The following is a 72,089-nucleotide window of genomic DNA, read 5'->3' as shown; positions in this document are numbered from 1 at the left end:
ATTTGTTCTTTCCTGAATGTTACACTATGTAATTTACATGCATCATTCATATAATTCCTTTAATCTTATCGCCCTTGAGGAGGGTGATATTGTTCTAGGGATGAAGAAATACAAGTTTCATGACATTAAACAACATTATCAAGGTTACTAACTAATGAGGCAAGGTTGGGTTGGATGTTAAGTGCCTTTATTCCATCCTTTCTCCCATAAGTGAATTAATCTTATAGCTTATCATGCATCAATTTCAGTACTTATCAATTATATTAATAATTTTTGCCCCTCATATTATGGTTAAGTAGCCATGATTTCAATGGAAAAAGTACATTTCATATGAAATATATTTAACACACTCAGTAATTATCTTGAAGTCAGGGAAGGCAGTGAAATGTTAAGAACAGAAATAGACATGAGTTATTCCTGTCAAATCCTAATTAACCCCCAAATCTGACTCTAGGCAAAGCATTCCATTATCTGGGCATCCGTTTCTGCTTCAAAGAATCTTAATCTATATTCTAGGATTCTTACAACATTTTTCATAATGTTTACCAAATAATTGTTGAAGCATTAGTCAGGTGGCCCTGTGTTAGGCAGAGTTGACCAGAAAAACAAATCTAAGGACATGTACGTAAGAGAGTCCTTTATATCAAAGAGCAATTGTATATTGAAAAAACATCCCATCCCAGTGGAGCTCAAGTCCATAACTCCAATAGTAGCCAATATGTCCAAACTAGTCCATAAATTCCTTTTTACATTCATGCAGCACATGCAATGATGCAGAAGGCAGGAAGATCACAGGCCTGTGGGTAGAAGGTCTTGTGGATCCAGTGGCAAGGGAAGCAACTCAATGCTGGCATGGGTCTCCACATAACTCCTCCAGATCTCTGAATGTCTCCTCAATTGGAAGGTGAAGCAAAGAGAGGGTGTCTCTTGCAGGGCTCTGTAAGTCTCTGCTTGGCTTGTCAACAGGAACACGAAGGCAGAGAGAGTGTGACCCACCTCCAGGGAGAAAGAGAGGAAGTTCCTAGGAGTCCCAGAAACTTCATGAGAAGGCCACACCCATAGGAGGCATAATCAGGTTACAACCTGATTGACAGGCTAGACTCCACCCCTATTTATCAAGCTGACATGAAATTATATAACTACCACACACCCAACCCCCTTATTTTCATCTATCTTTTCTATAACCCTTCTTACTCTGTAATATTATATATGATTTTAAATTTATAAGTCTAATAATTTGGTCAACAGATTTTCAAAATAGAAAATAATTCATTTTTTTCATAGGTATATGAATATATATACAGTGTAGGGTTTGCTAATTAGTAGAAATTCAGGTTCTGGACATTATGAGGAGTTTTCAGAAAATATGTAGGGTGATGGAGGAGATACATTATCTCTTCATTAAAGTTTCCTACAAGCCTTTGAAGCCTCCTTGTACATGGTATATGGTACAAGTCACAAATAGACAGAACTTTAAATTCTAGTAATAATGACTTAAATAATCCAAACTCTACTGAAGGAAATAAATCACTCTACTTAAGGAAACTAAAGAATCTTTTAAATACCTATCTGAAAATATTTCTTTAAATCTGTTTATTATTATCAGAAAGACAAAAAATACTAGCCCTGCATTCCAGGAAGAATGAAGGCTCCCAAGGTCCCATATCTTAGATGCGTTTGCTCACTGTGGAGAGTGCTGCAGCAGAGCAGAGATTTTAAGAGGAACTTTCCACAGACCTGGCTAATAGACGAGAGCTTAGAGTCCATGGCCACCTGGAAAATGGGAGCGTGCTAATGGAGCTCTCACCTTTGCCCTGAGTTTCCCAAAAGCTTCCATCTTAAAGGGTGGGCTAACAGGAAGTAGGTAGGCCCTTACAGGAAATGGAACTTTGCTCCAATCACATCAACCACAGCAACTATATAAATCAGACCATAATTGCTAGTGCTCAAGGCACTTAGCAAATGTACACATAATTCCTCTCTGAATAAAGGTAGGTAGGTAGCTCTATATATAATGTTGCACATATAATTCTACTAAATACTAAAAACTAACCAAATACCCTAGGAAGCAAGCCTGCATGAATGGAAAAAAAGATAAAGAGGCAGAAACCTTAAAAAATGAATCATCAAGGACTGCAACTGTTGGAGCTAGCTGGCATAAGGTAAACAAGAAAGGTAGTAAATAGGAAAAATTGATATGACATGAAGCAAGTGCATTCAAAGCCCTAGAAAAGAAAAAAGGAAACAAGCAGAAGCAATATCATATGATATTACATTCTAAAATTTACAAAAATATTACTCCAAAAATTTTACCTATATAAATGTTAAGAAGAATAAAGTAGAATAAAACTTCATATAACCACAGTAAAAGTATGCCTGCTAAAAATAAAAGATTAATAGAAAATCTAACTGGCATCTTGAGTATAAGAGGGAAGGAGAAAGGAAAGATACTGCCTTCAAAGAAATAAGAGCTGACTTTCAAAAGGAACAATGGATTCCCAAATGCAATGAAACCACATTCAAAGTGAATGAGTCTCAAAGAATCTAGAAATCTATGAAGTTCCTAGTGGGGATAAATGGTCGGCACTCAACTTTAAAAAAAAAATCATTTTACTAGGGGCTCATACAAATTTTATCACAATCCATACATCCATCCATTGTGTCAAGCACATTTGTGCATTTGTTGCCATCATCATTCTGAAAAACATTTTCTTTCTACTTGAGCCCATGGTATTAGCTCCTCATTTTTCCCCTCCATCCCTTACCCTTCCTCACTCACAAATCCTTGATAATTTATAAATTACTATAATTTTGTTGTGTTTTTTACTGTCCAATGTCTCCCTTCATGCACTTTTCTGCTGTCTATCCCCCAGGGATCAGTTCCCCCATTCTCCCCCACCTTCCACTTCTCCTGGTATCACTACCCTCATTATTGGTCCTGAAGGGTTCATCTGTCCTGGATTCCCTGTGTTTCCAGTTCCTATCTGTACCAGTGTCCATCCTCTAGTCTAGCCGGATTTGAAAGGTAGAATTGGGATCATGATAGTGGGGAGAGGAACCATTAAAGAGCTAGAGGGAAGTTGAATGTTTCATCAGTTGCACTCAACTTCCAACCACTGAGAAGCAATGGGAGTCTTTTCCATACCAGTGTTGGGACAATGAGTTCCCCATGGAGGAAAGGAATGAACTTTGCCATGTACATCACTTGTGCTCCAAGATGAAAATGCCCGTTCAAGACGGGGAGCAGCCTGCACTCAAAAGGCAAATCCAACAAATTGCTCCGACATGTCCGTGACTTTGGGATAACAAAACTTTTCTTAAACAGAACATGAAAGAATCAGCCACAAAGATAAAGATCAATAATTTGAACTATATCAAGAGCAAGATTGAAGAGTAGAAACACAAGCTACAGAATGGGAGAAAATATTTTCAAACATTCGTGGAAAAATTCTATCATATTTTAATTCTATTTTTCCATAAACTTTAGGAAGACCTCTTGTTCAAAGCCCCTCATGTATCCTATGAAAGATATGCGTATAGAATATGTACAGAATCCTAGAATTCTTTGCTCCTATTTTAAGTAGGCTCCATGATTTTTTAAAATAAAGAACCTACCCAAACAGTGATAGCATTTGACTCAAGCAAAAATTGCAATTAAATGTTTCAATTAATTGAAGAATGGCGGGCTAAGTTGAAAATAAAGTAGAAATCAGCAATATCCTGGAAGGATTTGTCTTGCTTAAAATCATGTAATAACCTTTAAATATCAATAAGTGGCCACCAAGATTTACAAAATACTATGCCATTATTGAAGAGAAAATAATATTTTAGAATATTAACTTGATATATATAAATAAAAGAAGAGGAAAATATAATAAGTATATTTCTGAGATGGTAAACCACAAGAACTGCTTTAAATAATCCACATTTTATTAAATGACTATAAAAAAGTAAATTGTTATTTCAAAAATATAGATCGCACCACACTTGCCAATTCAGTACATATACAATTATTTGGAACAATTAAATACACTGTATTGTAAGAATAATTTTCTTATACAGATTTATATTCAACTTTTTATGAGGGCCATTTTTAAAAGGATCCCGTTCTAGAGGCAGAAATATATGCCTTCCGTTCATTCTTACTTATATACCTGCTTTAATTTTTGTTATTTTACGCTCTTGTTCTTTCTTTCCGAGCTATGTAGAGTGTTAAACTTTTAAGAAGTTACTTTTGGGGGGGAAATGAGGAAAGAGTAGGATTAGTTACATGCCCTTACAAATATGTAAGGAAGCTGTACCTTATCTTCTGAGAGACTTGATTTAATATAAAGTAAAAACTGTGATACCAGTTAATTTAATTTGATGAGTAACCAATGTGCCACACTAGTTTTCTTTCAAATTAGATGTTTGCTGCAAAAGTGATTAGCTGATCACTAACTGGATTTGGTTAAAAGTCAAGGTTTATTTTATTCATTAATATTTATTGATGCATATAACGTGCCCAATATGGTGCTAAGTGATGAGAATAGAAAATAACTCTTACACAGGTCCTCCTTTCAAGGAAATCAAAGGCTACTGGCAGAGTTTGACATGTAAGTAGATACTTATTATGCATTACAGAGAGACAGTAAAACAGATCGATAGAAGCATGTAAGTAGCAATCAAATGCCTGGGTTCAAAGAAACTTCTAGTTTATCCCGCTCATAAACAATTAAACACCTTGTTTCACTCTGTCTTCTAAACAAAGCAAAACAAACACCCTTCTCTGCATAGTTTATTCTTCTCCAGGATTCTACCCACAAATATCAGCTGCCAAAGCTGCCTTCTGTTTTGTTTTAATTAAATTTTGTTTTGTTTTTAAGAATATACACAGTAAAACATATAGTAATTCAACCTTTTCGACATAAGCAATTCAGTACCTTTGACTACATCCTTCCAGGGTACAGCCATTCTCACCTTCCTCTTCCGAAGTGACCTTCAATCAGCATAAGCTCACTGCTTCTGAAGGCTTCTATTGAATCTGTTGAGTTGGTATTAGTTCTCTAAGGAGGCGTGGGGGTGTAGTGGTTAGGAGTTAGGCTGCAAGCCTCAAGATCATTGGTTTGAAATCACCAGCCAATTTGTGGGACAAAGATGAAAGTGGGTGAGTGCAGAGTGGAGACTCAAAGCCCAAAGGTAGCCAACTGGACACCCCTTGCTGAGGGGCTGTGGGGAGGAGATGAACCAGGCAGGGTGCAGGGTAGCAAAGAGGAAACATATAACTTTCCTCTAGTTCTTAAATACTTCCTCCCCCCCTACTATCATGATCCCAATACTACCTTGCAACTCTGGCTAGACCAGAGGATGTACATTGGTACAGATAGCAACTGGAAATACAGGGAATCCAGGACAGATGACTCCTCCAGAACCAGTGATGAGAGCAGCAATGCCTGTAGGGTGGAGAGAATGTGGGGTAGAAAGGGGGAATTGATTACAGGAATCTACACATAGCCTCATCCCTGGGGGAGGGACAGCAGAGAAGAGGGCAGGGGGAGGTGTCAGACAGTGTAATATATGACAAAACAATAATAATATATGAATGATGAAGGGTTCACAAGATGGAGGGGAGTGGGGAGGGAGGAGGAAATGAGCAGCAGATATTAAGGGCTCAAGTAGAAGGCAAATGTTTTGAGAATGATGATGGCAACAAATGTACATATGTTCTTGACACAATGGATTGATATATGGATTGTGATAATTGTACGAACCCCCAATAAAATAATTTTTAAAATATTTTTTTAAAGAGTTATCTTGGAAATCCAGAAGGGCAGTTCTAACCTGCCTGGTAGTCTCACTATAAATTGGCATTGACTCAGTGGAAGTGACTTTGAGTTTAATGATTTTCTGTGGCCACTTTCTTATGTGGCCTTTCTCTCAAAGATCACTGGGTCAAGATAACTGTTTTCTCTTTTTTGTAATGGTCAATTCAAATATTTATGATTTTTATTATTTTTAAGTCCATTGCTTATTGTTTTATTATGACAAGAACAGAATTTGGTCATATTTATAATTTAAACATTTATCTATTTGCTAAGAACATATGATGGATGTTATGGCAACATATATTGCAATATGAAAACGATCTTTGGTGAAGTAATTAAGTGGCTGTGTGTCTCCAGAGAATTCAGCTGGGCTATGTGTCTCAGAATAGTTTATCAAGTCTCTTCATTAAGAGGTCTCAACTTTCTTAAATTGGGTAGTTCATACAAATGTATTTTCAGTTTTATTTATTTTGCTTTGGGGAACTGTATTTCAAAATTTTGCTCCCACTTGTTCTGCCTTTAGGGGTTCATTTTGCAATTTATTGTTGGTTTCTTGGTTAGAATCTAAGAATGCTTTATTTTACTGCCCACAAATTTTATCCTTTGGGACCTCTCACTTTCTCATTATTTGCTACAGTACTCTCCTACTTCGTTTTCTGCTAACAGCTAAAGTTAACCTAGTTGTCAAATGGCTAAAGTTCAGCTATTTACCTTCTAATATTCTCCTAACAATTGCATGGTGTCTGGTGACAGTTACACAGCACCCGTATTCCTTAATTCATTAAACAGATGGGTTGCTTTGATGGAAATGTTTCCCTTAGCATTTTAGAGAGTTTTTTCTGTGTCTGATAAGCATGACTCAAAAACTCACTGCCATTAAGTTGATTCTGGTTCATCGTGACCCTGTAGGACAGAGCAGGGCTGCCCCTAGGGGTTTCTTTACAGTCTTACACACTTTGAACATGTTGTCAGGCGAGACTAGTCTCTGAAGAAAGATGTGCTTGGTAAAGCGGAGGGGAAAGAGGAACACCCTCAACAAGGTGGATGGACACTGTGGCTGCAACAATGGACTCAAGCATAAGAATGCTCGTGAGGATGGCACAGGACCAGGCAGCTTCATTCTGTCTGGCATAGGGTCATTATAAATCAGAACCAACTTGATGGCACCTGACAATAACAATCTTTACAGAATTAGAATGGCTCCCTTTCTCCCTCAGAGTAGTTGGCAATTTCAAATTTTTGACCCTGTGGTTAGCAGACCAACCCCAGGGCTCCTGAAGAAGGATGGCTTGCTTCTTAAATGTATCTCTGGCTTCCAACATGGTGTTCTACTTCTTTTTCATTACAGGGATGCTGTGAGCTGTAGACCAACTATAGATAGTCAGGCTATATGTGCACACCTTAACCTATCTGCCTGCAGTCAGACTCAAGCTTGCATCCTAGAGAAAGACATTCAGTGTTCTACCTTAATTTTTATTGATATAACAATATCTACTTCTATACATCTCTAGTTGCTACCACCATTGCGTCACATGTCCATTCTGAGTCCTGAATTAAAATTTTTATCCATGCCATTCCACTCAGATGATTCACATGTCAAAAATTCCATGAGCTTAATTTTAGCACTCTTCCTTACCGTTCAGCAAGTGACACTCCTTGGGTACTATTCTCCTTGGAGCACCCTTTCTCTATAGCCCATGGCTATACCTTCTCCTTTAGTGTACACATATGTTCTCATTCCTCTAGCTTTCCTTTCTATTTCTTCTGCAAATGGGTGCTCCCTTCCCAACTATGAGATTCCTAGCATCTCTTCCTTAAACTTCACTTTGTCCCCAGATGACCTTAACCCACCCCCGTGATATTAATTGACAACAACTCTCCAGCAACTCTCAAATGTGCAGCAACCTGGATAACAATTTTGAGTATCTAACCTAGCTACAGAAGGTACTTCTAAAGACTTCTACCCTGCAAAACTCCTCTGACTCAGTGTGTGCTTAATGGTGTTCCCAATTTTCCTTTGAGAAAATCTGCCTCATCTTTCCTATTCTCCTTCCAGTAAGCTGAACAATCATTACCGATGACAGAAACCTAAGAAACACTCTCTTACTTCTTTCCCCCATCCACCACTTACATCAAGTCTATCACCAAACACTGTCTAATCTACCACTGAGGTTTCTGTCAAAGCAATCTATTTCTCTGTGCATCGATTATGCAACCTTAGTCCAAGAAACCATAATGTCTTAATAGGTTAACTCAGAGCTGGTCTCCATATATCCCATTCTATAAATCAATCCCTCGCTGCAGGCCCAGGAATTGCTGTGAAAGCACACCTACTATACTTAAACCTCTTCAGTGGCTTCTGTTGAGAGATATGGAAGTGCTGGATTTAGAGACATTTCTTAATTACAATAAATAAGTTTTGATTAATTGACTGGAGAAAGAAAAGAACCTAAAAGAGTTTACAAATTAGCTTGGGACACTGCAGTAGTAGCGCTATCTTAAAAGACCAAGTCAGTTTGGGAGCAAAGAGAAGAAAAGATGTTCCATGTCAGATCATTACTATTTCAATGCTAATATTCATTTAATGTTACTATCCGTTAACATAAGAAATTTGGAAGCTAGAGACAGATCCAATTGTTGAAGCCATAAACACGAATTAATTTTCTATGATATATGTTTAAAGCAAAAAAAAGACTAAGAATGAAAACCTGAAGAATGATACCATCTTAAAAGAAAAAGTGACATATGAGAATTAAGTACAGGAGATTGAAAATGAGGGACGGGGAGAGGGGGAGGGGAGACCAGAAAGGTATCTGAAGAAAGAATGAGGTAATATGTAGGCCTGCCTTCATTATACACTAGACTAGGTTCTAAAAGAAGTACTTGAACAAATGAACTCTGACATAAAACATATGTAATTATTTGGTGATCATTTATTTATAACTTAAGTGTAACTTTTAAGAACTCAAGTGAAGATTATTGAGTTAATCTTTCTTCTTATTTTATTGCTAATCACCATCGATCCATATATTACCTGTTCCTGTTTTATTTATCCCCTTTTGTTTCACATGCTCATTATTCCAACAGGTTACTGCTATGTTTTAGGGATATCCTTGTGTGTTTGCTTGAAAAATGTACTCTGATTGCTGACAGCTGTTTAGAATGAAATAAGGGGTGTTGTATGCTGTATTCTATTACATTATTTCCCCTTTTAAGAGCATCTTTTGAAGATCCACCCAGTGCTATGTGTACTTCTAATGCATTGCTCCCTGCACTTGCATAAGAATTCATTGTTTTTTATCACCATATTTACCTGTCTAATCCAGAGACGTTCTCAAAAATAGATTTGATAAATTTAACATAGATGACTGAAGCATAGATAAGTCATGGAGGGCATTAAGATATCATACATGAACAAAACAAAAACTCCTTTAAAAGATTGGGGGGGGGACCAAAATAGATTTCAAGAAAGACTCTCAGTCTTGCTCTTGATTATAGAGCAGATAAAGCCAAAGAAATAAATGTTGAAGGAAAATATCTGAACAGAAAATTCCCAGGAGCATCTTGAGAAAATACAGTATTAAAGTAAAATAGCCTGAAGTTAGAAGGCCAAAAGGAAAGAATTAACTTGGCATTCCTCAAACTGATAGATGGAAGCACGGTGGGGAGAGGGAGAGAAGGAGGCAACCCTCAGTTTGCAAAGCAGAAAATTTCTATGAGAAAACATTTAAAAATGATGGGAGGAATACATAAGTCACTGTACCAAAAAGAATTAGTACATGTTCAACAATTTTAGGAGGGAGCCATAGACTGCTCCAGTGAGATCCAATGCCCGGAACTCCACTAGGGGAACTGGACGCAACCCAAACACACTGCCACCTGAGGACTTAAGACTGAAAATCCATGGTGTTGGAAGAAGCAGAAGACAGCTATACCAAGAGTACTGAACTGTCAGTACGCAGACAATCATTGACTTACTACATCGATGCTCTATATGCTGTATTAAGATATATATTATTCCAGCAACCCTGTGAGTGATATTCTCAGTGAATATTATTGTAAAATTTCCCAGACAACAACCAATTCCCATTGTTTGTGTAAATAGCATCCAGACACAGAAGCATTGATTCTGTAGACGTGAATAATTTAGATATTGTGATATGGAGTTAGCCTACATTGACCCAATATCCCTCTCTCAATAGTGCTTTAAAAATTAATAGCAGGGGCTAATCAATGAAAATATTAAAGGAAGATGGTATGCCCCAGAGAGATGATCAATAAGACACTCTATCATAAATGAACAAGGAAGTCTCTAAAGGGAGCCAAAGGCAGATAAAAAAACAAACATAGGTTCAAGAATGGGTTTGGGGCTCACACTAAATCCTAGTTCTAATTTAAGAACCATTGGTTCTGGCATCATGGCCCTGCTGGACACTCAGGAAGGGAACACACAAGATACAGGTGCTGTAACTCTGTGTGGTGAAGAAAATAGATGGTGCTTGGGTATCCGATAAAATAGAATCTGGGATCTTAAAGGCTTGTTTCCAAACAAGCAGTCATGTAAGTGCGATGTTAACGCAGTCCACATGGAAGAAGCACACTAACATTAGTAACCAAAGAATTGCGAATTATATCATCAGAAGCCAAAAGAGGAAATAGTATCAACATCTAAACCGTGAGATTCTCATTTGCAGAGAGCTATGGATGAGAGCGAGAGCCCAGGATACATTTGTGGGATATAATCAGGAAATAAGCCTCCAGTGATTTTTCTCTATGCATAGTAGGGGATGGGAAGAAACTGGTGACCAAACAGAGTGCATTGGAGAGACGACTAAAGAAGATCAAAGTGATACACCTGACTTGAAGTGTTCAGACCTTGTCAGTTGATCCCTTCTCTGATGCACATTGGGCCTCATGCGGGGTTTTCAGCATTTTCTGTATGTTTTGGATTTTTTGTTTGTTCATATTCTCAGATGTATTTTTTATCGGGGGTGACCTTCTTGAATTTTTGTTATATGTTTTTCTGTTTTTCAGTGAAAAAAAAACAGGACTGATGAACCCATAAAGACAGCGAGTAGAATACGGGTTTGGGGGAGAGGGGCGGTTACAGTGATGGGGATGCGGGGAATAAAAGGGAGCTGATATCAAGGAGCTCAAGAAGGAAGATTATGTTTCCAAATTGATTGTGGTAGCTATTTTACAGTACTATTCAATGTGATTAAACTATGGAATTATTTGGTATCTGAATCAGCTCCAAATAAAATGGTTTATTAAAAAAAAGAAAGAAAGAACCAATGGTACTCAAGAAATCCAAGCTACACTGGAAGCACTGGTGAAAAAACTCCAAAAATTGACAGAATATCACTGAGAAATTTAAACAAGTAGATACAATACTGAAATATCTCCTTTGTCTATACCAAGAAAGCTGGAAGACAGCTACCTATCCAGCTGACCATAGATCCATATTTGTGTCTCTTCCAAGGAAAAGTTAAGCAACAGAATGTAGAAATGACCAAATGATATTATTATCACATATGCAGAGCTTCATATCTTGTGTGAACTTGACCGAGCTACAATTCATAGTGGTTTGGCAGGTTGTATGCAATCATCTCCCATAATCAAATCTGATATGACATGATTTATTATATGATGAGATCATGTATGAGGAGTTAATATTTTGAAAGTGAATTTCCGCAGGGTGTGTGTGCTCTGTTTCCAAGAAATAAGGACTTTCAGGGAAAAAAATAGCTCTCTTGATTTTTGCTGTATCTGAATCCTCATCATCAGAGCTCTGGTTCTGTGAACTTAAACCAGGGGCCGGGCCCGCTGTATGACATATCATTCTTGGGTTCATCAGCAGCTGAGGGTACCTGAGTCAAGAGAAGTCTCCGATCTGGCCTGTAACCCATAGACCTGGAACTTGCCAACCCATAGTCCCGAACCAGTCAGTGACATCATGACAAATGAAGAAAAGATTGACGTGTCAAGGACTTAGTTTTAATTAGCCCTATAATCAACAGCAATGGAAAAAGCTGTCAAGAAATCAAACAATGTATTGCATTGGGAAAATATGCTGTAAAATACTTTTCAAAGTGTTAGAAAGCAATGGAGTCACTTTGAAAACTAAAGTATGCCTGACCCAAGCTATTGTATTTTGCATCACCTCATGTATGTACAAAAGCCAGACGATGAATAAGGAAGACCAAGAGGAATCTGCTCATTTGAATTATGTTAGTTTTTAAAATGTTGAAATAACACAGATTACCAGAAGAAGAAACAAAATGGTGTTTGAAGAAATACAAACACCAATACTCAATACAGTATTCAATATTCTATGTCAAAAATTTGGGACCAATCCATTCCAAAGAAAAGTGACTCAAGAAAATGTGGAAATTAAAATATATATATATCATTAATATCATGCATGGGTACAATTTTATGAAGATAATTTTAAAATGGTTGCGGTAGCAATAGAAATATAGCTCATAGAAAGCCAAGGGACTTCCTTCAAAGATGTGCCCTGAGGGATCTGATATCTGAGAGACCCTGATTGAAAGGGGACTAGCAGAATGATGTTTGCTTGTGCTTGATTGGCTCCGCTAAGGCCTTCTGCTGTGTGAATCATAATAGACTGAGCAACAGTGAGACGGATGGGAATTCAAGGATGCTGCATTGTGCGCTTATGGAGTCTGTACACAAAGGCAGTAGTTCAAATAGAACAAGGGACTACTGCAGGGTTCAAAATCAGGAAATGTATTTGTCAGATTTGTATCATTCATTATACTTTTGATCTGTAAGCTAAGTGAATAGTCAGAAAAGCTAGACTATATAAATAATGCCTATCAAGACTGGGGAAGACTCTCATTTACAGAAGATGACAAAACATTGCTTGCTGAAGGCCAAGAAGACTTGCCTTCAGTGTGGATTAAAACTCGCTGTAAAGAAAACTAAATTTTCAGGTATGGGCCAATAGATGGCTTCGTGATGAAGGGATAAAAAAGTTGAAGTTGCCAAGAATTTCATTTTCTTTGGGTCCATAATAAATACTCATGGACCAAATCAAGAAATCAAATGATGGGTCGGTCTAAATAAAATAGGCTGGATGAACAATCTGGAGGAGAAAACAATGGGACCAATGGTTCCAGGGGGATATGGGAGAGGGGTGGGTGGAGGAAAAGGTAGTGGTGTTAACAAACCCAGGGACAAGGGAACAACAAGTGATCCAAATTGGTGGTGAGGATGGTGTAGGAGGCCTGGTAGGGCATGATCAAGGGTAAGGTAACGAAGAGGAATTATTGAAACCCAAATGAAGACTGAGCATGATAGTGAGACAAGAGGAAAGTCAAAGGAAATAGAGGAAAGAGCTAGGAGGCAATGGGTATTTATAAAGGTCTAAATAAAGGCATGTGCATATGTAAATATATTTATATATGAAGATGTAAAATTATATCTATGTGTATATATTTATAGGTTTAGTATTAAGGTATCAGATGGACATTGAGTCTCCACTCACGTACTCCCTCAATGCAAGAATATTTGTTCTATTAAGTGGCATTCTATGATGCTCACCTTCCCGATACAACTGCTAAAGACAAAGCAGGTGAATAAGCAAATGTGGTGAAGAAAGTTGATGGTGCCCAGCTATCAAAAGATATAGCATCTGGTGTCTTAAAGGCTTGAAGGTAAACAAATGTCCATCTAGCTCAGAAGCAACAAAGTCCACATGAAAGAAGCACACCAGCCTGTGTGATCATGAAGTGCCAAAGGCATTGGTTATCGGGCATCAAAAAACAAAAAATCATATCATTGTGTGCTTACCACCATGATATGATCGCTGAAGAGAAATGGGTATATAAGCAAATGTGGTGAAGAAAGCTGATGGTGCCCGGCTGTCAAAAGATATAGCATCTGGGGTCTTAAAGGCTTGAAGATAAACAAGCGGCCATCTAGCTCAGAAGCAACAAAGTCCACATGGAAGAAGCACACCAGCCTGTGCGATCATGAGGTGTCGAAGGGATCAGGTATCAGGCCTCATCAGAACAAAAAACAATATCATTGTGAATGAGTGGGGGAGTGCGGAGTGGACACCCAAAGCCCATTTGTAGGCCACTGGACATATAACAGAAGGGTCTTGGGGAGGAGATGAGCCAGTCAGGGCACGATGTAGCAACAATGAAACATACAACTTTCCTCTAGTTCCTAAATGCTTCTTCCCACCCCCACTATCATGATCCCAATTCTATCTTACAAATCTGGCTGGACAAAAGGATGTGCACTGGTACAGATAAGAACTTGAATCCCAGGGAATTCAGGACCAGTGGTGTGAGTGGCGATACTGGGAGGGTAGGTTGGAAAGGGGGAACCAATTACAAGGATCTACATATAGCCCCCTCTCTGTGGGAAATACAACAGAAAAGTAGGTGAAGGGAGATGTTGGACAGGGCAAGATATGACAAGATAATAATTTATAAATTATCAAAGGTTCATGAGGGAGGGGGAGCGTGAGGAACAGGGGAAAATGAGGAGCTGATGCCAGAGGCTTAGACGGAGAACAAATGTTTTGAGAATGATGAGGGCAATGAATGTACAAGTGTGCTTTACACAATTGATGTATGTATGGATTGTGCTAAGAGTTGTATGAGCCCCTAATAAAATGATTTAAAAAATAAAGAAATTGAATGATGTATTGCTTTGGGAAAATATCTTTAAATTGCTGGAAAGCGAGGCTGTCACTTTGAGGATGAATTTGTGCCTGACCCGAGAGCCATGGGGTTTGCAGTCACCGCGGAGCTCCACAACTCTCTAGTTTCATGGCATTTGGCAAGAACTTAATGTAAGCAAAACCTCCCTTTCACGGTCTTTACAATGGGATGACCATAGTATATAATTTCCAGAGTTTGGGGAGGATTAAATAAGACCATATATGTAAAGACCCCTTAGTCAATAATTAATGAATATTAACTGAAGTAATTGTGACATGTTGATATTGCTATCATTGATATTGTTATTGATAGTATTATCATTGATAATATTTTATATGATTGTTATTATTATTAGACTAAGTATCAAGCTCAAATCTTCTGTCTCCTAGTAATATGCTTTTCCAGTTAAGCCAAATTGTCAATTGGCACTCCAGCTATCTGATGAGTATAATTGAATATGATAAACTACAATTACTCTGAATTAGTCTGCCCAGAATATACAGTACCTAATAAGAATCTAGTCCACATAAGTAATCACTTAATAACGACTAGTTCTCAGCACCACTCTTCAACATTGAGTATCCACAGGACTCCTGGAGTTTTATCTATTTTAAACCTCTTTCTGGAAGCTACTAAAAACTAGTTTTTACTTACCTTGTAGCAACTCCTATTTATCTGAAACATTTTAATATGCACAGACCACAAAGATACATAAGCAACAGAACAAGAAACTCTTTTGTGAATGCGAAAATCATTAAGTAAGAATTCTCATAACCTTCGCAAGAAGTTCTCATTGACTTCACCAAGAACACTTTATTTAAGTCTTCCAGAATTCCAAGTTACAGTCTCAAATGTAATTGTTTCCACAAAACTGTGCTGGACAGATGAACATCTTTTCATACTCACTTATACATTCTGATCAATATTCATACAACCTGAAATATGAAGAACCAAGTGAACTCAGAAAGGTGGCAAGTTGGAAAAAAGATGAGAATCCTTATAAAAATGAATGAGACACCTGTTTCTTATTTTGAAATTCTCTAGGAGCCTTGAATAAGGAAACAACCAGCTGCCAAAAATAAAATCCTGATTACATGATGGGAAAATAAAAAAGTATTACCATCTCTCTGAACATATTTCCATTTAATCGCCATTGAAGATGATTAGGAGAATGGTCACAAAGGCAGGATCCCCAAATATTTAGAAGGAAACCTGTAGGCAGCAGACTTCCAATGTTGCCCGATGGGTCAAGGCATCATGCTTGTTTGCTGGCTCATATTTGTGTCTGCATGCACATGTGTGTGTGTATGTGTTCTCACTCCTGTATTCATCTACTCATTCATACATCCACTGATCCATAATAAGGAAAATCCATAAAAGACTAATACATGTAAATGGAAAGTTGTTCCTCACTAGTGATCACGATAACTACCAATGGAAGGAATGATTGTTTTGATCAGATCAGAACATTTTCTCTTCTATATGAAAATATATGCACAAAGGCAATTACCATAAGTGGGTTATGTGGTGAGCACTGAATCAGAGCAGAGCTGTCTGGAGTCTACAATGGCCCCACAATTAAGCTCTGATGGGCTAATGAACCCAACTCCATCCTGCAGATGTAGCCGACAAGGAAACTGACTAGACTCACCATGTAGTCTGCACAGGGAAGTTCCCACCTAGACTTAAGGACAAGTAACTTTCTCACGTTTCACTTCTGTCTATTCCATGAAGAACAAAGCTTTATATGTAAACCTCTATATAATCAGATTATAGCATTGCATGGGTAATATTTTTACAATTGTCTTTCTTATATTCTACGAATTCAGTTTACTGACAAATTATTTTGGACATGTATCACTAATTGGTTTTGTTTTCACCACTTATTGGTTTTAATTTGTTACCAGAAATTAATTTTAATCTCTAAATTTAGGCAGTGCGCATAGTGGTCTCAACACTACCTACAGTGTTCTTTATTTCCAAGTCATTTTTCTGTTTTCTTAACTGTGGTAGTTACAAAATTTGCTGTCAATTTGAGTAAAGGGGTGGAGTTTGACCTGTCAATCAGGTCACAGCTTGATGACCTCAATTAGAGGTGCTAAGGGCATAAAGAGCTTGCTGGAGGTGGGATCCAGGCACACACCCTGGGAGACATTCCAGATGACAAGACACACAAGATGACAAGACACACACTGCCCTGAGCTGGAGGAGCCACATGGAGACCCCTGCCAGCGCTGAGATGCTTACACTACCACTGGATCCACAAGACTTTCCCACCCACTGGCCTGTGTTCTTCCAGCATTTGGCATCATTGCATGTGGTAAGTGAGTCTGATGAGGACTTGATAGATTGGTATCGAACATATGGACTTGATCTGGACTTGGCTGGGATCTTTTCTCAATCTTCAATTGCTCTTGTATATTAACCTCTTTGTTATACATATATGACTATCTATGAATTTGCTTCTCTATAGTCTATCCAGACTTACACAGTAACCATGTACTTTGAAGATTCTGAGGCAGCCTTCAGCTTGTAAAAATTACACACTTAGTAAAATGACATTAAAGTCACTAGGCCAACGGTGTCAACCAATGTTCCAGTCAGAGCCTGACTCAAGGAATAATACATTCTCGGTGCTGTTATAAACTCCAGCTCAAAGAGACTGCTTGCTTTCCCGGTGCCTTCAAATGGTGTCCTGTCATAATCATGCAATGCTCATGACAACAAGAGCCAAGGGTTAAAGGGTTCTGGTAATATTTAATCTGGGGGAATTTGTTTTCCCTTACTGGATTAATAGACTGTTTCGACAAATTTGTCAGTGACTCATGGAGAATCAATGTTACCACCAGCCGTAGTTGGCAGCTCAAATCCACAAGCTACTTTAGAGGGCAAAGGTGTGGTACTCTGATGCCATAAAGACTACAGCTTTGGCCACCCTAGGAGCAGTTTCGCTCTGTCCTTTAAGGTCAATGTGGATCAGAAGTGACTGGATGGAATGGGTTTGGGATTTTGTATATCCATGCCAAAAGAGTACAAGGAAAAGAAACATCATTTAAGACATCGATTCTCAAACTACACGTATTACAGCCACTACATTTAAGTTCCCCAGCACACAAGTTAACATTATGTGATTTACTTACTTAACAACAAGAAAAGCCTCACTGCCATCGAGTCAATGCCAATTCATGGTGATCGTGTAGGACAAAGTAGAACTGCTCCTGGGAGTTTCTGAGACTAACTGTTCATGGGACTGTAAACCCAGTCTTTCTCCCGCCAGTGGCTGGTGGTTCCAAACAGAAGATCTTGGGGATCGCAGCCCAAAGCCTAACCCCTACACCCCCAGGGCCCCTTGACAAATAAAGAATTGTTATTAAATGAAATTTACAAGGCTAAGCAAAGAGGACACCGCCATTAACAAGAAAGATGAGAATCCTTCATTTTCAAGGAGCTTATAGGAGGGGAGGGTGGACTGGGATGCTATCCAGTGCTGATGAATCACCTGTCAATGAACTTGGCATTTTGACTAGAGGATCAAGTGAATCAGAATTTCCATGTTTGGAAACCATTGTTATAAAGCAATTAGTTTGGGAACTATACGAACAAAAGAAACGAAAAAAGAACAATTATAGAAATTCCAGCCATTCACAGCTATTGTGTTTTGAGAAGATAATGAAAGATACCTAGCCCAGAGGAGGAGTATGGGGCAGGGTCAGACAATCTCTCTGCGTCTGAATTCAATCCAATTCTACTTAAATAATGCATGTCTATGTTATTATTATTAAGCTTCTCACATGAACCTTCTGTTAATTTAACTTACTCATATTCTTAAACACAGCGCAAAATGTTACACCTAAAAAGGGAAATACAGAAAGCACGCATTTTTCCCTTACTGACCTTAAAAAATGAGATATAGTCTAACAGAATTCTGGAACATAATTCTGCTTATTTTCATGTCTTAAAAATAAAGCCAATTGCTTATTTTTCCTGTATGTGTGTATTTTTCCTCATGCAGGCAGTGTGAATCTTGTTGCAGAGGACAACATCAGAGATAAAATGCAGGCTGACAAAAGGTTGCTCAGAAATGTAGGATTGGGTGGTGGTGGGGGGAGTAAATTGGAAAACGAGAAATTTTCAAAGAAAACAGCAAAGAATAAAGGAAACAAGAAAAGAAAGAAATATGGGGGATAATATGCAGCAGCATGCCCTGAGGAGAGTAAGAAACAAGCAATCTGTGTAGCCAACACCTAATTCTCGTCAGAGAACCTGGATACCCTGTCCAAAGAGACCAATTTGGGAAGTGGTAGCAAAATAGGGAAGGTTTCATCATGTCTAATCTGTGTCAAAAGAAAAGGTGGGGCTGGTAGATGCTTACAAAAGAGACAAGGAGTAAGTCCCTGATTCTTTTCTTTTTTTTTTTTTAAACAACTCTTATCACAATCCATTCATATACATACATCAATTGTATAAAGCACATCTGTACATTCTTTGCCCTAATCATTTTTTTTCTTCTTTTCTTTTTTTACATTTTATTAGGGGCTCATCCGACTCTTATCACTGAAAACTTCCAAGGAGTTTGTTTGCTTGCTTATTTTCAGAGCTTGAGATGAAGCTACATAAGGACAGGCCTTTTCGCCTCCTTTTAAAACTCTTAATTCTCATTCAGAAGTACCAAAATCACCCAGTTAGAATACCCACTCAATGGTTTTCACTTTCCTAAGCTAACCTTGTGCCACCCTCCCCTACTGGGGGCTCTGTTGTTTGGGGGGGGGGGAGGGGAGTAAGGAAGTGCTGGAAGGAGAAACAAACAGCTAACAAAGGAAGCAGAGGCAAGGAGGAAATTTCCTTTATTACTGACACCTCTGAACCCTATCTCTGCTCAATTAAGCAGTTTATTTGTCAAGATACTTTCTAAAGGCACAAATCTCCTCTTTAAAATTCTCTGCTTGGCCCTAAACGTCAAAGAAGAAAATGGCCAAGATTTTATAGTAAGAGTTTTAAGAAAATGTATCTTGTAATCCCTACTCAAGCATCCCAAATGGACATTGTGGCAGAACGGAGTCCCAATGGGAAGAGTGCAAACAAAAGGACAATCTCCCCCCTCCCCACCCACCCACTAATCTAATGGTCTTGAACTTTGGATTCAAAGAGTTGGGTTGTCACAATCTCAAAATGTGGGTGATGTAAAATATATGTGAAATGTTTAGGTTCTGAAATTTTATAACAAAATTCAAGAACAAGGCTTAAGCATGAAACAAAAATAAGGTAGCACTTTCATATATTCAAATTACTCACTCGTTCAATTTAAGGCCTCAATTATGTGTAACAAAAGAATATGAACACATAAGAGAAAGTTAGTACATTGTTCACAGAAAAATATGGGGTGAAAGAGAGAAGATGGTGAAAGTTATTAGATATGACTTGTATTCAAAATATAATTAACAAATAAAATGTTTAAGAGAAAAAAATCTGGATATTGTTTTTTAATAGCAGAAGACTAGAGAGTCCCAAGAAAAAAATTAGGTAATTCCACGAGTATTTCTTATGAAATATTAAGTTTCCTAAAGTATTTTTAGAAATAATTTGTCTTATAAATATTTAGAAAGAAAAAGATATAAACTATTGCAGATTATTTATTCATCTCTTTAAAATAAAAAAATGTTTTCCTTTCCTTAAAAATAAAAAACCTCTTTTCTAAAGTTTAATATAATTTAAAACAGATGAAAGGAATTTATATATATTTTTAGTATATATTTTTTCCTTATATAAGAAACTCATATTCCTAAAGCAAATTGAAGTCAATGAAAAGAAATTTTAATCATCCATAATTAAGACCAAGAGACAGTCATTATAAACATTTTGTAATATATCCTCTGGTCTATTGTCTGTACTGAACAAATTTTATTAATATTAAATCAAATTATATATGTGGTTTAATAAAATATCTCCTTCATTTAATATTTATGAATATTTTAAAATATATGCCAAAAATCAGGAAAATGTTAAGATATTACCCTAAATTTTATCTATACAAAGTTTTCATTCAAATTTAATGTATTACTCACTGGGTTTCAAAGTGACTATTTGCTTTCCTCTTCATTTGAATACACAGTGTGTAAATATGTGACGCTAAACAAATATTAACAATTTGGAAACCCCAAACAGTCTGATCTTCCTCCCATAGTGAGGTCAGATGTGGTGCAGAGAGACTGCACTAACATCAAGTCCCAAATCAGAAAAGTTCAAAATCAAACTTGCTGCTGACTCATAGCAACCCTTTAGGGTGAGGTAGATCTGTCCCAATGAGTTCCTGAGAACTCCTTAGCAAATCAGAGGCAAACCCCACATGCCTGAGATCATTAAACTTTAGTTCAGGATCTGCCTCTTTCACTGAGTAAGTGTGGCCTTTTGAGTAAAACACTCATGACTTCAAGATGCACATACATGAAGTTAGATGATCTCTTAAGCTTCTGTGAGTCTACATAGACAGCAGATATAGGAGATTTTAGAAATGAGAATAGTGATAAATCTAAGTATGCAAGTTTGGTTTCCATTGGAGTAGGTTGGAAGGATACCTCCATTACATAGGCTGCTAGGATTGAGTCCACAATTAAACCTAGGAAATCCATTAATATATATGTATATTATATATGTTGTTATGGTTGTTAGGTGCTATCTAGTTGGAACCATCTGACCCATGGTGACTTTATGCACAATAAAACAGAACACTGCCTGGCCCTGGGCCATCCTCACAATTGTCCCTATGCTTGAGCCCACTGTTGCAGCCACTGGGTCAATCCATCACGCTGAGGGCTTGCGAAAGTTAGACAAGGAATTAAGAAGACTGAAGAAAAAAATTATGCATTTAAATTATTATTTTCTCTAAGAATACTGACCATAGACCACCAGAATATGAACAAATCCATCTGGAAAGATGTACAACCAGAATGTTCCTTTGAAAGGAGAATGGTGAGAGCTCATCTGAATGACTTGATGTACACTACCAGGAGGGACCCTGGGAGTGCAGTGGTTAAGCACCAGGCTGTGATGGGAGAGGACGATATTGCTGGTAATGTAAAGGGAGGGTTAGTAAAAAAGAGGAACAATATTGATTGATAAAATGGCTTTAACAATGAGCACAACTAGCAATGATCATAAAGATGTGGACCAAGCAGTATCTTGTTGTGTTGCACGCAAGTTCTCTATAAATTGGCAATTAACAATATTCCAATATAAGTAATTTTTCCTTTTTAAATACATATGTTAGTCATATTGTGAACAGAAGACATCTTGTAAATATATGAAAATCCTGGTGATACCTGCCCATTTTCTTTATGTGTAATGGTATTCCAGTTTTAAAGTACTCAAAAATGGCAAATGAATAATCATTAAAAGGTGAACTCCAAGAAAGTTGTAAGGGCCTACTTTTACAAGGTGTAGCCTGATAAAACACATTGTGCTTACATTAATTACAAAATTCACTTTAGGAATCAGTATTTGTGAAAATATATAACTTTATTACACAGTCAACAATATGTTGAAGATTACAGATAATTGACTCTCAAAGACGTTGTCCAATAAAACTTTAGGTGTTCATGGAAATGTTCTTCATCTGTGAATTCCAGATTCAGTGGCCCCAATTCAGCGTGTGACATGTAGCTTATCCAAATGAGGAATTGAGTTTATTTTCATTTCAATTAATTTAAATTCAAATAACCATATATATTTAGTAACTACTCTGTTGGATAGTGAGATATGATAGAAAAACAGGGCAAAACACAGGTATCAAATAACAGACTTTATTGGGAAGTATAGCTTGCTGGGGGAATGGGTGGCATGGCTTTGGGCATGTGCAGGAATGGAGGGTTGTGCATGTGAGGGTTGGAGAGGGTGAGCGTGAAGCATGGGAGGGAGCTGCTTGAATTGACCAGGTGCCATCTTACATTCAGCCAGACTTATTAAGATGTAAATCATACAGGGACAAAAATTTTAATTAAGGTATATCTTTCTATAGTTAAATAGAATATTGCTGGTCTTTATTATTTCAGCAAGGAAATGTAAACTGATTTAACAAATTTTGCAATTAAATTTAATTTTTAAAACTTCAGAAGGAGGTATTACTAAAATATGAATGTATGATTAGTTCCAAAAAAAACAGATCTTCGGGGAAGGAGAAAAAGAGAGGACCGCACCCTGGCCCACCAAACCCCAAGGATGATAATCCTGCTCAGAGCAGCCAAATCACAGAGAGGATCATAGGACAAGCTCTGTCATGAGACATGGCATCCCCTCAGTAACCTATACCACTATGGGAGACAATACTAGAGACACAGTGTGGATTGTGCCCAGTCTGATCTCACCACACCAGGGCAAAACATGAAGGGATTGCAACAGAGCAGCAAGGGGAGCAAAGTAAGGAAGTCCCTGAGGAATCCCAAAAATAGACTTCAGGGGACAGGCTTGGCACCTCCTCAGACTCAATTGGAAAACATTCATAAAGGTATACAGACAGACCTGGAACTAGTAATAGTTATTTCTTCTCTTTTCTTTGTTTGTGTATTGGTGTTTTTGCTGTTGTTTCTGAATTTTCATGTCTATCTATATAAGATAGGCAGGATAAACAATCTCCAGGAGAAAACAATGGGACCAATGGTTCCAGGGGGGACCAATGGAGACGGGGAGGTGGGGGAAAGGAAAGGGTTAGTCAACAAACCTAGGGACAAGGGAACAACAAGTGATCTAAAATTGATGGCAGGATGGCATAAGATGCCTGGTAGGGTTTGATCAAGTGCAATGTAACCAAGAGGAATTACCTGAAAGCCAAATGAAGTTCTAACATGATAATGGGACAGGAGGAAAGTAAAAGGAGACAGAGGAAAGAAAAAGGAAGCAAAAGACATTAATAGTGGTATAAATACAGGCATATACATATGTAAATATATTTACATATAATGATAGGAACATAGACCTAAGGACCTATATTATATGTTGAATATTAAGGTAGCAGTTGACATTGGGCTTCTAGTCAAGTGCTCCCTCAACGCAAGAACACTTTTTTCTAATAACCTGGCATTCTGTGATGCTCATCTTCCCAATAGGATCACTGAAGACAAAATGGGTGCATAAGTAAATGTGGTGAAGAAAGATGATTGTGCCTGGCTATCAAAAGATATAGGGCCTGGGGATCTTTAAGGCTTGAAGCTAAAAAAGAGGCCATCTAGCTGAGAAGCAAAAAAGCTCACATGGAAGAAGCACACCAGCCTGTGTGATCATAAGTTGTCAATGGGATTTGGCATCAGATTATCCAGAACAATCATATCAATACAAAGCAGGGTGGAGGGTAGTCGCAGATTAGAGACCCGAAATCCATCTGTAGACAATTGGACATCCCCTCAAAAAAGCGTCAAGGAAGGGAAAGGTCAGCCAAGAAGCAGTATAGCACTGATAAAACAGACAACATTCCTCAAGATCTTTAATACTTCCTCACACCCACTATCATGACCCCAATTCTACCTTATAAATCTGGCTAGATCAGTGCATGTACACTGGTACAGATAAGAGCTCTCTACAGAGAAGCCAGGATAGATAAACCCCTCAAGAACAATAATGGGAATAGTGATACCAGGAAGGTGGGGGGAAGATGGTGGGAGAAAGGGGGAACTGATCACAATGATCAATGAATAACGATCTCCCACACACAGAGGGGGACAGACAACAGCAACATGGGTGAACTGAGACAATGGTCAGTATAAGATATAAAAATAATAATAATTTATAAATTATCAAGGGTTCGGGAGGAAAGGAGGGTGGGGAGGGGAGGGATAAAATAAGGAACTGATACCAAGGGCTAAAGTAGATAGAAAATGTTTTGGAAAGGTTAATGGAAACATATGTACAAATGTGCTTGAAAAAATTGATGTATGGATTGTTATAAGAGCAGTAAGAGCCCCCAGTAAAATGATTTGTTCAAATATTAAAAATTAAAATATAAAGAAGACCTTCTCAAATCATACTTTTACTATAGAAGTGTGTAAACTTTTACTTTAGTTCTAATACTCTTTTTAAAAATAGGGAAACCATGACTCACCTAAAGAAATTAGTAATTTAAAGTGTAGTCCTTTATAGCCTCAAAGAATTTAGCTGCTAAATGCTAACAAAATTATACGAAGTGTTCGGGCAAGGTACTGAAGGTTTCAACTTATCTTATTCATCCTAACATTTTCATATTTAAAATAAACTGAATCAAGTATGTAATTTAGGTTAAAAGAACAAGTAAGAGGCATAATTAGCATTTAAATATTTTTGAAAGTTAAAATCCTATGACTTTCAAAGCAATTAGGAACTGTACTTTTCACAAATCATTTTAAATTATAATGCATTAAAATTTATTTACTTTCACTTGAGGTTCAAAATTATATACAAATATCCAGTCCTTACTGAGCTAAGTACCTCACAGCACAGAATTAAGCAGAAAATGTGCCAAAATCTTCTCGAGGAAAATAAACCTTGAAAAATTATATCTATTTAATGGTGAATTAACTGGAAGAAATGGACAGATTGTTGTTTTTAATTCTTGCAGCTCCCCTCCTTCCATTCCAATAAGAATCCAACATTCTAAAGTCATTGCAAGTGAAAAGAGGGGTGGTTCTAGGGCAGTGGTCTTCAACCTGTGGGTCGCGACACCTATGGGAGCCGAACAACCATTACACAAGGGTCTCTAAGACCATCAGAAAACACATATTTCCAATGGTTTTAGGAACCGAGACACTGCTCCTCTGTCTCTAGGAGGTTTGACCCATATGCAGATATGCCCATATACGGGTATCCGGCATGATATCATCATGCCAACCCATCACATACACCCCATATAAGTACAGGTGTATGTAACAGGGTTGGAGCCATAATGTACTTATGCAGACCAGTTGCACATGTAGAGAGCAGCTACTGTGTAGAGAACCGGTACTGTGTAGAAAGCAGCTGCTGTGTTGAAAGCAGCAGTATTGGAGATAAAACAAGAGTTCCTGAATTATAATTACTGGGTAAATGTAAAATCATGTACTATAAAATCATCAACTACTGAAAAAAGATATCTGTACCATGGTCTTTTGATATTCAGCTGTGGTTGATGTGAATACTGCCCCCTTGTGATAATAACAGGTATATAAAAAACAGCACAGAGAAAACTTTAATGAACCGTATTGACTGAACTGTGCTATGTATCATCTTTTATATTATTAAAGCTATTTTTATATATTATTTTCATTAGCAAACCATCCCATGACAATGGATCATGTAGAGAAGAATGTTAAGAAAAGAAAATATAGTGAGCGTGTTTTACAGTGTGGTTTTACCTTAGTAATTACAGCAGGAATGGAGAAACCACAATATACTATTTGTTGGGAAGTTCTATCAGCCGAATCTATGAAGCTGGACAAATTAAAATGCCATTTTGATAGCAAGCATCCAAGCTTTGCTGTCAAGGATACCAACTATTTTAGAAGCAAAGCTGATGGACTCAAGAAAGCCAGACTTGACACTGGTGGCAAATACCACAAATAAAAAATGTAGCAGCTGTTGAAGTTGCATATTTGGTGGCACTCAGAATCGCCAGAGCAATGATACCTCACACCGTTGCTGAGGATTTATTGTTGCCAGTTGCCAAAGAAATTGTTCGAGTTATGATTGGAGATGAATTTGTTACAAAATTGAGTGCAATTTCCTGATCTAAGTCTGCAGAAGAATAGATGACATGCCTGCTGATGTTCTTGATCAGGTCATCCAGGACATTAAATCTGCTCAACTTCCAAGATTCAGCATCCAGCTTATGAATACACAGACATTGCAAACTGTTCATGGTTACTGGTTTACATGAAGTGCATTAATGATGGTGACTTTAAAGATGAGTTTATTTTTTGAAAACCTCTAGAAATGACAACTACTGCATGTGATGTGTTTGGTTAATTTCTGAAAGAGCATAAGATCTCTTGGGGAAAGGTTTGTGGTGTTTTCACAGATGGTGCTCTGGCTATGCTAAGATGTCGATCTGGATTTCCATGTTTGGCACTGAATGAGTCACCAAAAGTCATTGGAACTCACTCTATGACTTATTGGCAAATAGTAGCACTGAAGATACTGCCACAGAGTTACAAGAGGTAATGAAAAGCGTCATAAGTTCTGTCAATTTTGTAAAGGCGAGCACTTTAAACAGTCAACTGTTTTCACAACTGTGCAATGAGTTGGATGCACCGAATAATGCTCTGCCATCTCACACTGAAGTGAAATGGTTGTCAAACAGAAAAGCTTTTAACTATGTTTTTGAGCTTCATGATGAACTCAAAATGTTTTTAAATCAGAAAGAAAGATCTCAGTTCAAAACATTTTTCAGTGATAAAAGTGAACTGCAGGAAATAGCTTCCTTGGTTGATATCTTTGCCATCTTGAATGAGTTAAATTTTTCACTGCAAGGACCAAAGGCAACATGCCTCCATTTGTCTGACAAGATCCAATCATTCCAAATGAAATTTCAGCTTTGGCAAAAAAAAATTGTATGAAAATAAAATTTACATGTTTATTACCTTTCTGCCTTCTTTGAGGAACATGACATTCAATTGGACAAAAGGATTACAATTATCATTTCTGTGAAAGAACACTTGCACATGCTTGCAGACAAAATTTCATCATACTTTCCAAATCTACCTGACACCCCATTTGCACTTTCCAGAAGCCCATTCACAGTCAAAATTGAAGATGTTCCTGAGCAGCACCAGAGAAGTTCATTGAACTAATCAACAGTGATGCAACAAGAACTTATTTCTCTACAATGCCAGTTACAAAATTCTGGATCAAGGGTTTGCAGTCATATATCCTATTCTGTCTGAGACTGTGTTGCACCTTCCTTCCATTTCCAACAACATATCTTTGTGAAACAGGGTTTTCCAGCTTGTTGGTTATCAAGTCTAAACACAGAAGCAGACCTGTTGTGGAAGATGATCTACACTGTACTCTTGCAAAAACTTCCCTGAGAATTTCTCATCTGTTGAGAAAGAAGCTATCTCAACCTTCACCCTGAAGTTCGCTTTTTACCCATACTGTCACAAAATATAGCAATATAGTTTACTGTTGGTATATTAAGACTTTTACCCATGCTATGCCATGCTTCAAAACAACATTTCATTTATTTGTAATTAGAAATAAATATTTCACAATATATAATTACATATTGTTTTGTGATTAATCACTATGCTTTAATTATGTTCAGTTTTCAGCAATGAAAATGCATCCTGCATATCAGATATTCACATGATGATTCATAACAGTAACAAAATTACAGTTATGAAGTAGCAACAAAAATAATTTTATGGTTGGGGTGGGGGTCACCTCAACACGAGGAACTGTCTAAAAGGGTTGGGTAATTAGGAAGGTTGAGAACCACATCCCTAGAGGGTAAGGTCTGGAAGAGGAGGCTGGGAAGTGAGTGTGGACTAATTTCTATCGGCTCAAATCAAATCAAGATCTCTGGAAGTTTTCAGCAGGGTAAAAACCATGAGTGCCCTTCATGCCCTTCTGGAGCCCTTGGTAGGTTAAGCTCTTAGCTGCTAACTAAAAAGTAGAAGTTTGAGTCTACCCAAAGTAATTGGGGGAGGGAGGGAGCTTGGCTGAAAAATTCAGCTATTGAAAATCCTGTGGAGCACAGTTCTACTCTGATACACATAGCAAAGCTGACTCAAAGCCAGTTTCTTTTTAAAACAAACCATCTATGTCCAAATAAAAGAAAGCAACTTTACAGATATACTGAAATTAAATATCTCGATAGCAACATCATGGATAAATTCACCAAGATGATATATTTTTCTCATAAGTGTGCTTCTGTTTTGCTAGACCCTAAAGAAAAATGTTCTGATCACAATAACCCCAGGCAAAATAAATAGAGCTGAAAAGTATACATAACGACTTAGTGAGCACTCGGGCTAGTTACAGAGGCCAGCTCCCTCACAGAAATGCTGGAAATGTCAAAGTGCCTCTGATGGAGCAATCTGACAAAGCCTGGTAATAATCACAAAACAATGAGGTGATGAAATGACAAGAACATTGTAAGAGCACACGCTTGGCACAAAGAGCTGCCTGTTTTTTCAGGGCCTGAACAGAAAACCCATCAAAAGTGAGATAAAGGACAGAGCCACCTAAGCCAAGCTCCAACTTCAAATGTTCTTCCCATCACTGGACCTGAGCAAGCTAACTTTGATTGAGGAAGGGAGTCATTTAATCTCCTGCTAAGGTAAAAACTTATGGATGTCCTATGGATGACAGATAGGAGAGACTTCAAAAGGACAGCACTTGGCTTCAGGAAAGAAATGTGGGGCTTCATATATTCCAGAGTTTAGAAGATCCTGCCCCTTGATCTGAGGTGGAAGCTTGCCATTCTCCTAGAGGAATATCACACATGAGTCTCAGAGAAATCTTTTAAGTACGTTTAGGAAGTACACTTGAAAACAGGACTGAAGACAGGTTGTGTGGCTATTATCACTGCTTGGTAATAAAAGTCTCCATTTCTGAGATTAGCTTACAATGTGACTGATGGGACAAGGATTCAGGGCAGGAGGGGATATCACTATTGCAGCTAAATATCAAATGTCTAGATATTTTCCAAAAAGAGTCAGACATTTTCTGAAGAAAGAAATTGGCTTTTTTAAAATCCAATGTAACAGGAGGGAAGCTGTGTACCCCACTAAGATATTATTGGCCAGGCATAACTAACTTAAGAGAAAGTATTAAGAGTGTCATATTCAATGCCTGGATATTTTTCAAATATGACCAGAAAACAACAAGCTATAATATTATTGCAACAATTCTAAAATAAGTAGTTGGGAAAGGTGCTACCAATTCTGATACTTCATCGGCTAACTTATTACCTAGTGGATGCTAATTATGCTGATCCCCACAGAGAGAGCCACCCACTAAAAATACACAAATTATTCATAAATAAAGATTCAGCAGCTGGAACTAAACCCTATATAGGAGATTACACCTGGCACAAATTACAGGACACGAGAAAACAAAAAGGTTGCGTGCAATTAATCAGAACTTATACTATAAGAGCATATATTGTTATGTTAGCAAAACGTAAAATTAGAATATTGGATATCCTTCTCTAGGATATAAGTCCTGAATCACACTGAAGGCAGACTAAAGATTTGCTCAAGGAAGATAAAACTCCTTATTTTACTATTGGTAGAAATAGTCTATCTACATCCAATACATTTATTTTCATGAAAAAGAAGTAGAAAAGCTCTTGGATGCAAGAAGCATAATTAAGGAGCTAGCCATGACTGTATATTAAGACAAAGAAAATTCACTCAAAATTACTAAGGATACCACACAAAATAACCTAGGCGATGAATGCATTACTGAACGTGAATATGAGAAAAATCACTGGACACCATACAATTAATAAAAGAATGTTCATAAGTAACTGGTGTCACGTTAGCTCTGCAAGTGAGTTTACTTTAGCCACTGGCAGGAAATTAACTAGGAGAGAGCTATAGAGAATTATGAGAATACAAGGTCCCAAAGGATAAAATTGATGGGCAGTAAAATGAAACATTTTTAGACTATTACCAAGAAACAACAATAAATTCCAAAATGAATACACAAGGGAAGAGCAAGCAGGGAGCACAATTTCCCAAGACAAAAATAAATAAAGCTGAAAGTGGTATAGACTACCCCAATTTAAGAAATTGAAGCATTCTAACAGAGTTGATAAACTATTCAGAAACATACACCGAACTAAAATCTGTAAAGATCCACAAGAACTTAAAAAATTACCAAATTATGCTTTAATATCAATGTTCTTATCAAAAAATAAAATGATCAATTATCAATCTGACCGATCCAGTTGCAGCCTTAGCAGTGGGCATTGAATTTAACATTGATCATAAACTATCGTAAATATCAGAATCAACTGCTTTTTAAAAAGTAGACAACAAACCTCCCAATTCTGTGAACTGTGAGAGAAAATCACAAACTAATGGCAACTCAAAAGACTAGTTAGATACCTTAGGAGATAGTAAATTATGTTCATTGAGGAAAGAAAAGTCAGAAAGGAGGGTGGGGTGGTCACACTGGAAAGAATGGACTCTGTCATTGAATTGTACATGCAGTAAATGCTGTATCACTGCATATTTTACTGTTTCTGTTCTCAACAACAACAAAAAAAAGTTAATTAAAAACAAAGCAGAAGGCAGCCTTCACAGCCAAAAGTTGTGGAATGGTGTGCTGGAAAGGATGAAACGCACAGAGAAGGGCCTGTACATGGTTGTCAAACGGCTCCTTGGAGACTTGGCTCAATCATAGGGGAGCGCAGGCAGAAATGGTAGGCCTTGGAGTCAATTCCAACACATGACCAGCCCTGTTTATAAGAGTAGGACTGTGTTCCACAAGCTTGGAAACTTTTTTGGAAGTCATCAGATCTTTCTTTCAAGACTTCAGAGGAGACCAATCTGCCAGACTGTTAGTTAGCAGAAGACTACTCAGCGATGGCACCATCCTCAGACTCCTTTTCCCCCCGTGTTAATTTGTCCATGTGTGGGAAATGACTCCATCAGAGACTGCGAATGAAAGTCCTAGTCTCAGAGACATTGACATGCTGATTCTCCAGAATGAGGGACTCTCTCTGGACATTATACTGGTATTGATCCACTGACCTTAAAATAGGGAGAATAGTTGAGTGGGTCTAATCTAATCAGCTGAGCTTTTGCAAACAGAATTTTCTCAGACGTCTTCAGAAGATGAAGTCATAGATGTTTGAAGTATATGTAGATTAGATGCTTCTTGGTTGAGTAGGAGATGAATGAGGACATGTAATTAAAAATAAAAGGTGTGTGGTCTCCTGCTGATAGGCAATATCGAAACAGAAACTTCGGTTCTACAACTGTGTCGACTCAACTACTCTGCTAGGAGTCTGAAGGAGCTAGAAAGCAGATTTGGGGGCAGAAGGCCTAATGAGAGCCCAATCCAGCCAATCTATTTATTTCAATTAGGGCTAACCTGAACTACTCTAAGCAGACTAACTACAGAATTGTGAGCTAATAAATGGATGCTGTTTTAAACCAACATGGTACATCCATGATAATTTATTGCACGGTGATAGAAAACTTACATAGAAGTAGACTTTGTCCAGTTTTTTAATTAAATTGTATTATTTAAAGAATTTTATATTTGATAAGTTACATTTGCATATTATAGATCGTGCAGCAAACACAGGGGAAAATATAACTAGAAAGAGGTGGTTAGCAATACAATACTGGATATAAGATGGAATATTAAATGTATTTGTTCTAAAGTATGTCTTGAGATTCTCAGATAAGAGAAGGCACTTCTTATGACCTGTTTCAGGCTGAAGAACAATGGTTGTCATAGAGGAAACAGACAAAACCAAAACTCACTTCTATGGTCCATGCCGATTCATAAGGACCCTGGTGAGACAGAGGAAACTGCGCCATGGGTTTCCAAGTCTGTAAAATTCTAAGGCAGAAGGAAGCCATGGCTTCCTCCAACAGAGTAGTTGGCACATTCAAACTGCAGACCTTGTGGTTACCAGCCCAACCTACACCCACCACACCAGTAAGGACTCCTTTTTTTTTTTACCCATAAGCAACATAAAAGATATTCAGAAGGGAATTCACCTATTTAATCACAAAAGCCCAGCAAATACTTTGCTTTTTGTTGTTTATACTCCATGTCATGTGGTCTTAAAATGGATTTAAGACCACCTCAGAACAGGTAAAATTCTACCTCAGTAATGCACATATGTGATGGCTGTTAAATAAAGAAGGAAAGATCGAGTGGATTATATATGAGTGTAGGAGGGCTCATTATAAATCGAAAGAAACCATATGCAACCATTCCAGGTGCCATCCCCTTTCCAGAAAGATCGGTCTGGGATTAACACTGTTCAAAGCGGGGGGAGTTTGTGACTGTGCTACCCACAGTGGGATGGATGGCTGTGTCCTTGTCAAAGCTGTGACTCTAAGTATAATATGCAAGGTCAAAAAGCAGCCCATAAATAGAACCTGAGATTTGAAGAAACTGCTCATATCTTCAACAAGTGCATAGTCCACAAGATGAAGTAGCCTTTTTAGCAGCATCAAGTGGCATTTTCTAAACTCCACCATGTCAAATGAGAAGATTCCTGCATTTCATAATCTAAATAACGTCTAGAGCAAATAGTGAGAGTGAGGGAATAAATGTCGCTCAGGTGCCAGTTTGGGGCAGGAGGACAGGCCACTAAGGCTTTTCTCCAGTGAGGCGTGGATGTGCTGTTTCCTTTGGAAGAAGTTTCTGGCACACAAGACTCTTCACAAGAATGTCACCTAACATGGTTTGGAGTAACGACAGTGCTCCAGTTTATTCTGGATGACACTGCCTGAGATATTTCAATTGTTCCGTAATCCGAATGTCTCAGATTAACATGACCAGAATAGGGAGTCGTTCTATTCTACTTCACTGAAGCTTACCTCAACACGGACCTATGGAAAGACGAAAGGTATGTGCCCTTCTCTAGGTGGGTACAAGCTTGTCTCTAAAGGATGACTAGTGAACAATCAGATGCTGGTGTCTTAATAAAAGCTAACTTAATGAAAGGCAACATGGTGTCATCTCTTTTAAATCAGTCATTCCAAGCCACCCCTTTCTCGGAGGGCTTCCTACAGGGGAAATGAGCACAATTCTTAACCAGACTTTACCCAAATCAGAAGCAAAAAATCACTGTCATCTATGGGAATAGGAGAGTCATCTTTCTTCCTCAGAGAAGCAGCTGGGTTTGAAATATCAACCCTTTGTTTAGCAGTCCCAAACTGACCCAATAGAGCCACTAGTGGTCCAGATTTTACCTTACTTCTCTGTACTGAGATGTGTAGTTTATGAAATTGAACCTGTGACATAGAACTATCAAATGTGTATCTTAAAAATTAGCTATTCCTTATACTTCCCTTGTCCCTGAGTTTGTTGGCACCCCGCTCCTTTAGAATAGGTGATCTATTCCTTTAAAAATAAGTGATCTAAAATTGATGGTGAGGAGGGCATAGGATGCTTGGGTGGGGGGGGGGCTTGATCAAAGGCAATGTAGCCGAGAGGAATTAGCAAAACCCGAATGAAGGCCAAACACAATAGTGGGATGGGGGGAGAGTAGAAGGAAATAGAGGAAAGAAGCCCTCAGTACCAATCAGGGGAGCAGCAATACAAGAAGGGTAAGTGTGTGGGTGAGTGAGTGGGGGTGGAGTAAGAGGGAACCTATCACGATGATCAATGTATGGCCCCCAACCCGGGGGGATAGACAGCAGAAAACTGGATGAAATGAGACAGCAATCAGTGTAAAACATGAATAAAAAGAATAATTTATAAGTTATCAAGGGGATAAGGAGGAGGGAGGGAGGGTTGGGGAGGGAAGGAGGTGGGTAAATGAGGAGCTGATGCCAGGGGCTCAAATAGAAAGAAAATGCTTTGAAAAAGTTGATGACAACATATGTGAAGATGTGTTTGACAAAATGGATGCATGTATGGATTGTGATAAGAGCTGTAAGGACCACCGATTAAATAAAATTAAAATTTAAAAAACTATTCCTAGAACTAGAAAAGAGAGAGAGGGGGAAGTTACTCAGCAGTTGTTTAATACTACAGATACAGAATGAAATGTGTGGGCACTGAAAACGTAACCAGAGGAGACCTGGTTGTGTAAGGGTTACAAGCTGAGCTGCTAAGCGCAAAGTGAGGAGTTTGTAACTATTAGGTGCTCTGTGGGAGGAAGAAGAGCCTTTATGCACCCGTAAGAAGTCACAGTCTTAGAAACCCACAGGGGCAATTCTACCTTGTTCTATAGGCTTGCTATGAGTTGGAATTGACTCAATGGCAGAGAGTTTGGCTTTGGAAAGACTTGGCTAGTGGCTTTAAGAGACAATAGCAACTTTCTGTTCAATTTGGGGCGGAAGGGTGGAGGCGGGCAAAAAAACAGAATAGTTTAATCTCTGTTGTTTATTGTAATTAGGGTTCTTAGTGGCCCTGTGTATAACAGATTGAAGTACTGCCCATTCCTGTCATAACCTTGATTGTTTTGAAATAAAGACTTGAGACACAGATGAAAATCAAAAGTACAGGCTTTTGTACGCATGGATTTCCCTTGCCTTGCTTATTAGGAACGCTTTTCTTGCCAGGGATTGTAACTTTGAAAAGAGACGTTGATTCTGTAGCAAGGGGCTGTGGAATGGAGAGAGAGAAAGAGAGAGAGAGAGAGAGAGATACCAGCCATACACATAGGAAGACTGGTTGGTGTGGAGAAAAACTGTGAAATTGCTCATTACAAATGACTGAGTCAGCCCAGCCTTAGCACAAATAAGCCTGTGCTTACTAACTGGGAACTCTGACACTGGCCTTCAGCATAGATTATACCTCAACAGAAAGAAAGCAAAAATCTTTACAATTAGACCAATAAGTACCATTTTGACAAATGGAGACAATACTAAAGTTGTGTGAAATTTCATTTTACTTGGACCCACAATCAACATCCTTGGAAACAAATCTCAAGAAATCAAAGTACTGTATTGACAAATCGCCTGTGAACAACCTCTCTGGAGTGTTAGAAAGCACTTTAGGAGGACTAAAGGGGTCCTGGTATGGTAATTTTAATCACTTGAATGCAAGTGAATGCTGAAAAATGAATAGAGAACACCAAAGAAGAATTGATGCACTTGAATTAATTTGAATTTATCCTCAACTATGTGCCAAATACTATATAACATACAAGGTATACAAATCTGAAAAAGGCATCATTTCTCTCCAAGCTGCTTCAAGTCTAAAGAGAGAGGCAAAATTTAACATCAACAATTTTGGGAGCATGGTTGGTGCACTGATGGAGGATAATAAGGATCAGCTTCATAAAGAATGTAATATAGGAACTGACTCCTGACATATAATTACATGCCTTATAGACAAAACAATTCCCCGAACACAGGTGGAGATATATGGAAGAGCGTGGCCAGTTTGAAGATTCGCATAAACTATGTAAAGAACGAGGGAATGGAGAAGGATGCTCTTTAATAATGCTAAGGCTCCAGATAAATGGGGTTCAGAATTCAGAAGACAATGGAAGAACTGGGGACCTTTGTTGTGGGCAAATTGGAATTTACTGCACAGTCTGAAGCAGGGAGACAGCATTCTCGCAGCAACAAAGAAGAGCCCAGGAATTCGCGGCCGTAGAGGGGAACACACAGTAAAATAAAGGCCGATTAAGAGACTCCGTGTTGCTGCCCAGCTAAGAGATTTTAAAGGTCTGAATAAGTGTAATAGCAATGATGATAAAGGAAGAGAGAATGGTTTGAATTTCTCTCAAATAGAATTTCTAAGATTTCTTTAAATTGCTTAGTTTATTTCTTATGATTTCAAGGTTTAGTTTGTATTGCGAGATCATTAAAATAAACTTCATTAACACAAAAAGGCTAAATATTAAATAATTATATTGAAGAATAAGGCTTTAGAGCAAAATGATTACATATTTCATAGAAATTTGATAACTTTCTTACACAAGAAATCTATTTTTCTCTCATTACATGATCCCAATTTTACTCTTACAACATATCTTAATAAGACTCAAAATCATCCTACTCAATTTTCAGTCACTTAACAGATAGGTCCTTGCTACTCTGCTCGGCAGCAAAGGAGATAATAAAGGGATACCTTCACTCTCTACCTTTTGCCCCGCAGGCTATACAAAATAATGCAATGTTTTTCACTTACCAAAGCACTTCCCATATATAATATAATTTAATCACCACAAGAATCTTGAGAAGTGAATAACATTAAATTTTTTAAAGAAGAAAAGACACTAAGTAAAATTATGTCATTTATTCCAAGTCCCACAACTAATAAATGCGTCAATTCTATCATGTGATATTGAATTGACTATGACCCATGGAGACCAAGTACAACGAAGGTAAAATGGTCTGATCCCGCACCAGCTTCAAGATTCATTGGTATGTACAAGTTCACTACTGCAGCCATTGTGTGCTTTCCAGCTAACCTCAAAGGCTCATCTTACAGCGCTGCCTTGTACAGTGTTCGCGTGTGAGCCGTAGCGTTTTCGTGGACTGGGCTTTAGAAGTAGATTGCAAAGTCTTTCTTCCTATTCTGAGTCTGGAAGTGCTGCTGATACCTGTTCACCAGGAGACAGCCTACTGGCACTTAAAGCACTAGTGGAATTGCCTCAAGTGTCACAACAACACACAAGCCACCAGAGAACAGCAAACCGATAGGCAGGTACTGTACTTCAACCCCAAGACAGTAAAGGTGCTAGCTAACATTACTAAGGTCTCATTGGGCAGCAGAAACTGTATCTTGTACACATAACATTCTAATGTTTGCCAAACCCTTACAGGGTCTATTTAGTATGACTCTCACCACTTCACCGAAAAAGAAACAGAACAAAGAGGTTGCAGGGTTTGCTCAAGGTCAGACAGCCTCAAACATCGGCCCTTGCCCTACAGAGGCCAAACCTTTGACAAGCCAGCTGCCTAGCACAAGGACCTGCACGTGCCCTTCTCCCTGGATCAGAAGAACACCAACTCTCAGTGAGTTCAAGGCACCCATGAGGGTGACTTATCCTCTGAGACCTTTAGCTGAAGCTATAGGTTTGTGCATGCCTTTCTGTCCACGTAAAAGCTGATAACTCCAAACATTTCTCCTCTGTATGTTTTCTGACATACTTCTCTAACGCACAATATTTTCCAATAAAAGGGAATGTCTTTCATATTGATTTTGATGAACTACTTACTACAGGCCTTCCTCATTCTAATTAATAAATTACTTTAAGTATTTAACATATTTAAGTAACTCACAGAAAGACTTCAAAATGTAGATATTAATGGGTTTCATTATAAACTCCAAACTTTATGCTAGTCAGTCAATGCTGAATCCTAGTGACACCTGCAGTGGGTTTCTGAGATTGCAGCTGTTCACGGGAGTAGAAGGCCCAGTCTCGCTCCTGAGAAGCTGCTGGGGGTTTCAAACTGTCAACCATGTGGATCCTAGCCCAATGCATAACCACTACACTGCCAGGTGTTCACTATAGAGATTTTTAATTAGTGGGCATCTAAACAGCTAAAGAATACTAACCTCAAAGCCTGAAAAAACAGCAACTTTTCTGTGTTTGAATTCTAAGTTAAAGAAACAAATTTAATAAATGTGTGCTCTTCCATGCTCTGGACATGCACTAGCTAGAACCAACTTCCTATCTGGGTCATCTTCACAATCTGCTCTAGTCAGACATACGTAGGGTCAACATGCATTAAAATCAGCTTTAACATCAACTAGGATGGTGCCCTTTAAAGGGCTGTGCCTGTAAAAATGCTTCAAACATGAATTTACCAGATGTACTATAACTGGGCTCTAAGTATTGGTTCGGGTACGCATCAAATGATGCAATAGGAAGAACCAGCCTCATGCCAGCATAGAAAGAGAAAATGCTGCATTGTAATGAAGGTTTCTTCCCCAAAATTATGGGTAGGGGTGGGGAAAACCCCAGGCATATTGTCACACAGATAAAAGCAGGAAGCATTGTTTAGTGGTAGCATGTGATGCCACCCATCTCCGTGATCCTTTGACTATCTAACTCTCAATCCTAAAGCTTTTCACAAGTGGGAATAATAATGAAATATGTTTACCTTGTGGAGTAAACAGTAGATAACACAGAGAAAGACCTTTGTATACAGTAAATGCGCATTAGCTATTAAGAAGAGGAGAAAGAAAACAGGATTGTTGTTACTAAAGTTTCTTTTAGATTCTACAAGTCAAAAAGCAGGCAATTATTCAGACTGAGGGAATTCTGGGAAGGAAATATAATGCCTTGATCTTAAAATATAGGAATTAAAATTTGGTCACTTTTTAAGATAGAAAAAGAAAATAACACATTCATTAACATAAAAATTTATTTGGGATCCAATAAGCATAAGTTTTTCAAATCATAATTATTATAAAATTAACAGGGAAAAAATCAAAAGCAATGAGGTAAATGATCTCAAAAGTTGACTATACTAGAAAACAATATTTTTAAAGAAAGCCAAAACTACCAAAAGAGGGAAAATGCATTGTCTGAATAGTACAGTAATAATATATATATATATATGAATGCAAAGATTGATCAGTTATAGAAAAAGCAAGACACTCAAATGTGCAGAAATTTTGCTTGAAATATGAAAGAAAAACTGTTTCAATAAGAGAAAGTAGGAAGGCGTGGGTGATTTAGTGATATGTCCTCAAAATCCAAGGTTACAGGAAGTGAAGCAGACTAATCAAAAAGGAGTTAGGGGGAAAAACAATGGTAACTGTGTTAAATGATGAGGATTCAGAAGATGCCTCATCCTGGAAATTTACCACAAGTTTGAAGCCCCTCTTTCTAGCGCACTGCTGTAGTTTCATAAAGTCTGCGGCAAAGGGTAGATGAGTAATGGTATGAGTCAGAGGTTATTAACAGTTATTTTTAAGAAAGGTGATATTCAACTTTAAAATCTTGGCGACCTTTAGCATTTTATAATACCTGCTATTCTAAATTACTCACAAAGAGAGTTAGCAAGGTTTACAGAAAAGTTGGCTGCTTCATTTCCAGTGTGCACTATTAAGAAGCAAAATTTGGCAAATGATTTGTATTAAGAGCAGTGGTACAGCATTAAAAGTTGTAATGCTACTCGGGTTTTATTTTTCTAAGTTTAGGTCATACAAATAATTTTCTCAGTGAAAAGATTGCTTCTTAAAAATGTTGCAGACATTTGGCATATGCTATCAGCCATATTAAATTATAATCTCTAGCCCTTTTCCCTTAAGATATAGGTCAGGTGCTTTGCTCTACACAAGTCAAAACCATTCCTCATAACAGCATGATAACTTCAATAAATATATACAGACAAATAAGTATCAATTGTACTTATGAGCAAATCTATTTTCACTAATAGATATTGTTTATGCACTTGGGAGAATGTTCAGTTGTAAGAATTGTATATCTTTAACATCCTATGTCATAAGATCATAGCATCCAATGGATATTTCAATATTTTCAATGAAGGCCTAATAATGAATTAAAACTTGGGAACAGGTGGATTTTAACTGGTGAAAGACAGGTTTCTACCTGATGGGGGAATCTGGCTAATGAAAGTCATTTACACAATGTTAATTTGCTCTACTTACTATATATCTATTGCCAGTCCCTGACTAAATTAAAAATGATTCCAAACCATTTTTCATTTTCAAAGATTTGTGACATGATAGAATAAAACTTTATGGGGAAGCCCTAATCGTTAAGGATTTAACTTTGAACTGAAAGTTGTACTTTTGGAATGCACCAGCTCCCACATGGGAGAAAGCTGTGACAGCCTGGTTCCATGAAGATTAAAAGCCGTGGAAACCCTCTCAGACACTAATATTCTTTCCTTCAGGGTAAGTTGCATCAACTCTATAGCCTTGGCGTTTATACACATTATACTGAAAAATCACTGACAAATGCATCCATGTAAGGAACACATCTACTTGCAAAAGAGTCTGTTAATCTGTAAAATGGGAAAGAAAGCTTTGTCCTGAATCAAAGAAAAATAGTGTCCATGTGGCTTATCATCTCATGTCTTAAAATTAATATATAATTCATTCCAAAATAAAATTTATTGAATTGCAAAGCAAAGTTAATAAGCCATTTGGTATATTTTCAATTCCATGAAAGATTTAAGAAATAATTTCTTTTGTTTTATAACACACCATCTGTTAAGTCAATAAAAGCAAGGTTTAAGAAATATTTTAAATTGTTGCAGAATTAATTATTTTTTTAATTAATGATGGAAAGTTAACTAGATTGTGTTTTCCACTCTATAGCTTTCTTCTGCCACTGGGCATAAATCCACTGACATCAAGTCAACTGTGACTCATAGCTACACTCTAGGACAAGATGGAACTACCCCATAGGCTTTCCAAGGCTGCGATTTCTACAGAACCTGACATAGCCTTTCCAAGGCTGCAATTTCTACAGAACCCGACAACCACCTCTTCTCCTGTGAAGCAGCTGTGAGGCTTAAACCAGCTAGTAAGCAATCAAGTATTTAATCACTGCATATCTCTCTTGAAGAAGTAAAGCAAGAATGCACTTTAGAAGCAAGGACGGCAAGTCGACCAGTAGGGTTCATTTCTTGGAGAAGGAAACCATACTTGGTAGAGGCTTAACAAAAAGTGACAACTTCAACTAGTTGGATTAACATAGTGGTTGCAACACTGGGCTCAAAGACAGCTGTGCTTGTCAAGCTGCACAGTAATAGGCTATGGTTTCTTCTATGATGCACAGTATCACTGTGAGTTGGAACCAACGAGACAGCACCTAACAACAACATGTCAGCATGAGGAAATTCGTCCACTTCTGCACATCCACTTTGATCCTTTCTTTCCTGTCTTTGAAATCATCCTTTGCTTTGTTCATGAATGATGCTCTTGATATCCTCCCACAATCCATCAAGTCTTCTCTCACTGGTATTCAGTGCAACAAAATTTTTCTTGAGATGTTCTTGAAATTCATTTGGGAAAGACCCAAGGTCATATTTTGGCTCTTCTGAACTTGTTTTCAATTGCTTCACCTTCAACCTGAACTTACCTATTTGTAATTGATGATCTGTTCCAGTCAGCCCTGATCTTGTTTTAGCTATTGATATTGAAATTCCCCAGTGTCTTTTACCAAAGATGTAGCCAATTTGATTTCTGTGTATTGTACTTGGAGAAGTCTATGTATATAGTCACTTTTATGTTGTTGAAAAATATGAAGGGTAACCAAAAAAACATGGAAAACAGCTCCACTGGGTGGAGCTTTCATAGAATGTCTTTTTTCCACAAGGAGAGCATCAAGCAACTTGCCCCGAGTTAATGCACCCAGTAGAGTAGCCAGGGAAGGTTCTCTCTGGTCACAGTAAATTTTTTCAGAAGAGCAGTTTCACTTGAACCTCGTTTTATGTGGTGGCTTATTTAAGAGCACAGCATGTGGCTGTGAAATTTTGTTTCCTGCTTGAGAAAAATGCTGCAGAAACTGTTCGCCATGTTGAACACAGCTCACAGGCAACAATGTGGGGAAAGCTCAAGTGTATGCGTGGTTTTCTCATTTCAAAAAAAGGTGAAATATCAATTGATGACACACTTTGTTCTGGATGTCTGCATACTTCCTAAGCAAATGAAAATGTCAAGAAAATTCGTACACTTGTGCTCAAAGACTGACAATGGAAAACTGAAGAGATGGGGAAGTTATCTGTACTATCTTGGAGCTGGGTTGAGTGAACTTTAACAGAAGACTTGGGAATAAGAAGGGTCAATGGGAAATTTGTGCCTTGGGTTTTCACTGACCAGGAAAAAAAGTGTCATTGAGTGGAAGCATGCTGTGCCTTGAAAGAACAGCTCTGAAGCAACCCAGAGACATCGTGCTCTTCTTATGACCGCAAAAGCAAACATCAATCAAGCCAGTGGAAGCTGCTGTCTTCACCTCATCCACAAAAAGCTTGTCAACAAGACAATGCTCATTTGTTTTTGTTTTTTTATGTGAGTAGGGATAGTGCTTTTGGAGTTTGTTCCACCAGGTCAGATTACCAATCAAGCTTTCTATTTAGAGGTTCTGGAAAGATTGTGTAACAGTATGCAAAACAAACGGCCTGATTTGTGGCAGACCTTGGACTTGTTCTGCCACCACGACAAGGCACGTGTTCATGCAGCTATCTCACTGTGCCATTTGGGGGCAAAAAACAGCATGCCTCTCTTTCCCCATGCACCTTACTCACCTGACCTTGCTCCATGCATCTTGTTTTTGCTTCTTCTAATGAAGAGAACATGAAAGGACAGAAAATTGACAATATAAAAGAGGTGAAGGAAAAAATGAGGGAGGTGCTATCAGCAATCCAAACAGATGAGTTTGAAAAATGTTTCCAAGAATGGAATCACAGATTTGACAAATGTATTAAGTATAATGGAGAGTACTTTGAAGGAACTAAGTCTTTTTTGTTTTAAAAAATATGGTTTTGTGGGGCTACCCCTTTGTATTTGCTATGAACAACTCATCTAGAAAATTTATTTCTGTCACCAAGACCATATTTTCCAACTTCTGTACCTTCCTCTTTTTTTCCAACAATTGTATTCGAGTTGCCAATAGTTATCAATGCATCTTCATTTCATATTTGTTGAATTTGCAACTGAAGACATTGGTAGAATCCTTTAATTTCTTCATCACTAGTGTGTTAGACCAGGTTGACTAGAGAAAGAAATCCAGGGATATTCATATGTGTACAGGAAGGAGCTTTATCTCAAAGAGTAATTGTACAGTAAGAAAACATCCCAGCCCAGGCCAGATCAAGTCCATATGTCCATATTAGTCCACAAGTTAGATACTAGTCCTTAAATTTCTTTGAGATCTATGCAGCACATGCAATGATGCAAAATACAGGAAGATCACTGGCCAGTAGTGCAAATTCTTGTGGAAAAAGTGGCGGTGGAAGGGTTTCCATGGCTCTAGCGGGTCACTGTGGCTCCATGTGGCTTGTCAACAGGAAGGTGAAGCAGAGAGTGAGTGGCCTGCCTCCATGTAGAAAGAGAAGAAGTTTTCAGAATCCTCATGAGAAAGCCATGCCCACTCAAGTACTCCCTCAACACAAGAATACATTGTTCTATTGAACTGGCATTCCATAATTCTCACCTTCCTGACACGATCACTGAAGACAAAGCAAGTGCATAAGCAAATGTGGCAAAGAAAGCTGATGGTGCCTGGCTATCAAAAGATATAGCATCTGAGGTCTTAAAGGCTTGAAGATAAACAAGCAGCCATCTAGCTGAGAAGCAACTAATCCCACATGAAAGAAGCACACCAACCTGTGTGATTTTGAGGTGTCTATGAGGTCAGGTATCAGACATCAAAGAACAACAAAAAAAATCTTAACATTGTGGATGAGGGAGTACAGAGTGGAGACCCAAATCCCATCTGTAGGCAACTGAACATCCACTTATAGAAGGGTCACGGGGAGGAGACAAGCCAGTCAGAATTCAGTATAGCTCCAATAAAGCATACAATTTTCCTCTAGTTCTTTAATGCTTCCTCCCCTACTATCATGACCCCAAATCTACCTTGCAAATCTGGCTAGACCACAGGATGTACACTGGTACAGAAAAGAGCTGGAAACAAAGGAAATCCAGGACAGATAAACCCCTCAGGACCAATAATGAGAGTAGTAATACCAGGAGGGGAAAGATGTGGTGGGGTAGAAAGAGAGAACCAATCACAAGGATCTACATATAAGCCCCTCCCTGGGGGACAGACAAAAGAAAAGTGGGTGAAAGGAGACAGTGTCAGACATGACAAAATAATAATAATTTATAAATTATCAAGGGTTCATGAAGGAGGGAGAGTAGGGAGATAGGGGAAAATTATCTGATACCAAGGGCTCAAGTAGAAAGAAAATATTTTGAGAATGATGATGGCAACAAATGTACAAATGTGCTTGACACAATGGATGGATGGATGGATGGATGGATGGATGGATGGATGGATGGATTGTAATAAGAGTTGTACGAGTCTCCAATAAAATGGTTTTTTTTTAAAAAGAAAACCTTCTTTGTCTCCTTCCCAACAAAACATTGTAAACTATAGTTCCCAGAATCTCTCAAGTCCTGAGGGACACAGGCACATGCATACACACACACACATACACACACACACACACAATTCACCCATGCCCCTTAAAAACCTTGAGCCATGTGTGCTCCTGGAAGCCATTTCCTAAACACGCCAACATTCATGTTGTGGTCTTTCCTTCTGGAGATTCTAATAAAACTTCCCCATCATTGCCTCCATGTTTGAACAGAGTAATTCTTTCAGGAAAAGACAAGAACCTGATCCCAGCAATGATAGTACCCAAAGGAGCCCTGGGTTGCTGCCAGGTAAGCACTGGACTCCTAACCATAAGGTCAACTGTTCAAACACACCGGTGGCTCTGAGGGAGAAAAATGAGGCCTGCTCCCATAAAGATTTACATCCTTGAAAACTCTGTATGGGGTCACTAGGAGTCAGAATTGGCTCAATGGCAATGTGCTAGGATTGTAGTCATCACTCCTCCTGCCCAGCATGCTCCTACCACAGGGCCTTTGCTCTTCCTTTGTACGACGGCATCCTTTCTTCCTCAGATCTATTTCAAATATTTCCTTATCAGAAAATACAGCCTTCAATGATATCTGTATGATTCTGTCCCTCTAACTCTGCTTTATTTTCCTTGAAAAGATTTATTCCTACCTTACATAGTATGCTTTTGACTCACTACTGTTGAGTTTTCTTGTTTTGTTTGACTATATTCTCAGCAACAAGAACAACCCCTGGCATAGTACTTTACAGATAGATTTTTAGATAGTTAGCAAATGAATGACAATTTCTGACACTTTCTCATGAGAAGGACTTCTTTGGGCTCTAAGGGGAACTGTCTGCTGACCTAAGAGGAGTTCCTTGATTTTGTTTATGCCCCAAACCCTGGATTCAGGAGGACTAGTTTTCTGTCAAGTCCTTTCACCTCTTAAGGCAATCTTCCTGGATGGAGTCCAGGACTCACAACGTAGTTACTGACAAAGAAGCTCCATAACTGACCCTCAGAAAATGACACCTTAACTTGTTCTTGGACAGATTTTCATTACCTGGCTTTACCAAACTCCTCTTCTCCAGGTCTCTACTTTCCTTTACCTAAACATTTCCCAACCTCCCCGTTATTCTTCACACCTCAGTTTAAGCAACACACTCATCAAAATATCTTCCTGATTATAACATACATGATTGAGTTGGAGGGTTTGTTGAAAGATTTTCCTATAACTCTTCCCAGATTCTAATCCTTAGGTCTGGGCTCATAGTAACCACATGGGACAGAGAAAAACCACCCATCGGGTTCCTAGGATTGAAATCTTCACTGAAACAAATGTCCACATCTTTCTTCCAGGAGTGACCTGTGTGCTTCAACATCTGATCTTACAATTAGTACCGGAATTCTTAACCACTATGCCACCAGAGCATCATCAGAGGATTGGTAGAACCCCATTAATTTTCATCTCTAACAAATCTGAAAGTCAGATCGTTGTTGCTTGTTCAGCTCTTTGACTTCATCGTTTCTTCCATTTGCCTTAGCTACTCTATAATTCATATCAAGTTTCAGAGTCTCTTCTGACATCCATTTAGATCTTTTTAAATGTGACTTTGCTTTTCCCATGAATGATGCTCTTGAAGTTCTCCCACCACTCACCAGGTCTTCTGTCGATGTATCTGAAGCAGCAGATCTGTTTCAGAAATGTTCTCAAAATTCAAATATACTCCAAGTCATATTTTGGTTCCCATGGACGTGTTTTAATTGTCTTCACCTTTAACCTGAATTGACATATAATTGATGGTCTGTTCCAGCCAGCTCCTGCCCTGGTTTTAGCAGCAGATATTGAAGTTATCCAGCATTTCTTCTCAAAACTGTAGTCCATTTGATTTCTATGTACTCCATCTGGAGAAGTTCATGTGTATAGTCTCCAAAAAATGAACTGGCACTATGTTGATCAAGGAGACAGGAAAAGGTGGTCTTCGAGCCATGGGCTTCTGAAGTACAGGAAGACTTTAAAACGACAAGGAGTGGAACTGACCACCAGTAATGATAGCTGGCAAATTCCAGCCTTTAGATATTCAGTGTCCATTCCATCTCCAGCCCCCAGTTAAATGGCCAAAACATAATTATATCAAACACATGCTTATAACTGATATAACTATCCCTTATGCTCTCAAAGACACAGTTAACTTCTCCTTCCACCCAAAATAGAAAGACAAAACTCTATAGATTATTCAGTAACTAAGTAAGGTTCTTTTATGTTCTCGCTCTGGCTAAATCACTTTGGATACATAGCTTGCAATATAAACAACCTTGGTTGCTGAAAGCAAGGAGGATTTGAAGCATTTGCAGATGAAAATCAAGGCTTGCAGCCTTTAATATGGATTACAACTCAATGTAAAGAAAACCAACATCCTCAGTCATTATTATTTCAAGTTCCATTGAATCTGCTGAGTCTTAAGGCCCAAATGTTAAATGCACGCATTGCGTATACTCACTCAACAGATTTCCTCACCTGCTGTGGACACAGATCAAATCTGAGAACATGGACTGAAGAAGGACCCTCCTGTTTGGTGTATGTTGACCAAAACCAAACATTCTGTCATTTGGGTTATAATCTGAATGGAAACGTGGACCGGGAGAATATATGTAGCCTCTTACATCCCAGCAACACTATGCACTCCTTATAGAAAAATGTAAAGAAATCTTCTATAGAAAGTGCTACTGCTTCGCCACCTGTGAGAATACCAAAGAGCTTTCTACTATCATATTTTCACATTTGAGAAATGGCAGGATTTCTTAGCATTCTATATCAAACAAAATGCAAATAGAATAAAATAGCATGCTTTCACTCCTGATTCTCTCTCTGAGACACTCTACTATCAGGTCAAGATGCATCGACGCTCTCTGCAGCTGAAATACTTGTTTCCTGCCCTTGAATTCGAAATGGCAAGAATAGCAGCCTGAATGCAGAAACCATTTTGAATAATCACATCTTGATTATAAGTGCTTAGATTGTCATGTGCATGCAAGCTTCATCGGAGATTCCTTTCAATACTTCAATGCTTGAACTCTGTTGTTCAGGATCTCATATGATCCTATAATCACTGGCTCAAGATGGCAGCATTAATGGCCCAATTAAATAACAAAATGGCACTACAACTTAGCTTCCATGACGCAAGTTCACTGGGATTCACAATGAAACTTATTCGTTTCAGAATCTGGAGCAATTTCCTTCCTCAGGAAAAGTTACTCATATTAATATTTCATGGTGCAAAGTCATTAAATTGACTGTAGCACCCATCCATTCTCACTTGCTTTTGAAATAGAAAAGAGGATACATTATCTTGGATTGTCACTGGGTAAAATCTCCAAAATAAGTAATTACATCTGTGAAGTGCAATGTGGCATTGGTGATGTCCAAGTGGTTTTCAGAAGAAAAATGTCAACAATTAAAAGACACACTCTGAGAAGTTACACTAAAATACAGCATCTTCCTTTGTATATCATACAATTTAGGTCTTTTTTTTTCAGGATACCTGCAGGCAATGGTTATTTTCATTCCAACCCAATACCTAGTGATTATGTAGTAATGAATACTGATGAGCTTAGTAAGCAGAGAAAGAATTCCCTAAATTCAATCACTCTGACTGGTTAAATCATACTTTGGGTGAGACATCAATCACAATTTGACCTTCTCCAACAGTGCTGTTTATAGACTATAGTCACCTTTTGAATAAGCATAGAAAATAACTCATTCTTAAATTGCCTCATATCAGTGAAGTATGAACAATGTGTTTCTACAGAAGGTAAATTTTTAAAGAATTCATGATGGGTTACTGAGTTATAGTGTCTATCTTTACAAATGAAAAAGATAATTCCCAAAGGGCTTGGCCATGTAGATAAATGACATAATAGTTCATTTCATAGAGATTATAAACCTAATATCCAAAATCATTCTTCATTTTTAAAAGTTATTTCTCATTGAAAAAAATTTCCAGTTTGTGCATCAAGACATTAAAATGAACAACAATCACTGTACACAATAGAAAAGGGCACTAATGAAGTGAACCTAAAAACCAAAAGAAAAATTCTTTGGAGGCACTACTAATGCACCGCCTTCCTACGTTGGAAACTGTTAGGAGTTAAATTAATAGTCCTAGGTCCGTCATGTTAGAGCTGAGGAGCATGTATCTGCATAATTGAAAACAATGAAATTAGATTTTTATAAACCTTTTTGTACATGAATTTCCATAGGTTGGTTTCAGCTAGATTGAGCATTCTCATACAGAAAGTTTCTTTGGTCAGTAACCATACTATTAAAAGCATAAGGATGAAAGAAATCCCCAAGCATCTTCCTAGGGGAAGAAAAAAAACTGTGTAAAGCATTTAAAGCCTTTTCACTACAGGTGATCAGAATTATTCATAATAAAATTTTTAAGAAGTAGCTGCTAAATACACATGAAGCAATTTTCCAATCAGTGCCTTCAGGTCAAACTTCAGTAAGGTCTTATGCGCACCACTATCCACATTTTTGTGTGAGCACAAGATCAAAGAGACAAGGATGACGCATTGTTTGGTTGCTCCTTTGAAACCAGCTTGTATGTCACTAAAGAAGCCCAATTCGCTTCAGTGTCACTTTTCTTCCTTTTGTAGTACCTCACGCCAACATTTAGATCTCATAGGTAAGGAATCTTCAGGGTTTTTAAGACTGTGAATCTTCTCTCTCTTTTAAAAAAGATTTAACTTTATATATATATATATATACATATACATATATATATATATTCCACCTTTGTTGATGGAATATAATAATTACAAATAAACATATCTTCCATGTGTTACACAGAACATCTCATCAAGGCAAATGAGTAACAGTATGCCATTAAACCCCCCATATAGATGGTTCTTTTTGGTTACTTTTTTTTTTCATTTCTCACCTTCCTTCCCTCTATATATTCTGTCCCTTCTCTCCTCCTCTGTCCCCAACTCCGAGCTTGGCTCTTGTCACAGTCTCTAAAATCCTATCTTCTGGTATGTAGGCTATTCTTTTTTCCTTTATAATAATTGTATATTTTCCTCATTTTTAAGGACTAAGCTCTTAAGATGAAATCATGTAAAACATGTGGAACACAGTCTAAGATCACACTCAATTATTTATGACATTAGACCACCATATTTTAAGATCATCTCATCAAAATATCCTTAGTATTTAGTAATTTGACCTGTTTGGAAAGAGTCCCAGAGGGTTGATAGTGAGACATGTCTTCTTTTATACAACAAAGGAAATTCTACTAAGATCCTCAATATGGCAGTAACTGAAAAAAGGCCCTTAATTTATGCTTAATCAGAAATCATACCATACTAAAAAGCCAATTTAAACAATACCAAAAATGTAATGCCAAGTGAAGATATGGCCCAAAATGTCCACCTTCCCCCTCAAAATAAGAGAGAAAGAGATATAAACAAAGCTTGTCTGAATAGAAAGTCTCCTGGATTAAACTTGTTTCACTTTTCACCCATATGCATTGAAAATATCCTAATTCACTGTCTCACCTCAATAAATGCATAACATAATGAGGAGTTAAGCCTCAGGTAAACCCTAAGGAATGTGATTACACTTGTCCATAAGATATCTAACTGAAAATAATTGAAGATACAGGTATGAACAGATAAAAACGGGATCAAATTTATATCCAAGCCAAATGCTGAATGCAGTTACTTGACAAGGATCTGCCAGAAGTAAGGCGGATTCACAAAGTGAGACCATTACTGACAACACATGGATCTTGGCTGAAAGCAGAGAATATCAGAAAGATATTACTTGTCTGTTGTTGTAGACCAGGAAAAGGCATTCAACTGTGTGGATCATATGGATAGTATTGGGAAGAAGGGGGATTTCAGAAGTCAACTGTGCTCACGTGAAACTCAGACCAAAGACCAGTTGTTCAAATAGGATGCCGTGACACAGCCAGCAGCATTTAAACTTAGGAAAGCTTTGTGTCACAGTTACATTCTTTTACCATATTTCTTCAACATATAGGTTGAGCACATAATTCAAGAATCTGGGCTTTGTGAAGAAGAATCAGGACAGGTGAAAGGTTCATGAACAGCATGTAATATGCAGATGAGGCAGCCTTCCTTGTTTAAGGAGGAGAGGACTTGAATCATTTACTGATCAAGAGCAAAGACGAAAGTCTTCAATATGTTTTAAGCCTCAATAAACAGAAAACTAAACTACAACTCGGCCAATAAACAATCTGACGATCAATGGAGAAAAGATTGAAGTTACCAAGGATATCATTTTACTTAGATCCACAATCCATGCCCATGGGAAGCAGTCTTCCAGAAATCAAAGAACGTATTGTGCTTGCACAAACCTGCTGTCCTTTTTTAAAAATCATATTATTGAGAGCAAGTACAGCTCTTATCACAATCCATACATACATCCATTGTGTCAAGCACATCTGTAAATATGTTGCCATCATCATTTTCAAATATTTTCTTTCTGTTTGAGCCCTTAGTATTAGCTCCTTTTTCCCTCTCCCCACCCTTCCTCCCTAATGAACACTTGATAATTTTTTTTCATGTCTTATACTGACTGCTGTCTCTCTTCACCCATTTTTCTGTTGTCTGTCCCCCAGGGAGGGGGTTATATGTAGATCATTGTGATTGGTTCCCCTTTTCTCCCCCTACCTTACCATTACTCTCCTGGTATTTCTACTCTCATTAATGGTGCTGAGGGGTTTATCTGTCCTGGATTCCCTATGTTTCTAGCTCTTATCTGTCCCAGTGTTCATGGTCTGGTGTAGCCAGATTTGTAAGGTAGAATTGGGGTCAAAATAATGGAAACATTAAAGAACAAGAAAAAAGTTGTATGTTTCATCAGTGCTGTACCACACCCTAACTGGCTCATCTCTTCTTCTGTAAGCAATGTTCAATTGTCTATAGATGGGTTTCGGGTCTCCATTCCTCACTCCTCCTCATTCACAATAATATGATTTTTCTGTTCTTGGATGCCTGATACCAGATCCCATCGACACCTCATGATCACACAGGCTAGTGTGCTTCTTAATGTGGCCTTTTTTGCTTCTCAGTTAAATGGCTGCTTGTTCATCTTCAAGTCTTTAAAACCCCAGATGCTATGTCTTTTGATTAGTTGGGTACCATCAGCTTTCTTTACCACATTTGCTTATGTACCGATTTTCTTCAGCGATTGTGTCAAGGAAAGTGAACATCACAGCATGCCTGGTTATTCGAACAAAGTGTTCTTGCATTAAGGCTGTACTTGAGTCGAGAACCAATGTCCATCTGCTACCTTAATACTTAACATATAAATATACGTACATAGAATTTTCCCTATCATTATATATAAATATATTTACATATGTACATGCCTGTATTTAGACCTTTATAAATATCCTTGGCCTCCTAGTTCTTTCCTTTATTTTCTTTTACTTTCCTCTTGTTCCACTGTCATGTTCAGCATTCATTCAGATTTCAGTAATTCCTCTCAGCTACATTGCCCTTGATCAAGCCCCACTGGGCATCCTATACCCTCCTCTCCATTGATTTTAAATCACCGGTTGTTCCCTTGTCCCTGGATTTGTTGACACTCCACTACATTTCCCCACCTGCCCCTCTCCTATGTCCCCCCAGGAACCATTGGTCCCGTTGTTTTCTCCTCTAGATTGTTTATCCTGCCTATCATATCTAGATAGACATGCAGAGACAATAATAAACACAAAAACAAGACAGAGCAAAAGAAAACAAAAAAACTAAACAACAACAATAAAAAGTGACAAAAAAAGAAAAACCTATAGTTTGTGTGTTGACCTTTAGGAGTGTTTTCCAGTCACGTCTGATCGAGTGTCATTCCCTGGCCTCAAAGTCTATTTTTGGTATTCCCCAGAGACTTCATTGTTTTGCTCTCCTTGCTGCTTTGTTGCAGTCCCTTAGTGTTTCACCCCAGTGTGGTGGGGTCTGAGTGGGCACAATTTCTGCACTGTGTCTCCAGTATTTGTCCAGTATCACTATGGGTCCATAAGGGAAACCTGTCTCATGCTGGGGATGGCCCTATGGTCCTCTTTGTGCATTGGCTTCTAGAAGCAGGAATATCATCCTCTGGGCTTGATGGACCATGATATGCTCCACTCTTTCTCCTCTGCTGTACTGTTTTTAAAAGAACAGTACAGTAAAAGAACAAAGATGTTACTTTGTGGACTAAGGAATACCTGTCCAAATCATGATATTTTCTATTCCTTCCTATGAATGTGAAAGCTGGACAATGAATAAAGAAAACTGGGAATGAACTGAAGCACTTGAACTATAGTGTTGCTGAAGAATATTGAAAGTACCATGAACTACCAGAAGAACAAGTATAGCAGAATGCTTCTTAAAACTGCAGGTAGTGAGGCTGTCTCACAGATTTTGGACAAGTTATCAGGAGATATCAGTCCCTAGAAAGGGATATCATGAATGATACAGTTGACAGCCAGTGAGAAAGAGGACAATACAGTGGCTGCAACAATGACGTAAGCATGACAATTGTGTGGAAAACACAGGGGCAACCAATTTTGTTGTGGTGGTTCTGTTGGATATAGCACAGCTATGAGTCAGAGTCAACTGGATGACGCCGAACCATAAAAGCAGAATCATAGATATGGGCTGTTGTCAAGGCAAAAGAACATCTACTTCATCTTCCCAGAAGTAGGAGTCTGGTCTTTTTTAAAAGTTCCCCCAGATGATGCTAATTGTTTCGGGAAATCATCAGTCGGGAATTTCTGTGCATAAAAGAAAGAAACTAGATTTGTTTGTTCTCCTGAAATCCATGATACTTTCAATATTCTATGGCATCAGCATATAATTCAAATGCATTCATCTTCTGCAGTCTCCTTATTCACTTTTCACATGCATTTGATGCAGTTGAAAATATCATGGCTTGGATCAAACACACCTTAATTTTCAAAGTGTCTCCCTTGCTTCTCAACACTTTAAAGACGTTTTGAGCAGCATATTTGTTGATTTTATAACTGCTGTTTCTGTAACCATTCATTGTGGATCAAAGCAAAATTAAGTACTTAGCAACCTCAATCTTTCCTCCATTTATCATGACATTGTCTATTGGCCCAAATGTGAGAATTTTGGTTTTCTCTACATTGAATTACATCTGTACTGAAAGCTACAGACTTTGGTTATTATCACTAAGTGCTTTAAATCCCCTGTGCTTTCAGCAAGAAAGGTTGTACCCTGTGCGTATCACAGATTGTTAATAAGTATTCTTCAAATCCTCATGTCACGTTCCCCTTTGTATAATCCAGCTTCTTGGTATTTTTGCTTAGCATACAAATTGAATAAGTTTAGTCGAAGGACACAACACTGACACACATCTTTTTAAACCATCTGATGATTCCTTTGTTCTGTTGAAATGACTGTCTCTTGGTCTATGTACAGTTTCCACATAAACCTGAGTTTCCTGCAGCTCCATGTAGGTGTATTGCTACAACTGTTTTTAGTACCTTAAACAAAAATTTATCTAAGTTTTATAACAATAATATTGTTTGATTCTGTTGGGTGCTGTTTCTTTGAAATATCTACAAATATGAATCTCTCCAGCCACTTGGCCAGGTATCTGTCTTCTGCATTTTTTAGCACACACAACGAGTCTGTTGAAAATATCAATCAATAGTCTGTCAATTCCTCAAGACTACTTTTCATTGATATTTCTTAGTGCAGTTTAGACTCCTTTCTTCAAAACCACTGGCTCTTGATAATATGGAATACCCAGAATAACTATACCAAAAATAATTGGTCAATATTCAACCTTATTGAGAGGTAGCATAGGATCAATTTTACACTGGCCTGTAGAAAATTCATGTTTAGAAAGGTTTTTGTTCTTAGCTGTATTATCACTATTGTTACAAGACAGAAATGAAAAGCACAGGCTACCTTAAAAGTATACAACTAGGACACTACCAGGAAGATGGCATCAGAGTGACACATACCAGAGGGACTACGCAGAATTCATCCCAGGAGAGTTGCTTAGAGGGAAATTCAATGCTGCTAGAATGCAGGTGGGGTGTCGTAAAGATAAGTAGGCACAGACCCACAGGGTTTTGAGGGGCTGGGGGCTTTGGGCTTATCTCATTGGAAGCCAGCTGTGGCTTGACCTTGCCCTGCCACTGTCTTTGTGGGAGCCAGGAACACCCAGCTCAGGGAAGGGACTAGACCCTCACAGCTCCAAAGACAGGGAAAGAGGTTCACCTACATTATTACTTTTGTTTCAATCTCTGTTCTCTATCCCCCCACAAACTTGGAGGTCTGTGCAGGGACTTTTTTTTCAACACAGACACAACTTGCCACTGCTGCCTCAGGACAGGGACTAAACTTTCACAGCTCTATGGGAGGGGATTAGGACTCAGTTATATTGTTTCCTTTGTTTACCTCTCTTCTCAATATCCCCACAAAGTATAGCAAGCTTAGTTTTTTGGTTTTTTTTACTCCTCTTTGTTTCCTTCCTGTTCTATCACACTCCACTGCTGACCTCCAGACCACTACCCTTAGCCTAGGGCATTTATGCCTGCCCACACCCAGCTAGGTGAGCTCCACCCTCTGTGGCTAGCCCGAGGCTGGGAAAGGCCCTGCTGACCTCAACCATGGGATACTCTGACCAACTTCTTCTTGGGAATCCCTACCTGTGTACCTTGGGGCATAAGACAGCTCAGCCAACACTCATCAACATTCCAAGTTGCTGAAGGAAACACTGCCCAACATCTGCAACACCAAAGCAGGCAACCCACCAGCCTTCTGAGGCACTTCTCTGAGAGGGAAGCCACAAGAGGAAAAAGTGGTAGGTTAATTCCATAGTTAAATTAGCTGTAGGTAGTTCGAAGAACCATTCCTACAAGTCTCCCAGAGAGAGCCAATGCTCTTTGACTCCCTGAAAATGGCACCTGGCTCCTCTAAAACAATGCAATGAAAACAGCCATCAGCCACACCAACCTCAACGATAAAACAGGAGAAACAAAAGGCAATGGCAGAAGATGTCCCAAACATACCAACATGCATAGAAGAAGCGAAAATTGAGCTGCCACAGAAAGACTTTTTTAGGATGCTGCTTGGGGTCATACAGGACATGAGGGAAACAATACAGAAAAAGGATGAACTGATAGACGAGATAAAGGCCATAAACCAAAGGGAAAATACAAGAGCTTAGGGAGGCCATACCAAATACCAGTAGCAGAAACACAGACCTCGAGAATGGACTGGAGGAAGTAGAGAACCACATCAGTGACTTGGAGAACAGCCAAGTAGACTTTAACAAATGCAAGCAAAAATCTAATAAAATAACCAGAGAAGCTGACGAAACCGAAGGGCTATGTCTGATGCTGTGAAGCAGAACAACATTAGAATTATTGGCTTACCAGAGGAAGACACAACAAAGAAGTCATCTGCAACAATAGTGAGAGAATTCTTGGAGGAAAATGTTTCAAGCTTAATGAATGAAAACTAGGCAACCATTAAGGAGGCTGAAAAAACATCCGCTAGACTAAATCCAAGAAGTCACCAAGGCACATAATACTTAAAACTATCCAACTTTGAGGAAAAGGAAAAAATCATGAGAGCAGCTAGGGAAAAACAAGCAATCACATATAAAGGTTCCCAAATAAGAATATTCTCAGACCTATCAGCAGAAATTATGAAGCAAAGGAGAGAGTGGAATAACATATTCCAAAAATTGAAGGAAAACAATGCATACCCAAGATTACTCTATGCAGTCAAATTATCGATCAAGATAGATGGGGAAATAAGAATCTTCCCAGACAAGGAAAAATTCAAAGAATATGTTAGAAGAAACCCAGCCCTGAAACGATCATTGTCAACCCAGTATGGCAGAAGAACAACACTCACCAAGCATAAATAAGACACTGCCACATAGAATAAACTCACCCAGAGGGCAACAAAGAGAAAATAGATCCAAAGATAGCATTGACTTAAAGTTGTACAGAAGTCAAGAATGATGCCAACACACTAATGAGAAAGGAAAGTAAGAATACTCCTAACACAAAAGGTATAAGATGACATCACAGAGTCCGCAGATGGAGATAATAACTCTGGATATCAATAGCCTGAACTCAGTCACTGAAAGACTGAGACTGGTAGACTGGCTTAGAAAATACAACTCATCAATCGGCTGCCTACAGGAGATACATCTCAAGGCTATAGACAAAAAAAGGCTGAGACTCAAAGTCTGGAGAAGGGCATATCAAGCAAACAACAGTTCAAAAAAAGCAGGGGTTGCAATCTTAATCTCAGATAAAATTGACCTAAAACTGCAAACCATAAAAGAAATAAGGAGGGACACTATATGATGCTCAAGGGAATGGTAGAGAAAGAACCACTAAGCATTCTAAACATATATTCCCCGAATGAGAGACCCACTGAATATGTCAACCAAACACTCCAAAAGATTAAAAAAGAAATCACAGCCTCCACAAATATAGTGGGTGACTTCAACGCATCACTCTCTGAGAAAGATATATCATAGGAAAAGAAACTCAACAAGGAGACTAGAGATCTAAATACTACAATTAGACAATCTGACCTAATAAATATTTACAGAGCTTTACATCCAAAAAAAAAAAATCACATTCTTCTCAAGACAACATGGCACATATTTAAACATAGACCACATGCTGGGGCATAAGGTGAATCAACATAAACTTAAGCACATTGAAATCATACAGACCTCTCTCTGACTACTGTACCATAAGGCTGAAAATCAACAAAAGGAATACAAAGAAAACAAGAGCAAACAATTGGAGGATGAATACTTCTCTACTGCAAAAGGAGTGCGCACTGGCACAGATCAGAGATGAAATTAGGAAATTTCTAGAAACCAATGATTGTGAGCACACAATGTACCAAAACTTAAGGGACACAGCAAAGGAAGTTATCAGAGGAAGTTTCATAGCAATGCATGCACACCTGAGAAAGCAAGAGAGACTCGTGATTTATATGCTGGCACAAAATTTACAACAACTAGAGCAGAGTTAGCAGGACAATCCAACTAATAGCAAATGAAAAGAAACCATACAGATCAGGGCTGAGATTTAGGAGAGGGAAAATAAGAAAACTGGAAAAATTAATGCTGCTAAAATTTGGTTCTTTGAAAGGATAAACAGAATTGACAGACCACTGACAAACCTAACCAAAGAAAGGAGGGAACAAATTTCAATAGCAAGAATAAGGGGTGAAAGAGGGGACATTACAACAGACCCTAATGAAATCAAAATGATAACTACACAGTACTATGAAGGATTGTGCTACAATGAAGTCACCAATTTAGAAGACATGGACAAATTCTTGGAAAACCAATCCCCCCCCCCAGATTATCCTTGATGGACATCAAGAATCTCAACAGACCCATAGCAATAAAATAAATAGACAAGGTTATCAAGGGATTACCAACAAAAATAATCCCCTGGACCAGATGGCTTCACTGGAGAATTCTACCAAGCATTTAGGGAAGAAATATCACCAATCCTACACACACTCTCCAGAACATAGAAAAAAAGACGCCAACTTCCGAACTCCTTCTATGAAGCTAGTATACCTCTGATACCCAAACCGGGCAAGGATCCCACAAGAATTCAGAACTACAAACCAATATCCCTAATGAACATCGATGCAAAAAATCCTTACCAAAATACTAGCCAACAGAGTACAAAAGTCTGTAAAACAAATAATTCACCATGGCCAAGTGGGATTCATACCAGGGATGCAGGGATGGTTCAATATACGAAATACCATTAGTATTATTCATCACAGTGACTTGAAAAACTATAAGAACCACATGATAATATCGACAGATTCAGAAAAAGCATTCAACAACATCCAACACCAATTCATGTTTAAAATATTTGAGAAGATAGGAATGGAAGGAAAATTCCTCAAGACAATACAAGCTATATATGAAAAATCAAAAGCCAATGTGGTGGTCAATGGAGAAAAAACTAACACAATCCCACTGAAAAGGGGGACCAGACAAGGATGCCCTTTGTCCCCACTCTTATTTAGTATCATGCTGGAGGTTTTAGCTAATAGCATAAGACAAAGAAAAGACATCACAGGTATTCATCTGGGGAAGGGAGAGGTGAAATTATTGTTATTTGCAGATGATATGATTTTATATATGGAAAATCCCAAAAGTTCCACAAGTGGAGTACTGGAAGCAATAGAGGACTTTGGCAGAGTGGCAGGATACAAGATCAACAAACAGAAGTCCTTCGGACTGTTATACACATTGGATAAGACCACAGAAGAGGAGATCAAAAAGGTAGCACCCTTCAGAATAGCCAAACATTAGTTGAAATATCTAGGGATATATCAAACTAAAAGAACAAAAGATCTGTATGGGGAAAACTGCACAGCACTATTAGAAGAAATGAAGAACGACATCAACAAATGGAAGAATATCCCATGTCCCTAGATTAGAAGACTCAATATAGTCAAGATGACAGTCCTGCTAAAGGCACTATATAAATTTAATGCAATCCTGATACAATTATATTCATCTTTCTTCAAAGAAATGGAAAAACTGACTACCAACTTCATATGGAGAGGGAACAAGTCCAGAATTATCAGAGAACTCCTCAAGAAGGACAAAGTGGGAGGGCTTGTTTTACCTGACTTTAGCACATACCATACCGCCCCAGTTGTCAAAATCACATGGTATTGGTATAATGACAGCTGCTCAGACCTATGGAAAACAACTGAAAACCCAGCAATAAAATCATCAGCACACAGATAAATGATCTTTGATAAGGGTCCCAAAAATATCAAATGGGAAGCAGATGTCCTCTTGAACAGGTGGTGCTGGAAAAAAGTGGATATTTACTTACAGAAAAATGAAGCAAGACCCTTATCTGACTCCATTTGCAAGAATAAAGTCAAGATGGATCATTGACCTTGAAGTTAAAGCCCAAACTACTAGGGCCATCTATGAGGGAATTGGACCAACTTGAGAACTTTGGTGCAGGGAATACATAGGCTATCAGAAATAGGAAAGGACACAAACACAGAGGAGGCACAAATTGACAAATGGATATACCGAAGATAAAACACCTGTATACATTGAAAGAATTCACAAAGAGAGTAATAAGAGAGTCCACGGACCGTGAAAACATCTTTAGCAATGACACATCAGACAAAGACCTTGTTACTAAAATCTACAATACTCTGCTAGCTTCCAAAAAGAAAAAAAATAATTGCCCACTTGAGAGGTGGGCAAAGGACTTGAATGGAAGTTTCACAGGGGTAGAAATCCGAATGGGCAACAAACATATGAGAAAATGTTCCCGATATTTAGCCATAAGAGAAATGCAAATTAAAACAACCATGAGGTAACACCTAGCACCCTCAAAGGTAGCCCAATTTAAAAAATCAGAAAGCAACAAGTGTTGGAGGGGCTGTGGGGAGACAGGAACTCTCATCCACTGCTGGTGGATTTGTATGTATGTACAGCCACTAAGGAAATCGATCTGGGAATATCTAAAACAGATGGAAATCGAATTACCATAAGACCCAGCAAACCCCCTACTGGGCATATAACCAGAAGAGGCAAGAAACAAACCAATGCCAGTTATCTGTGTTCCAATGTTCACCATGGCACAGTTCACAATTTCAAGGAGTTGGAAACAACCCAAATTTCCATCAATTGACAAGTGTATTAAAAAGCAGTGGTATATAGATACAATGGAGTACTGTGCATCGCTAAAAAGCAGTGATGAACGTATGAAGCACATTGCTGCATGGGAAGAACTGGCAGAAATCATACTAAGCAAAGTAAATCAAGCACAAATGACAAGTACAACATGAGTCTGCTGAGGTAAACTTTAAAAATAAATGCAAAAGGGGCATAAAGAAAAAGCTACTGTATACAAACATTCCTGGGGTGAGGGCCAGGTAATATGGCAGGGACCAGACCAAATACAGGGATATACATTGTAGACAACTAAAAAGGAGGTGAGAAAAGGAAAAAAAAACAATAATAAAAGAGAAATGGGTAGCGGGGGCACAGGGCACTAACCCACTCAAGGGGAAGGTATTATTTATAGCTCCACTGGAAAAGAGGGACCAGATTTCAACCCAGTGCTCCAACATGTGAATGCAGCTTGCTGGCATGGAGTAGGGAACCAGTGGAGAGGTCTGGGGATCTGCTCAGAGCACACAAGGGCAGATGAAAGGGGAGGAGGAGAGAGTGGAGCATATACTGGCCCACCAGGCCTTGAGGACGATGTTCCCAATTAGAGGAGTCAGTCCACAGAGAAGACCACATGACTGGCCCCACTATGAGACATGACGTCCCTCACTGACCCATAGCCCTACAGCGGACAACACAGTGTGGGAATTGCGCCCTATCTGATCCTGCCACACCAAGGCAAAACATTAAGGATGCACAACAGAACATCAAGGGAATGGAGCGGTGAGGTGAACTTTGGGGCCAGGGCATGGTGCCCCAACAGACTGGACTGGAAAAGACTCCTAAAGGCCAACTAACGATCCTTGAACTATCTACAAGCTTTCCTTTCTTATTGTGTGTTGGTTTGATTTTTTTTGTCATTGGTATGTTGTTGCTGTTGTTTTGTTGTATATTGTTGCTTGGTTGGGCTCTGTCTTATTTTTGTGCATGTTATTATCTCCGCAGGTTTGTGTAAATAAGATAGGCTGGATAAACAATCTGGAGGAGAAAACACTGGGAACATAGTAGAGGGGGAGGTGGGGGCAAAGGTAGTAGTGTTAACAAACCTAGGGACAATGGAACAAGTGATACAGATTGATGGTGAGGAGGGTGTGGGAGGCCTGGTAGGGCATGATCAAGGGTAATGTAACCAAGAGGAATTGGTGAAACTCTGGTGGAGACTAAGCATAATAGTGGGACAGGAGGAAGGTCACGGGAAATAGAGGAAAGAACTAGGAGCCAAAGGGCATTTGTAGAGGTCTAGATAAAGACATGTACATATGCAGATATATTTATATATGAGGATGGGGAAATAGATCTATGTGCATATATTTAGAGCTTTAATATTAAGGTAGCAGAAGGACATTGTGCCTCCACTCAAGTGCTTCCGCAATGAAAGAATACTTTCTTCTATTAAATTGGCATTCTGTGATGCTCACCTTTCCAACACAACCACTAACGACAAAGTGGGTGCATAAGCAAATGTGGCAAAGAAAGTTGATGGTGCCTGGCTATCAAAAGATATAGCATCTGGGTTCTTAAAGGCTTGAAGGTAAACAAGTGGCCATCTAACTCAGAAGCAATAAAACCCACATGGAAGAAGCACACCAGCCTGTGTGATCACAAGGTACCAAAGGGATCAGTTATCAGGCATCAAAGAACAAAAAAAATCATATCATTGTGTGCTCATCTCCATGATAAGATCACTGAAGACAATTGGGTGCATAAGCAAATGTGGCAAAGAAAGCTGATGGTGCCCAGCTGTCAAAAGATATGGTGTCTGCCATCTTAAAATCTTGAAGGTAAGCAAGCAGGCATCTGCTCAGAAGCAACAAAGCCCACATGGAAGGAGCACACCAACCTGTGTGATCAAAAGGTGTCGAAGGGATTAGGTATCAGGCAACATCAGAACAAATCTTACCATAGTGAATGGGAGGCGGGTGTGTGTGGGGGGTGCGGACTGGAGACCCAAAGCCCATTTGTAGGCCACTGGATATCCCCTTAAAGAAGGGTCTCAGAGAGGAGATGAGCCAGCCAGGGTGCAATGTAGCAACGATAAAAAATATAACTTTCCTCCAGTTCTTAAATGCTTCCTCCCCCCCAACTACCATGATCTGAATTCTACCTTGCAAGTCTGGATAGAGCAGAGGATGTACACTGGTGCAGATAGGAGCTGGAGACACAGGGAATCCAGGGTGGATGATACCTTCAGGACCAGGGGTGTGAATGGCAATACTGGGAGGGTAGAGGGTGAGTGGGTTGGAAAGAGGGAAGCAATTACAAAGATCTACATGTGACCTCCTCCCTGGGGAACGGACAACAGAAAAGGGCGTGAAGGGAGATGTTGGACAGGACAAGATATGACAAAACAATAATTTATAAATTATCAAGGGCTCATGAGGGAGGGGGGAGCTGGGAGGGAGGGGAAAATGAGGACCTGATGACAGGGGCTTAGGTGGAGAGCAAATGCTTTGAAAATGATTAGGGCAAAGAATGCACAGATGTGCTTTATACAATTGATGTATATATCTGTATGGAACAAAACTTGTTCCAGGTATTTAAAAGCAATGAACTTTTAGAATCATTTAACTAATTGTTCCTAACTAGGTATTCGTGAAAATGGAAAAGGCTGGTCTGATTTCACAGAATTTAGAAATAAGTACTTTTTAAAACTACTTGTACATGTAATTCCTTATCTCATCTGCTACAAACAGACTTTAATCCTTCATTTACACATCACTATAAATCTTTTCTATTAGTCATTTTACTGATCTTCCTAATTATTTCTAAACTGTATAATTTGTAGATATTTTATTGAACTATTAGATTCAAACATTTTATCTTGTTAAAAAGTTATGCAGAGTATTTTGGCTTTCAAAATTTTATTCTGCTAAGAAAATTATTTGTGAGGGCAAAAAAACACATATTAGATAGAATTTTCTCCTGGAATTCATGACTGTGCAGGAGTAATGAGAGCTGGTTTTTAAAAATTCACTCCTGAAATGTCAACACAATAAAAATACATTAGATAGCTTTGAGTTCATTTCTTATTACAGCAGTACAGGCATTTCCAAGAATAATTAGCTATTCATCTTCAAGTCCCAAATTACAATCAATAGTACAAAAATATTTCTCAAATATGCTTCTCTGTTTTGATTTCATGTAAGGTATTCATTTATGGGCTTTTATAGGATTTGGTAAGTTTTCAGATGTGAATATTAGACCAACATTTAAAAGGAACATTTAACTAGACTTTTAAAATAAGTGGTTCATAAAATTGCTTAATATATTCTCTAAGGATTTATTTATTTTCTTTTTCAATTAACTGCACTATAAATTGCCAAATTCAATCATTAGCTTGGTAGTGATCGCTGTTCATAACATAAGAGTCATGTTGAACATCAAGAGGAAGGGGTCCAGACTCAAACTACCTGTCTAATCATGGAGAAACCAAGTTTAAGGGCCATCGATGGCTTTTGTCAAATCAACCTCCAATTCACTGTGACCCTATGCACAGGGGGACTAAATGCTGTCAGGCCCTGTAACTTTCCAATAATCAGTTTCAGATCTGTTGATTCATAGGATTTTCAGTGACTTATTTTTGGAAGTAGATCACCAGACCCTTGTTCCTAGTCTGTCTTAGTCTGGAAGCTTAGTTCAAATCTGCTTAGTATCATTACTGCATGTAAGTCTCTGGTTCTCAGACTGATGGCCGCTATGCACATACCTCTTCCACATGTAAAGTAAATATTCTGTCTGTTAAGCAGCCAAAAGCCTCACAAGTAAAAAGGTAAACTATGTTATTCCATCAAACTGTTGTTCAAAAGAGAAAATATAAGTTTTGAGTCAGAAAGAAAAGCACAGCTAGTGGAAACCAGAGTTGGGGCATGAGAATTAAGCTTTTAACAAATTATGAATCTTGACAACTTCAAAGAGACTTGTCTTAGAATCATTAGTTTTCCCAATATCTTCAGTGTTAACCACTGAAATAAAATCAGGAATTCTTAGTTCTTTTTATCAGTTGTCTAAATCTTTGCTTGATTTTGTTCAATAGACTCAATGGAAGATAAGGAAGAAAGAAAAATGGGTTTGTGTTATTTACAAACAACCATTTTGTTAAATTTTAATTTTTCTTATTTTACTGAGATGCTATATTCAATGCTTGTGGGGATCCTGGATCTTAAGTTTGGTGGACATCCAGCCATGTGATAGAATTCTAATTACAAATCAGAATATTAACTACATGAGGAAGTCAGGTTCCAGGTCAGTATTTCTTGGCACTTCTCTTGAAAGCTCTTGCAGAATATTGGTTGCATTCAAACCGCAAAACTATGTTGAATCAAGATATATAAATATATATAAAACCACACCGTATACTTGCTATAAAGACTACCCTAATGGGAAAAAAAATCCTGTTCAACATTTTAAAAAATCCCATTCCGAATTTATCAATTATATTTCATGTCAGCATAACAAAATCTTTGTTGTTCTACACTATTTTATTAAAAACACCTATCTTCAGAGAAATTGTTGAATTAATAAAGAAAAAAATTAATATTCAATTATTAGATCTCTAGGTAATATATCTCTCACATAGATTCCATCCTTTCTTCCACCAGAAAACAATGGCATCAACAGCCAATACTTTCTGCAGCCTTTACCCCATCTCTTTTAGAAACTTTCCATAACATCTCCTTATCTTGTTCTATTTCTGGACTAACCCATCTGGTCCCCATATTTCACTGTTTTCCCCATGTGGTAGACACTGCCAGCTGAGTACTCACCAGCCATTCTCGCCTCCTTCTTTTCTATTCTTTATTTCTATGTAGTTAAAAAGGCCTACCTTCCAGAGGTGACTACATGATTTTCAACCAGCAAATGAGCCAACTGAGTGACTCATGCAAAAACAATGATTCTGAAAAAAGTGCTAGGAACTCCTTTTTGCTTTTATTCTGTCCTCTTCTCCACACCTGAAATGTGAATGCAGTATGTGGAGGCAGAACCAGGTCACGTGCCAAAGACGGCAGAGTGAGAAACAAATGGAATGTGGAAACTTGATGACTTCCCTAGATGAGTCCTGGCCTGCCTCCATTTGGACTTCTTATATCAGAAAAATGAAATTATAAACAGATTTCTATTGTACATGATCAAATACACTACTAACCAGTACAAATGGAAAATATGAAATCTACCTCTTTACATGGAAGTATTTGGGTGGCAAGCACAGTTTAGAAAGGGCAGGAGGTGTGGAAAAGCAGAGTCGATGTAAGCCTTACAGCATGAAGTTCTATTCTGGAACACCCGGGCTGCCATGCATTGGAATGGAAACAGATTTATTTGCTATTTATGTTAACATGTATCCAAAAATGAACAGTAAAACTGTGCTTTAACTAGTTCTCAATAAAACATTTTAAATCATAAAAGAAACAAATATTTTTTTAAAAACTAATATTATATGTATATTATTTGGTAATTTTTGTTGTTTTGTGGTATTTTTTGTTGCTGTTGTTGCCTTTGAACATTTTTGGATAGTGCATGCAATAAGTCCATGGGTCGGGTTATTTGTTTGTTTTTTTAATTGCCACTTGTTTTTCACACTGTTCTCAAAAGTGAAGTCTGTCCAGTCCCTCTTGAACCCGTGCAGTCTTGTGACTTGCTTATATCCACGAGGTCAGCAATAGCAATATATGTTCCACCTTACTTACCTGGACATCAGCTCTTGGAGCCTGAGTCATCTTACAGGACATGCAAGGGCACCCTGCTGTGAGGATGCAAAGTGAAAACAGCTCCTGTGGGGAATCTTGGCCTTCAAATCCTACCAGTGCAGGAGCAAAACACCTGAGCGAGAAAGCCCCTAGTCTCCAGCCAGTGAGTCTCTCTGGGCTTTAGAGCAAAGGACTTTTCAGCAAAGGTCATATGTCTTGCAGCGGATGCAAGCTGTAACCATTCTCAGTTGTCTGAATTCCTGGGAAACTGTTTTTGTAATAACCTTGGGGTTGTCTGTTTTGCCACAAAAGCTACCACAACACTGGGGGTATTCTTTAGGAATATGGGGAAAGAAAAACACCTCCCACCCCAAAATTAACAATAATAGATGGTGATGATAGAAATGGCACACCAGAGGATTTCAGCAATTACATTAACAATATTTTCCACTTACACTGTACCTTCTTGTCAATGGAACTTAGAACCTTTCAGAAATTTTACTAATCACGCAACAAACACATAGCAACCCCTCAATATGTCTTAGTGCACTGAAATCCATAACCAGAAAGATAGAAAGATAATCAAATAGCCAGGAAGCCATATCATGAATTTTCAAAATACACTCAGGCTTTCAGTTCTATAAAGCGTATTCCTTTCCAGGTTACCAGGCACATGTCACTTCTTTCAATGATGAAACTGCAGCATCATTGTCATCCGAATCACCTTCTACTTCAAATCCACCAGCCACATGCTTCACTGCAGATACCAAAACACCACAAGTATCTATATAATGTCATACGTTTATTTCATTTTCTGTGTGGAATAATGTTTGTTTGTTTCCATTTGCCGTCACAGGCTTGGTGATGCCAGGGTCCCTCCGAGCCGGTCTGTTACTAAGAGTCATACACTCACACATTGCCACTGAGTCAATTCGGACTCCCAGTGACCCTGAGCAACAGAATACGGAGAACCTCTGCCCGGATTCCCAAGGTTGAAAACCTCAGGCCAGCGAAACTCCCACATCTTTCTCCCAAGGAAAGATTATTGTGTCCAAAGCTTTGGCTTGGCAGCCAGGCATTTTAACCATTGCACCCACTGAAATCTAACTACGTTGTTTCAACCAATTTCATGTTTGCTATTCCCAGGTTTTTGTTTCCTGCTCTAAAATATTTTCCTTTGTTTTTCCTTTTATGACAACAACAGCATTTCTACAAGATGTTTCCAAATGATTTTTTCAGTGTTCTGATCTACAATTATTTTCTGCTTCTGCATGGTTTGTCCAAAGAGGCATTTACGAACCACGTGTCATGGAAACCAGATTTGCTGGCAGGTAGTTAAGAGCGTCTTTTGAAAGCTATACTTTGAAGCAAAGTTGAAAATTATGAACCTTGTTTCAAGTCCTGACACTATTTTTTCTCAAAAGAACCCATTTAAATCACTCAGGATTTTTACTGTCATTTGCAGACAACCCATCCCATCTCAGAGGCCCGAATTGCTCAGGTTACTGTCAAAATTCATTCAATATAGTACTTTATTTGGATACACCATTATTAAAATTATACAGCTAATCCCCAGAAGCCATGTGTTGAAAATTGAGACAATGTTTTCTGCTTTGTGTTATTTGTTTAAAAAGTCAAATTTTAAAATTGTGAACATAAATGTTAAAATGTTTAGGTAAGGGGTTCAGGAAGAAAAGAATGTTGTGAAACTGACTGTGGAAGCAATTGTACAAGTCTACTTAATCTGAGTGAACTACAGAATGTTATGATATATGTGTTAACTCCCAATTAATAATAATTTTGGATAAATAAATGAAACTAAATCAGAAACAGAAACAAGAAGATTTCCTAAATGCACTTATTTATTTCCATTACAATAGAAGTTTTAGAAATCTTTTTAACCCCAACATTCACTTTAGCATTTTATACAGATGAAAAGGCGGGCAAATGTCAAGATAAACAATGTGGGGTCCATGTGCCCAAAGCTTCACATGTTATAGCCATGGTAGAACTTTATGTCACATTTGCTTTTTCTTAACGTATTCTACACAGTTTCATTATTTAAAAAAACAAAAAAGATAAATAAAATGTATTCTAAACATTGCTTATGCCCTATTTTTCTTTCCTGATACCCTTTGATTCCTTTCAGTACCTTTTTCTTTTTTTGCCTCTCTATTTATCAGGAAGAATGCGTAAGTTTCCACAAGGCAATTAACTTTTCACAAACATAAATTGAATGGTGTTGATTCTCTGTGAGTTAGATGGGATTTATAACCATGGTTTATATCTAAATTGGCATGTAAGACATCTTGTGCTAGGTCATGCTTGTGTTGACTTTCCACGAAATTAATCTGTTTCTATGGCATTTGAATATTTACAACAAAAAATATAAAACATAATCTTACATAAAACATTGATATATTTCATGAATTGCTATTTCCAGGAAGTAAAATGCTAAGTAAGTAGGTAGTGGGCCATTAATTGGAGGATTATTATAATTTCTAATATATTGGTTATAATCAGTGTAGCCATCAGTGCTCTGGACTCTCAAGTGCTGTGTTATGGAAACATGTGTTCATTCAGTGTCTGTGGAGTGTCTTCCAGTGCTTTACAAGGGAGACCAAGCTGCTTTAATTGAGACAGTGCCTAATACAACATTGTACCATATTCTTATAATAAATCATCCTACTGTCAAACAAAATTCTAGAATTCCCTCATACTGCAAAAAATAAAAAGAAAAAATCTAATGAAGAAGCTAAAACATAGAAATCTATGTGTATGTTGAAATAGGATAGAATGAGCTGAAATATAGTAAAATTCTTACACTGTGAAGCATGATAAAATAGATCGTCTACCAAAGTGCGTGCATAAGCAAACGTGATGAAGAAGGCTGATGGTGTTTGGCTATCAAAAGATATAGCGTCTGGGGTCTTAAAGTCTTGAAGATAAACAAGCGACCATCTAGCTGAGAAGCAACAAAGCCTACAAGGAGGAAGCACACCAACCTGTGTGATCACAAGGTGTTGAAGGGATCAGGTAATAGGCATCAAAGAACAAAAAATCATATCATTGTGAATGAGGGGGGGAGTGTGGAGTGGAGACCCAAACCAAAACCTATTCGTGGGCAACTGGACATCCCTTACAGAAGGTTCTCAGGGAGGAAATGAGCCAGTCTGGGTGCAGTACAGCAATGATGAAACATACAATGTTCCTCTAGTTCCTAAATGCCCCCCCCCCCATTATCATGATCCCAATTCTACCTTACAAATCCAGCTAGCCCAGAGGATGTACACTGATACAGATAGGAACTGGAAACATGGAATCCAGGACAGATGAGCACCACAGGACCAATGGTGAGAGTGGCGGTATCAGGAGGATGGAGGGAAGGTGAGGTAGAAAGGGGGAACTAATTACAAGGATCTACACACAACCCCCTCCCTGGAGGACAAACAACAGAAAAGTGGATGAAGGGAGACATCGGACAAAATAATTTATAAATTATAAAGGGTTCATGGGGAGGGGAGGGTAAAAATGAGAAGCTGACAGCAAGTGCTCAAGTAAAAAGCAAATAGTTTGAGGATGATGATGGCAACAAATGTACAAATGTGTTTGACACAATGGATGTATGTATGGATTGTGATAAGAGTTGTACTAGCCCCCAATAAAATGATTTAAAAAAAGATCATCTATATTGATAGATAAAAAAGAGGTTATCTGCTCTCATAAAGATTAAATAACTATTCAAAAGAGTGATAAGAATATTCATTTGTTATATACATATTCACTCTATATTTTTGTATGCTTGGCACTGTACAAGGAACACAACACTAAAGAAGACAAAAACCCCTCATTGGCCTTCTGTTAACGTTTAATGTAAGGGTTATAGTGGCACGCTGCAACGACATTTTGGAAAGATTGGCCTGGTTAGAGCTAAAGATGAGATCACTTCCTGGAAGAAATGATGCTCCTTCTGAAAGTTACAACACAAGTAATATTTAGCCAGGCAGGGAAATGACAAAGGCACTGTGGTTAGGTAGACCCGGGAGTATCAAGAAGTAATGGTTTATTTACTTCCTTAAGGAAAAATTCCTAAAACTTCCTTTGGTATATATCTTATTTTCTGTGTATCTAAAGAATACCTTGGAAACCGATTCTGTACTTTCTTATAGTGGGGCTCTTCCTTGGGAAGCGATTTCCATGTGTAGATGAACTTCTTCTCAAGGACCACTCTGCTGCATCCCATGTCAGGTAGCCTTATTGAAGCGGTGGAGACAGAGTTGAAATGTCATAAAGCCGGGTTCAGGGATTAATTCTAACATTTCTTTGTTAGTTTTTGTACAAACTCATTCAATTCTTGGGACATTGGTTTATCTGGATTCTAGATGCTGGGGCTATAAATACTATGCCATGCCCAACAGAGTCATAGAAAGGATAAATAATGCAATATATACAATATACTGGCACTGAATATTGATGATATTGTGGACTGTCAGCAGAACAAACAAATCTGTCATGGAATAACTACAGGCAGAATGCTCATTTGAGGCAAGAGTGTCAAGACGTGTACACACATTCCTTAAGAATAGGTGTTTGCCCATACCTGGGGACATGGATCTTGGCACAACTAAGCATTCTCTATATATTTGCTAAATAATACATACTGGTCACCAGACAGAGTCCTAACAATGAACCCAAGCATGCCAACAATCATGAAGACACACAGGACTCACGGATTTGTTGTCTTATTATACCAATATAGATTGTCACCATGAGTCACAGTCAACTCAGTGGCAACTAACATTAACAATAGCAAGACTCCGCCCTTTAGGAATAGTAACTCATTCACTTTTTGTACAAGAAGTACTTTTAACACCGTGAATTCAGAGATAGGCTGCTAAAGGAAAGGTCAGAGGTTGAGTCCATCAATTTCTCTGCCAGAGAAACATCGGCAGTCTGGTTCTAGAAAGATTACAGCCTTGGGAACCCTGTGGGTCAGTTCCATTTTGTCCTAGAGATGCATTTTGAGTTAGAATTCACAAACGCGTGCGCACGCGCGCACACACACACACACACAGTGAAGGGGAAATACCCATGGATTAAGATCCTGGTGAATCCCCTAGAACCATGGGCCAGGGATGCAACTCGCTAGCCATCTTGCAGAATGCATTGGAAGTAGATTGTTGCAGATGCAGTTAGCAACCTCTCCTTTGATCTCCCTTGAGACCCAGTTAAATTTGTTCTAGTTTCTTTTAATTGTCTGCTTTCTTTTCCATTGAGAGTTTCCGTTGGTTTACTTTGTTATTGTTGTTAGCTTGTTTTTAATGTTTTTCTGTCTGTGAAATCCAGGATGCATACATCTATAGAGATAGTAACCAGATTCATGATTCCTTGGGGTGTGGCAGGGAAGGGTGTGCAGAAATGGGACGCTAATAATGAAAAGTACAAGAATAAGCAAAATGTTCTAAAACTTAAAAAAAGAATTAACAGAATTGCAGTATTGATTTATGAACAAATAGAAGGTCGCTATTATGCTGAGCACGTTAAAGAAGAGAATCTAAGCACGGAACACATTTAGTCAGCTGCAAAAGTCACACAGCTAGAACGGCTATGCGGGCAGTCTGCGATGGCCTCCAGAGGCCATCCTTCGCCAGTAGCCTTTACTGAATAAATTGCATGACTCACCAAACAAATGAATAAAATAAGGTCTTGCAATGATAAATTCAATTGAGACAAAAAAAGAGCGGTAGTGCTCTCGATGCAGATGAGGAAATAATTAATTCTGTTGGGGCATGGTTTGTCCCCTGCACAAAACAGCATTGAAGGATGAACTTCACCAGGTAGCGCAAGTGGGTTTTCAGTACTCTTTTACATAGTCATTCCTTACAAACAATATTGTCTACTTCAAATATAAAGTTTCACGGTTTGGGGTGGTGTTTTGTTTTGTTTTTATTTCAGTCATACTAACTTTCCTCATCATTATTCCATTCCTTGGGCACTTCAACTACCAAGTCTAATTTTTTTAAATTTCTTTGACAAAGACAATATTTGGGGAAATACAGTCTTTTATCTCTGTGAAGTAGATTGTTTTTGCTGATGTTCACAAAATGAGCTGGAAAATATGAGGTCATCTTTCTTCTCTATTTCATAAAATTTGCTTTGGCTTTCAACCAGAAGAACTTGAAACTGTAAAGTGATCACCCCAGAGACCACCATTCCATCTTACAAGATTCATGTCTGGTTTTGCCAAACTCCTACTTGAGACCATGCCCAGTCAGTCTTCAAAAAGGCACAGTAGGGAGGGTTGACAAGGAATGGGATCTGACTTGTCCGAAGCACCAGAATCACCTGGATGATGTGGACATGAGCTAAATGCCACGATGGTAACATTCAATATCCAGTTCCCTAAGCAGACGCCTACTGGAGATTAGACTGGTGAGATTGATTTTACGCCTGCACCCCTTCCCTATGACAAAGGCAGGCAGGTG

Source organism: Tenrec ecaudatus, chromosome 5, assembly GCF_050624435.1.
Source record: "Tenrec ecaudatus isolate mTenEca1 chromosome 5, mTenEca1.hap1, whole genome shotgun sequence".
NCBI lineage: Eukaryota > Metazoa > Chordata > Mammalia > Afrosoricida > Tenrecidae > Tenrec > Tenrec ecaudatus.
Note: the sequence above shows the minus strand (reverse complement) of the source record.